The sequence below is a fragment of the Schistosoma mansoni genome, chromosome 4 (assembly GCF_000237925.1).
Source record: "Schistosoma mansoni strain Puerto Rico chromosome 4, complete genome".
NCBI classification, from domain to species: Eukaryota; Metazoa; Platyhelminthes; class Trematoda; order Strigeidida; family Schistosomatidae; genus Schistosoma; species Schistosoma mansoni.
Genome location: NC_031498.1, coordinates 21,519,127 through 21,591,215, shown reverse-complemented (window position 1 = coordinate 21,591,215; position 72,089 = coordinate 21,519,127). Strand labels below are relative to the sequence as shown.

The 72,089-nt window shown below is 36.9% G+C and overlaps 1 protein-coding gene and 1 non-coding gene across 2 annotated transcripts; one reads left to right on the top strand and one right to left on the bottom strand.

Annotated features, from left to right (window-relative positions):
• Nucleotides 1–744: 744 nt before the first annotated feature.
• On the bottom strand, nt 745–811 carry Smp_tRNA_00569_Gln_TTG.1.1. The gene has a single exon. It is a non-coding gene (tRNA).
• Nucleotides 812–23,960: 23,149 nt separating this feature from the next.
• Nucleotides 23,961–50,037, top strand: Smp_041770 (serine/threonine kinase; the record flags this gene model as incomplete). The annotated part of the gene is made up of 16 exons (XM_018797190.1): nt 23,961–23,982; nt 24,081–24,159; nt 24,349–24,515; nt 24,552–24,660; nt 24,696–24,783; nt 24,816–24,903; nt 25,521–25,627; nt 27,143–27,305; nt 29,555–29,905; nt 34,809–34,924; nt 37,040–37,537; nt 43,669–43,827; nt 45,990–46,152; nt 46,472–47,115; nt 49,459–49,615; nt 49,679–50,037. The coding sequence occupies 16 exons, from the start codon at nt 23,961–23,963 to the stop codon at nt 50,035–50,037; spliced, it is 3,270 nt and encodes a 1,089-aa protein (XP_018652256.1).
• Nucleotides 50,038–72,089: the final 22,052 nt, after the last annotated feature.

Here is a 72,089-nt window from a genome sequence, read left to right as displayed (position 1 = left end):
TGAGACCACTGAGTTAGCTTCCAGTGGTTAATAATAATTACTTCATCCATTTCACGATTTTTTGCGACCATCAACGATAGTTATCAGTGAAGCCTGTTTCACTCTCGATGTGATCGAAATCAGTCAGTCCCAGCTTCTTATCAGGACCACAATAATTGTTCTCAACACTTATTAATAGGGAACGCATTATTACTATTATTATTACCATGATAGGCTTAAATCACTGATGAACACTACTGAATGGTTCCGTACTAGGACGATATTGTTTACCAACAATTAACCATATTCACACTAAACCGCAAGTGTAAACTATCTTTAAGTAGACTGACTAATTTACTTGTAAATTCTATACTCTCATGTTTGTTGATTTTTTTAAACAAAAATTTCAAAACACTTCACTGTCGATACATCCTCTAGATTTCACAAAATAAGAAGATGAATTCAAAAAAGAGAAGAAAACAATCCATAGAACGTATTAGTTGATAGAATAATTCCTATAATCTTTCTTCAAATAAAGTGCAGTTATTCAATTAAAGTTTTGATTAATTTAAAATTTGATCAATACCAGTACACTGAAAAACATTAGTGCATTATTCACTAATTTAAATATTGAAGGAAAGAAAAGGAAACTACTAAAAACTATTTAAAGTAAAGATGGATAGTAGCTAGCAGTGGAATCCAGGACGCGCGTTTTGTCCTAATTGGGACTCGTCAGCTGGATGTACCTGCATCTCAGAGTTGATGTTCACTCTGGGACTCGAACCCAGTACCTTTCGCTTCAAACGCCATCGCGTTATCCACTCAGCTACTGAGTCCTGATAGCCACTTGCTTGTGCAATGGGGTGAATTTATACTAAAAACTATGTTGTAAAAATCACCATCATTACCATACTTGATTAATAAAACAATCTGATCTAGTCGGATGATAGCTTAAAGATTTGTTCAACTGAAATGATACCAATAAGATGATAATGATGATGATTATGGATTGGTGAATACCTATGAACCCCTATTTGTTGTCGTTATTTTTCTCTTTTCTTAAATTACAAACCAATTAACCACAGACCTACCATTATTATTTACATCGTAAATGTTCCAGTTTCGTACATATCAGGATTTATTATTTATGATATTGTATATTACGTGTATAACTTAATCTCCGATACCAGTCGCTCTACTGAACCTCACCGCCATTGTTTAAAACTTGATAAGGAAACGATGTAGAAACAATAAGAATAACTTAACAGTTCTAGATAAGCGAACTTTGAGTAAATCACTGTTTTACTCGAAGTTTAAGGCGAACTGTCGAATAATCGGTAAGTTTTAAACTTGGGTCTTATTGGAGCTCAAGAAGATGCGTTTTGTCCGTGTAGGATAAGAAAACAGTAATTGGATATTTATGATTGACTGTGGCAGATCTTATAAGGTAGATACAAGCATTTGTGAGTGCAACCGTCGAATGTTTGTAACATGCTGGTATTCTTGCTGTCATATGCTTCTGGCATACGTAAGAAGAAGAACTCTTGCAGGTAAGCCCAATCAATTACGAAGCACAAACCGCATAGTTGATAATATTCTTCGACACTGCAGTCGATGGACAATAGTTACCACATATACCTAGTATTTACAGATCCAACAAATCCATAAAATGCACAAACAACAGATTGAATAAGTATAGTGAGCAGTTCGCGATGATAGTGAAGACAAAAGCTGACAATTATTACTAAGGAATCATCAATAACTAGGTAAGACACCAGTTCCTCTGTTTATCCTTGTGTAGTCTTCTTCCAATAAAAGATCATGACTTGGGACATAAGAAAGAGGTGAGATGTGGCATGAAATGTTTACTATAAGAAGTTCTTTGTGGTTGTATTTTCAACTTAACTATATCTGCAACTTGTAAACTGATTTTTCTGCACAAAATGTTATTCTTCCTTTACCGGTAGTAATGATGCATCAATAATCTTTTACCCAATTTTAATTTTCGTCATCTTCGTAGTTTCATGGCGAGGTATACCGATAATACTTACGGATAACTGTTTGTGAAACCCAGAAACAACTAAGTATTCGTTTTATGAGTACTCATTTCGTTATGAAAACTTGTGGTACTGCATCATTTTAGAATTTTCGCTAAAACATTGCCTTGAGTAAGTTCCTTCACTATAACAATATATTCGGATGAATACTAGCAAGATTTATGGTGCAAAAAACACTAACCTTCGCCAAGCCCTCACCGGATCTGCAACCCCACAAATTATTTGTTTGTAGTATTTTTTCGCGAAAAAATCGAAAAATTGAGTATAGTTGTTATATTTATATCTGAATAATCCATTAGATAGATAAACGTGGCAACAGTCAATTACAGACACAGTTATCTTCAATTTGTAAATTATTCGTTCATATAATTTTACCTATACACTAATTTGTTAAGTTGTTTAGCAGTAAAGGCTTTAATATTGGAAAGGTTTCAGCCTTTCAATTAGTTGACAGAAGTCATAAGTTGCATATCAGAAAATGTATGGAGGGCTTCCCAGCTTGATCAATGAAATTCTGAAAAACAACAAATCAATCATGAAACAAACAGTTTAAATTCATTATAAGTATCAAATTCAATACGCAGATGAAATAGCAGCTAACAGAATATAGCTATAAGTATCTCACTTGTTGTAAACAACACCCTTCATTCTCCAACCCTCCTTCAACTTTACCTATTCGTTTAGGATTTGCAAAGGAATAGCAGGCACCAAATAAACTGATTGAGAAATTTCAGGTAGTGCTGTGAAATTTGAGAAAAATCCGATTACAACGTTCAAAATACTATTAGAAATTCACAGTTTATATACAATAATAACATCATTGGAAAGCACTATTTAGATATTACACATCAATATACATTAGATCTTTGTTTATAATTTGTTCAGTAATTGAAGATTCTGTTTGCGGAAATTCATTCACGATCTCTACAACAGACACATCATAAAATGATATTCGCTAGCAACATAGCTCAGTTACCATGTCACTAATTAATGTGACACTTACAGTGATGTTATGTGCAGTTCCTGTAAATGTTCAGAAAGTGGGAAAAAAGGCTATCAGCGTCGATTATTACTTGAATAACTTTTCTTTCTCAGATACCTTACATATTAATATGTCAGTTCCTCTGGCAACCAATAAAAGGGAAACAAAGGGGACATTGCGTAAGAAAATAAAGGGAAAATAATGAGGAAACATGCTAGAATTTCTGCTTTTTCGCTTTCATGGGAAATAATGCGGAATTTCCCTCTTTTTGTCACTCTGTTTTTCAAATATGATTGGATTGTCTACCTTTTGCCTAAACACTCGACTAGTTTTTAATACATGCCTGATTTTATGCTTTATTGTCTACCTTTTGCCTAACTTCAAATGTCTACCATATTTTCCTATATTCCCACAACAACCCACATGATGAATGTAGTGGACTATGTTAAAAAATGGTGAAAGGGTAAAACACCATACTAAACTAGAATATCAATAAAAGACAGATGCTCGAGCAATGATCGTTATATATTTTCATCGTTGGTGCCAAGTCCTATTGTAATTTACTAAGATCTGAAAAAGAAATTACAGGTTATGGGTTATGAGTTAAGAACGTGCCCTAGATGATAGGTGCATATAAAATCGGACAGATTCTCACAACATACACTTAAAGAGTTTCACATGCAAGTCAGAAATTCAGCGCATGGTAAGAAAAACCTCCATTGAAAATTAAGCTAAACATAAAAAACATTTCGACAGTAATCCCTTTCTTAAACTGCAGTTTAACTATTCCGAACCAAAATAATGTTCCTGTGAATTCTGAAATTTAACAAACACAAAAAGTTAAAACGATATCTAGCTGTCATGGTTTGTTAAACAACTGTCTACGTGAATTATTACTCATGTTTATGTTCGTTAATACTGAACACTGTACCTATAGAATGGCAGTAAATAATTATAACTTTAAACCAGTACATCCATGTTTTTGTTTTCTTCGGTGATGCTTTTGTATTTTGTCTCTCATGTCGTAAAAATACCGTTGCCTCGCGACGCCATAAACCTTAGCAAGTTGTTTGTCGTTGACAGATGAAGATAAGAACCGAGATGTGAAAGCACCTGAAGGTCATAAAAAATTTCTTACTTCGTATGCAGCTGTGAAACCTGTACTTTAGAAGTACTCGTTTAGATGAAGTACCAAGTAATATGAAATAGATGGCAACTTCAGTTGTCATGACGTATGACAAAATATAGTGCATGGACGTTTAGGTACTATCGTCAATCAACTGCGTCAGCAAGGCTGTCTACAATATGAACAAATAACCCAATGAATTTTTTTGACTTACAAATTTGTTCCTTATGTCCTTTTGCTGAAGACATGAGTCCAATGTTATCAGTTCCTCTTCAGATGACAAAAAGAACTTCAAACGTGATAGTCAGATGTCAAATTTAGATACTAACAACTTACATAGTGTTCAAAATAGTTTAATTCCTTCAACCTGCATTTACTAAAAAACAACTATCAGAAATCCATTGTAACCGTAAATAAATCCCCTAAATCAATAGCTTTGTAAGTGTTCGACATTGGATGCTGACCACATTAGTTTCAATGAACTCATTTAGCTGAAGGCGCTCGGTCATGCATCCGTACCAGATCACGTTTCGGAACGGCGTGGGCAACATCCCCTACGATCACTAGCCAGATTTGTGGAGATAAGACCGACAAGCTTATTTTGTAAATGGTTTTTAATATTATTTGTATTTGTTTTGTCAATTTTTCACTGTATGTGCATTCATCATTAAACGACTGTACATGTTGTTTTAGTCAATGACCTTGAAGACACTTTCCGTTGTGATTCCAACATAGCGTGACATCTTCTTTCTGGCTAACAAATACATTAATACTCACACATCCCTCGTTCTGTTTTCATTCGAGATTGAGTTAACTTAGTTCTAAAACAAATATCATTTACATTCATAGACTGAGAACGTGAATACATCATATCTTACTTTGGATTACAATACTGGGGAGATCATCGATACGTTTGGAATTACTAAGCATCTATAATTGTGGATTTATTGTACCAGATCAAAGCCGAACACGCATCATTTTGGGTGAACTTAAGTAAAGTCCCATTATTTGTTGTATTTGTAACATTTAACTTGTATATACTAATATTACTATTGGTTGTTATTAACTTTGTTGATATCTTTTGCTTTTATATATTGTCTGGTCCACCACAGATTAGATCAGTCACTCCTCGATATATTGATAACCCATCAAATATATCTTTCAACCTCCTCGCTTCTGACTTTTGATTTTACTGGGTGGGCGCGATTCCATTATAGAAGGTGTTACAGGTTAAAGGTTGTCAAACTACAATACCTGTGGTATCTTCACCATGTTCATTAACATCCTTTAGAGTGATGAATCAAAATTTCAAGTTTTTAAGGCTTATTTTTGCTTCAAAATTTGACTGTGGTTTATCTCTGATTTGATAAATAGTGAACTTTAATTGTTTGAACTTACATTTTTACAAATAACCACATTAAGTTGACTTAACATTTACTCGGGTAGCGAGCAACAACTAGGTCAAATCACTAGTTAACTAGGAAAAGAGCTATGTGACAAGCACAAACATTATGAAAGGTTACTCGTGGTAGCAAAAGTGCTGTTAATAGCTGGTAAATAACGACAACGGAAATTCTCGATAACATGTAACACGCGCACGAAAACTCATAGCTTAACTTTTCACTATTATTGACTTTGTATTGAGAATCAAATAATTGATTATTGGTTTTAAGACAAAAAGAGCAGAAAGCATTTTCACCCAAGAAAGTAAGTGAAAGCCTAAAAATCCATAAAGATAGATCACGTATCATCACAAGATCAAAAAGGTTGATTTACATGTGTTGTCTCGACAGAAACAAATTATTTGTCGACTTTGAATATATTTCAGTTTCAGTTTGATAAGGGCAGGAAGATTGATGGCCTGTGTTTGTCCTGGCAATGATGGTCTCTCAGTTGATCCAACCTTCTTTTGAATGTGTCGATAGATGGAGCTTCAATTACGTGTGGATGTAGTGAATTCTACTCGTCGATGATTCGGTGGGTAAGTCGAGAGTCAGCTGACAAGTAATTCGCTCTGGGCTTGTGAACTTTTTCGGAGTGTTCTCACAAATTCTCTGCTTTGGAAGAAAATCAAAATGAGAGCATATCAGATACAAATTTATCACTAAGTAATTTGAAATCTGTAATCAAGTCACCTCTGGTACTTCAACAACAACTTGAACCAATGTACGGTTCTTCAACATGACAGTGGGAAAAAGTTTAGCTTAGCCACGTGAGTATCATATGGGAGCTTCCCTACGCCGGGAATCAGCTTAGTTGTGGTCCTCTGAACCTTTTCCAAAAGCTCATTGTTCTTTTTAAGCGGGGACCAGCCGCTTGTATGCAGTACTCAAGTTTAGGACGCACGAATACTGTATACAAGGTCAAAAACGTTTTAGCGTCGACATGGCTAAAGGCCTTAAGTATTGACCATAGACTCATTGCACGGCGGTGTGCAGTAGTTTTTGAGTCTTGGCTAATGATGCCTCTCAAGCCATTGTGTGTCTGGACAACAAGTAGGTCAATGTTATTCATTATCTGTGTATCTATACCTTGATACCAATATGCATCACAATGCACTTGAAAGTATTTATCGGCAACTGCCAAGTTTGAAACCATTCAGATAATTTTCCCAGGTCATTTTGAAGCTCTAAGCTATCATTTGAACTTGTTATCGCTCACCATATCTTGAAATCTTCAACAAATAGCAAGACCGATGATAATAGAAGACGAGGGAGGTCATTTATATACAAGAGGAATAACCCTGGCCTCAAAACTGTACCCTTAGGCACCCCACTAAGCACAGTTTTCCGGTTACACAACTTTGTGTTCACCTGTACTCCTTGTTCGTGCCCAACCAGGAAGTCTTTTATTAACATTAACAATTTGTTTCTAACCCCGACATTTCTTAACTTATATAATAGTCGGTTGTGAGGGACCTTGTCAAAAGCTTTGCTGATGTCGCTATAGGTTACGTTTGTAGATAACCTCCGGTCTTTAAGAGCACACCGACTGTCACGAGCCACCAGTAAGTTAATGAGACAGGAACAGCCTATTTTAAAGACATACTGCTTTTCCGAAAGAATCCGGCTTTCACCGAGATACGTGAATAGCTCCTTCCGGATGATCTTCTCAAAAATTTGAACAACTACACTAGTTAGGCTAACGGGTTGATAGTTCTCAGGTTTATGTTTCGTACCTGTCTTGAAGGCAGGACTTACTATGGTTTTCTACCGGTCTTTTGGTAATCGACCCTGGGTTACGGATAGATTAAAATATATACTTAAGGGGTTCGCGACAAAGTCGGCTAATTCCTTTATTATTTCATCGGGTCCCGTGGATTTGCCTATATCAAGCTTATTTAGCAGATCAAAGACATCGAGTTCTTTAATGGTCACATTGTCCAGTGTGTGGTGGGATCTGTATGAACTGCCAGGACGGGTATCTCTACAGTATATACGTTGTTAAAGTAAATTGCGCATACTTGAACTTTACCATAGTCGTCCTCCACTAATGATGAAGCATTACTGTATCCCCATAGTGCTGGAATACTTCCTCTTCTCTTAGTCATTTGGTTTATATACGAATACAAGCGTTTGGGGCATTCTATAGATTCCTTAACAATTTTTTCCTCGTACAATCTTCTAGACTTACGAGGGTTGAGACACAGATATTCCGAGCTTCTCGATATTGATATTTTGTCCCCAGTAACCTAAATCTTTTCCACATTCTTTTCCTCTCACGGAGTAGGGTACGGACCTCCCTACTGAACCTTAGTTGGGAGTTTCTCGGACCCCTTGATGTGTAGTCCAAGAGATGTGAGGTTCAGTGACTTTTAAGTACAAATTTTCAAATACATCCCAAGCTGTTTCAATTGGGGACTACGGCTCTATTTTCCAATCCACTGACGATTCTGAGTGCATAATATCGCGTATATTTGCTTTTCGGACGTTCAGTCTGGATTGGGCTGACGCGTGCCCCTTCTGGCAGCTATATGAGAGTCAAAGATTAGAAGTGCATGATCATTTTTACCTAGGGGTGGCATGTATTCAAGTTTCGTGACGTCATCATCATAAAGGGTCAATATAAGGTCTAGTAAGGATGACTCAGGATCATGGTCGTACCTAGTCTCTTCTCTGACATGTTGGACTAGGGCACATGTGGTAGCCGCATCAACTGGTTCCAGCTCGAAGGAATTTTTTGACAATTCAGTTCTCAGATTTTTCTGGTCCACTGTGAGTGCATCAAAGTCTCTTAGAATTGGACATCAACCACTTTGTGACCAAGTATTGAGACTGTCGGGCAAAACCATGTGTACCCCACAGCTTGGACTGCGGTAGACCAAACCAATCAGCAGCTCTTTTCCCTACATTTCAAGCGGCAACTAGCCAATTCACACGCCCCACTCTCATGGGATACACTGTCGATAAAGGCAAATGGAATGGTGTTCCCAATTAATAAAGTTACTCCCCATCCTTTATGCTTCTGCATTCTGTCAGCTCTTGCTAACGTTAAACCTCCAAAATCAAGCTCCATATTGTCTATAGACTGTACTAGTCACGTTTCTGTGACCGTGATTACATCCGGCTTGGCAGTGTCAACCTGTACACCTAGATTCGATATTTTATTGAGCAAGCTTCGGGCATTTTTATAACAGATCGGGAGCCTATGTAAATGGCTTCATGCTGCACCCATTATGGCTTCGACATCATTCTCTGTCGAGGCCTCACAACCTGAAAATTTGCAATTTTCATGACCTTTTCGCCAATATCCAACCTAAGTTTTAGTTATTTTTCGGCTTCTTGTCTTTCTGCAAGGTCTGGGAGTGGCAAGTCCTTACATGCGAGATCTCTTGATCCCTTTAGTTTGTGTCCATTCTACAGTATTAAATCCCGTTCACTGAGAGATTTAAATACTGTTTTAAGCAACATGTTTTGATTGTTTCAAGTTCATTTAGCTACTTAGTCTATACATCTTTAGCAAGGTGACTACCAAGATATACCGAGGCATTAGCTAATTTAGTAGCTGTTTCATCAACTCAGTGCCATACTCAAGACGAGTTTTACGTCCTGGGCTTTTATTCCCCTTGATTCTATGAAAGATAATGAACCTGTCACTATGATCAGTCTTTAATTTCTCGGCCGCTTTTGAGGGGCTTGGCTTTTCTCTAATAGCGTTGTGTTGTTTCTTGCTCTCGACCTGTACGCATTCATCAAATTTCGTTGCAGTAGCAGTCGCGTCAAACAAACTGTGGGATTCTGGAAGATTATCGACGACCAAAAGTGCTGACAAATACAATAAAAGCAAAGTACTCAGAAGCATCGACGATCAACTAATTCAGAAACAAAAACTATACACATAGAGAACACCTTGACTGAAATAAATTCGATTAAAGTGTAAACAGTAGTCTTGATACGTAGTAGAATAATAAAGCTTACTCGGCGAGGAAAAATACCACTGTCCTTTTTAAATAGTCATCAAGCATAGAAACTATAACAAATATTCGACCGGGCACACTAAGTTACGAAACTGAATAGTTGACTCGGCAGGTCACTAGTTTAGACCACGTGATGCATAATTGTGCAGTTCTGCCGAACGATTTAGAACTAGATTAAAGTTCAGTTCTATTCACATGAATACAAAGAGTCGAGACACAGCGGAACTCAGAATCCAAATCGACCACAGCATGAAGACAATTGTTTCTTGGCCTGTTGATCCCACTTATCAGCTGGGTGATTTCTGATTATTTAAGTTTATTATTTGTGTCTATGTGAATTTTCGGCTCAGACATAGAGGAGTTGAAATGGTTGTACTGGTAATATAGTACGTAATATCCATTTGGATATTTCAAAATGTAACAGTAAGAAGATCTTGGCAGTCAACAAGATTCTGGATATCGGGTCATCTAACCTAAACATTAGTATGGCACTCCGGAAGGTCAAACTATACGTGACACATGTAAGATATTCTTCGGAAGTTTTGTGTGAATGGGTATGAAAACCCCTCTAAGTACGCATTTGTGTGACGTAACTTTTCGCCTTACTTAAAGACAAAGTTATTCTTCTTCATCCCTCCAGCAGCAAATTCGGTTGGTATTTGTATTCTACATAAAACGGTTGCTATTTATTTTTGTCGTAGCTTCATTTATTAAGTTAGTATTGAATTTCTATTATTCTCATGAACTAGATCTACAGTACTTTACTAGACACTTTAGTTGACGGCTGTCATATCGGATCGTTTCCATTTTGATTGCATTGCTTCAACTGGCTGGAACTGTGCATTTCTGACTATGAATTGAAGTACATATTAAATACTGGAAACATTCTTTGTTGTAACAAAGTGAAATGTTACCTTTTGAACAAACTGTACGTGATCTACCCAGAAAAGATGAAATAATATTCCATCGTAAAAAGAAGAGTTTATTTTTTGTGGGACTGATTCGATTATTTGAGTTTGGTGGACAATTGTTGGTTGGATAACTGAGTGATGATATTTGTTTAGGCAATAATGTGCTCTTAAATTTACAATTTTATGTAGAAACTTCCCCTACCCAACCATTTTATTTTGACTTTCAACTGAGTAAGAGCATGAGTGTTTGAACTAACCTGTGAAGTTATTTATGTTTCTAAACAGCCTTAGTTTGGATGTGACAGATACTGCTGAATGCGGTCCATGAACGCCCATCACAAAATGAAATATTAAAAGTCCTCATCAGTACCAAAAATCGCAGAGATTTATACAAAGATTGAGTAATACAAAAATATCGTTACAAAAGTCCTGAATAGATGTTATCAAATTAAAAAAGAGAGCAAAATTCAAGAAATATAAATGCTTCCAAATAAAGCTTTTTGACAGGATTTTTGGTGCACTCACTCCGTTACCATGGGTTGTTTGTTACTGAAATGGTGACCGTTTAATTCAGACTGCACCAAAGTTTAATTACCGGATGAGCACTGCAAATGGATTACGAATAAAGTGGATACCTATATGACCATCAATATACCTATTCTACACATTGCATCTGAGACTGCAATGTCAAATACTGAGTATATAAAGCTATGAAGATTGCTAGATCTTATTGTTTTATACTGCTAACTGACCTTAATTGAAGGATCGTCGGAAACCTGGTCGTACCGGAAAAATCTTTTGCTCTAGTGTAGGACTCCCTGGCAGTGCAAACCAACAACTTGTCTGGGGTTAGACTCAGAACCTATAGATGTCAAAATGGTCAACAACTAACTAAATTCACAATTCTAGACTATTGAACCCCGAGCCAGTTATCCAAAGATGGAAGTGCATTAATAGGAAACGCCTTACGCTTGTGCTTGATGTTAGTAACTTTATCGTACCCGCCAACTGGCAGGTCTTCTGTAAAGATATTCAGAGTATACCGCTAATATTCTTATACATGTATTACGGTGTTTGGTGCTTTGTCGTTTCTAAGGCTTAATACACCTAAATCAAGTATAAGATGAAGCCTATAAGCGATGCTTGGATTCATCCTTCACAAAAGAATGGTACATGACTCCTGATTAAATATTTTTCATGAGGTTCAAGGCAAGTTATCTGCAACGTTTACCGGTCACTGCCTAAAATACCTGAAGACAGGCCCTCATTTGGGACTTAGTTACTTGCCCCTGTTATCCCCAATGGATCGTAGGCCGCCGGCCATCGTCCTCCAACCAACTCTGTCCTGGACCTTCCTTTCTAATTCTATCCAATTGTTGTTCATTCTTCTCATATGTGTCACCGTTTCTCGTCGAGATGTGTTCTTTGGTCTTCCTCTTCTCACTTGGGGAGACATGTCCAAATTTAATATTTCATCCTTATTTGAATCTTCAAAGTACTCTGTTGAATCCAGATAAGTTCATTCACATTGTGAATGTTTAGGACCAGTGAATTGTCACTGAGCCCTAGCCAAATCATCCGGCAGTTGGGTCACTGAATATCGAACAAATCATCGATCCCTGTCAAGATGAAGGACAGCAAATGCTCAAAAGTTAATCATACGCCATGGACTAGCCCTTGCGGTGGTGGTATCACTAACATCTCTGTATTCACTCTTACTAATATATTTCAGTAATAACGTCCTTTGCGTTGTACGGTCTTCAAAGCATCCGTTGTGCGTTGATACGACGAAGAGGGCAATCCACGTAAGGTGCTGACCGCGAGGTGTGATTTCAACGTTAGTTGGTCCGTCAAACTATTCCCGTCTAACTCTAGTAGGTCTGCAGTCATTCGACATAGATCATAGAACGTTGATAATCTACAGGCCCGACCTGACATGTCGCTGTTGATAACGGCATGAGAACCAAAAGCTAAGACTACGCGATCTATCTTACCTAGGGGCACTTTTATCATAGGGTGGTGACGTCATTCTTATAATAGGTCAATATGAGACTTGTTAATAGTGGTTGAGAGTCAGGATTGTATCTAGTCACTTCTTTCGGATGATGCATTAAGGTACAATGACAGAGTCACATAGCTTGAATTAGAAGCAATGTTTTGGGAACTATGTCCTTAAACTCTTCCAGTCTACAGAAGGTGCATTGAACTCTCCTAAAATTAAACCTCAATCAACAGAAAACCAAGTTTTGAGTTTTTATAGCTTTAAACTTAAGACTGCTGTGAAATAAACCTAGCGGGAGACTTTGCTCCCTGCATCTCAAGAGGCAACCGACTAATTCGCACACTCCACCTTCGTTGGATATGTTTTCGATAACGGTATAGAGAACATCATTTCTGATTAATAACGTTACTCCCTCTCTTTTGCCCATTTGGGTTCTGTAAGCTCTTGTTGATGTAAAGTCAGGTCCTCTTCAGCTTCTCGCTTTTTCAAGCTGTCAGAGACCGATAGGTCTTTCCATACAAAATCTCCTGATCCTTCTATTTTGTGCCCATTTCTCTGTGTTAAATTTTTTTCATTCCAAAGAACCGGGATTGATTTTCCTCCAACTTTGTTTGGCTACCTAGTCTACAAAATGTTTATTGGATGACCCCACCGATATTTTTAGATATCAGTTGGTTGAGTAGACATTTTTTTGACCCACTGACATGTTGACAACGAGTTTTGGCCTGGAGGCTTTGCCTCCACGAACTCTGTGGAGGATAACTGACCTATCACTTTGATATACCCTTGATTTATCAACTGAGTTTCGGGAGTCCTGATCTTTCTTTGTGATATTAGATCGCGTCGTCTCTGTTTACTTCTAATTTCTACCCATTACCCAGCTTTTACTGAAGTCGTAATCAAGGTCGCACGACAAATAGTTTGAGATCTTGAAAAAGTATTGGAGAGTAAGTTGGTCAAGTCTCGCCTTTGCCATTTTTCTGACAAGAATAGACCTCACTGTACATCTGAGTTTCCGCATTGAGTCATCTATAGTCGCCAGTTAGACGCCAAAGTCTGCTGTCCTCGTTAGGGGACGAATGGGCGTCCAGACGAAATGAAAACCAATATACAAACATATGAAAAAGATTCTAAAAACAAAAATGTCACAATGTATAAAAACTATTCAGAACCTTGTAACAAGGAGCAGACTCAACACAAATACTTTGGTACACCAGATCATGTCGAACTCACCAATGAAAAAGTAACAGACACTCAGAATTTGACAGTGTTACTGTTCAACATCCCTTATGAAAGGATTCTAAAGAGAACAAAATACGAAGCAACATTTCTGCAGTGGAGAATAAATCCCTAACATAAATAAATCTGCAAATCTTCGACATTAATGCTGACCTCATTAGTTTTGCCGGAAATATCTTAGCTGAAGACTCTCGGTTGCACATCTCCACCGAATCACCAATGGGTACTCCGTGATATACATTCTTCGTAACAACTAATCAACTTAGCTTCACTGCTATTTTATAGATTGAATATCTTATATCTCCAGAACAGACTCATCGCAAATCTTCAGTATGAGAGGTTTCCACTGTCCAGAACTAAAATGACAACAGTAGTTGCCGAAGTATCCCCGTTCGCATTGATAGTAAAATGCTGTGCAACTAACTACCCTCAACAGCTAAACCAAAACTAGTGAATGAACAGTTACATAGACCACCCAAACCTACGGCGCCGATATTTATTCTCTCAAAGAAAAACCCTAGACAACATTGAAGAAGTTTACAGACCTCTATCATACCCTCACTTGTCATTCTAATAATCATCACAATCAAGGACGCTTCCCAAGTCCGTGAGGAAGCCCGTCACGGAGAAGATCCGTCTCTACACCACAAGATGCGGATAATCCTGATTAGTGTTAATGCCACATTGTGGTAAGTCTTTTAGAAATTGCAGTAAACCCTGAAGTTTCAGTCTCAAAACCTTCCGACACGAGAAACCTTTCGGGAGGCTCCCCCTCCCCTAAATATTCCAAGGCAATCGTAGCCGGTGAACGTGACCATCTGTTACACATCAGCAGTGAGATGAACAAAGCTCGCTACCTCGTCGACACTGGCGCAGAAGTAAAAGTTCTTCCAGCGAATTCAAAAGACTGTCCTTATGAACTAGTTTTTTACTTACAGGCGTAAAATGGGAAACTCGCCGAATATGGTAGGAAATATGATTTTCTGATGTGGGTTTAAGCAAAACCATCCACTGTATCTTCGTTGTTGCAGATGTTCCTATGTCAGTCATCGACGTAGACCTGCTTCTACACCATGATCTACTAATGGACACGTGAAAAGTTAGGTTAGAAGACAGGATCACCAAATTGTCTATTTGTGGAACTTAATTTACTGGTTGAAAGTTATGGTCAGTCACTGTTAAGCATATGATTGGTGCATAATTTCAACAGATACCCTACAAGCACGCCGACTCTTTAAGAACTGCGGCCAAAATTACCCTGAGCAACCAGCAATGTCACATGCTACAACACGACTACAGGGCCATATGTAGAAACGACAGCGCGCATACTAACTCCCGGAAAACTACAGTTGGCCAAAAACGAATTCGAGCACATAAAAGGCCTAGAAATTGTCCGGCCATCGAGCAAACCATGAGCATCTTTTTTGCTCATGGTCTCTTAAAATGACAGAAGGGATTGGCGTCCAACTGGTGATTATTGGAGGCTGAATATAAAAAATCACTCACGATCGCTACGTCTTGCCACACACCCACGATTTGACAGCCACAGATCGATCTGCTTAAAGCATACAAACAAGCTCCTATGGCTGTAGACGACATTACTAAAACAGCTGCTATCATTTTCTTTGGACTCTACAAATATCTGCTCATGCCTTTCAGTTTAAGAAATCCTACACAAACTTTTCTGGGATACATCGGTGATATATTCGTAGGTCACAACTTCATACACGCGCACGTTGATGACCGCTTGATCGCAAGTCCGGACAAAGAATCTCATCTCCAGCATGGCATCACTTTAAACATTCAGAAATGCCAGACCGAAACTGACTCCCAGGACTTCGTCTTGCACACCATTACTTTGCATGGTATTCGGCCTCTGAAAAATAAAGTGGCGACCAATCTTTATTATTGGTAACCGACCACAGTCAAGCAGTAACGCACGCTCAACGGTCCGGTAAGTTTCCGTAGACGGTTCATACCGAATTGCGCGTCCTATGAGACTATCATCAGATCAACTTCGTGGAAATGCGGAAATCATCAATTTGGACGAAAACTCAAAGAAACACTCTCCAAAGTCAAGGACATCATCGCCAGAGTAACGTTGCTCGCGCATCAGGACACCCAAGCACCCATTAGTATCGCTGTAGAAACATCCGACTGGGCAGTCGTAAGAGTTTTACAGCATTGGGTTAAACAAACCTGACAACTTTTATCGCTCTTCTCGACACGATTGTAAAACACTGAATGTAGGGCATAGCACTTTCGGTAGGGAACTCCTAGCCATGACTGTGCTGTACGGCACTTTCAACATTATGAATGGACCGGAACTCACTCTTTTCATCGATCACGAACCTATTACTTTCTCTTTAGGCTCATCTTCTGATGAGTACTCTCCTCGAGAGTCTCAAAGATTGGTCTACATTTCTCTGTTAACATCAGATTTATAACGCACTTCTGGGGCAAAAAACGTAGTTGCAGATGTTTCGTCCCATATAACTTCCTTGTCAGTTCCCAAGGAATTGACCTTCTTAAACTCACACAACTTAAAAAAGACGCTGTTTTTCAACACGAGTTATCTCCAACAACTTCAAGACGGAGTATTTAACAGATGGGAACATGTAAGGTAACCTTACTGTGTGACACATTATCGGTGCAACATCTTCAATAAGTTGCACTAGCTTTCTCACTCAGGTAATCATACAACCAACAAGCCCATCACCTGTTGTCAATAAAAACGTGAGGTATTGGTCACGCTCCTGTATAGGCTGTTAGAAGTCTAGGGTGATTAGACACCAAAGATTTTCTTTTAGGCTCGTCTGCAACTCCAGACTATATTTTCAACCATGTTCACCTGGATTTGATAGGAACCTCACCTCCTCTAACAATCAGAGAAATAATTAGTATAGGTACATGAAATGTCCGGACAATGTAAGAGACAAGGAGGAACCAGTCAAATAACTACGGAAATGAGGAGATACTGTTATATCCATTTCGAAAGTGAAAATCCCTCCATGCATACATTTGTGATTTCTTCCTTATGGTTTCTTTATTTGTATATATTGTTAACTTTTTTAATGCTAATTAAGTCTGTAACGTTTAATTTTCTTGGTTTTCTTATCGTTTATATTGAGTCTCTATGTTCCTTACTGAACTGTATTTAGTTTGTTTCAATTGCTACTATTCTGGCGGCTGCCATATTGACTGCTCGCTCTTTGATTGTGCGGTTGGATTTTGACTGGGATCGTGCATTTTTGGTTGTAATTTGGAGCACTTTCCCAGATATTGAAACACTTTGTGTTATAAAACAGCCGCTCAAACGGAATCTAACTTGATCTATCCAGAAAGGATAGAATAACACTCACCTTTTGGTGTTTTCGGTAATTTTCATATATTTCTTACCACTTTGCTACTCATTGTAATTTAGATTGAATATTTGGATGTCAATTGTCGGTTGAATAACTGGGTGGTAATATTTGTTTAGGTAAATTTGTACATTTGTATATATGATGAAATTTAGAACCGTTATTACCCCGATCGCTTTGTTCTGATTTCGACTGGGGTTTACGAGTTTCTTCACTTTTACTAACCAGTTATTCCTCACTCCTAACCTAGTTGGAACTAGGTTTGGATTTTACGATACAACTTGGCGGTTCTCGGAATCAGCGAAACACATAAGACCTAAACTGTACAGAATAGGTTCGATCAAGGAGAGGTTCTGTTGTACTCCAGTCAAGAAGAGAATGCTCAGCGCACTCAGGGAGTTACGCTGATACTGTCCAAAGAAGCACCTAAAGCACTTATACGATAGGAATCTCATCGACCCAGGCTCATTAAAGCATCTTTCAAAACAAAGAAGGGAATCACAATGAATGTTATCCAATGTTATGCACCCATTAATGATAGCAATGACGACGATAAAGATCAATCTTAAAAGAGGCTTAAATCAATCATAGTGAAGTGCTAAGGAAAGAAGCACAGACTTATGGGGGACCTAAACGACAAATTCGGAATTCACACGACCGGATATGAAGATATCACGGAATGACATGAATTGGGAGAACGGAAAGAGAGTAACGAGAGATTTGAAAATGTTTTTTCAACAAAACGGTTAAGGATGGCACAATATTCCCCCACAAACCCATTCACAAAGTTAAGTGGGTATCGCTGAATCATACCACGTAGAACCAAATCTATAACATTTTCATCACTACAATCTTCAAAGGGTCAATGGAAGAGGGGAGATCCGGAAGAAGAGATGACATAGATTCAGATCACCACCAACTGTTGGTTATTAAAGCCTCAGATATTCCAGAGGATATAAGCTTGAAGCTCCTGAAAGCCCCCAACTTCGCATGTATTTATTCTCGACCATCAGCTGTATGTTGCAACGCTACCTTCATAAAGTGCGCCAATTGTGATATTGACAATATGTTTCTTACGAAATCCATTTACATTCATATCTTATAAAATATCAACCCAGCCGAGTATTTTTCTACAGTGAAAATTTTAACTTCTGTAACAATTTGGTCTTGCCTGTAAACCGGCATGCCTCATGCAACAAACTGTTATTTGAGAATAAATTATCATTATTATCATCATCTTAGTACAAGATTACAGATCATCTTACTAAAATGTAAGAACCATACACTGATTACTTCATTCGCAAATTTCCGTTATCTGCCCTTCACATTCTTTATGATTCATTAACTTCCCAATCCCTATCTATTTTCCCTCCTATTCTCTTCAACTCCATCTTCATAGCCTTCTGCTGCCAGGTTTTCCACTTCCGATTGGTGTTACATACCATTTATATCTGTCGATACAAGCAGAGTACATCACAGACTACACTGCAGTAGTGCATGCAAGACAGCTGATATGCATTCTAATTGAGGACCGGTGTCAGACAAGGCTGCTTACTCTCGCCATTCCTCTTCCTTCTGGTGGTTGACTGGATTATGAAAACCTCCACATCTCAGGGGAAGCACGGAATACGGTGGACAGCTTGTATGCGACTAGACAAGGAGAATCTGATGCTGATGTGGCGGCGAGATTTGAGAAAACAAGAGCAGTATTCCTACGGGCGAAGAACATATTAAACTCATAACAACTGTCTGCAGGCCAACATCAAAGTGAGAATCTTTAATTCGAAACGTCAATATATTTCGACTGTACGGAGGTGAATCTTCAAGAACTAGCACAACCACCAAAAATGTGCAAGTATTTATAGACAATTGTCTTCACAGAATACACAATGTCTGTTGACCGGATATCATCAGCAACAGCTTACTGTGGGAGAGAACAAACCAACTTACGACTGAAGAGGAAATTAGCAGACAATGGACGTGAATAGGACACACATTGAGGAAATCATCTGACTGAATCACGAAGTGCTGACTTGAAATCGTGAAGGGAAACGGAAAAAAGAGAGGCCAAAGAACACATTGAGTCGAGAATGGGAAGCAGACATCAAAAGAATAAATATCGACTGAAAACAACCTGAAGGGATTGCACAGGACAGAGGTGGATGGAGAGTATTAACAAGCGGCCCATACTCCTCCACGGTGGGTAACAGGTTTAAGCTATCAGATTTAAATGGGCACTCTCTAACCTTACCATTTGTGGATCGTTTCAGACGATGGTCAGAAACAGTACTCATCAAGGACATTACTGTCGAAACAGTGACCCTTGCCTTTGTCGAACGATGGGTAGAAAACAGGCTGCCTCTCGATTATTGCTATAGACCGTGGACACCAGTTTGAATCTGGACTTTGCCGTAGTCCTACTACACTACTAGGGATCATAAGGTTCCGAACGACCGTATACCGTACACAAGCTTTTAGAATTATGGTCTACTTCGTTTTTAGTACTGCTTTAATGATAGGACTAATCTTAAAAATGTAAATTTGTCACAATGTGACTATTCGATCTATAAGATCTCACGTGGAGGTCACATAATTGTTCACACTGACTCGTCTTATAGTAATCATCAATATATGATGGAGAACACATTCAAATTGGAGATAGAATAATATATTTCTTATGAATAAAAGTGATAATACAGCATACAAGAGTGACCACGCCTGCAAGACTGAGCCATGCCACCCGATTGGATTGAATTGAATTCCGTCCTCTCACCTTCTCCATCGTTGAGTTTTTCTCTGTGTTAAATGTTGAATAGTTATTCTCCCAGTTGTCTCGTGTTCAGCTTTGAGGAATGTGTGGTTAGGGCCCAATGCTATTACAAGCTGACGAGATGGCAGAACAACTTTACCGACAGTTAAGGGCTTCACCTAGCTGCTATACTTCATAGTGAACTGACTCGCTTTCACTCATATAACTTGGTGTTCGCTATGCTGTGAAAGTTGATGTTCGATACACTGCAGCTCAACCGGTTTATGTCAAGGCACTCCGACTTTCAGGAGACTTTGCGGGTCCTTATTTTACTTCAATGACTATGGATCTAGATTCTCACACAAGCAGGCTTACAACCGCCATGAGTTCAGTTACACCTGATTTCACTCGACTTTTGTCAACTGGTGTTTTCGTTCAATCTTACTTTCAATACAGTGCATAAGTTTTCGTTCGTCGTGATCCATTACGATAACCCCTCGTAATGCTATGCAAAGGAACTTTCAAAGTCTTTCATCGCAAACGTAAATGCTGTATCACCGATAAAACGGAACCAACGTTAACGTCAGCATTAACTGTCTTAAAGCAGCGTATTCAGAAGGCAACCTCAATAGTGTTGTTTCTCGTCAAACAACACGAGCCTCACAATTACTATGCCTTCCCTGATAATCGACAATCACAGCGAAACTTCACCGGTATCCGTAAACCGGCTCAAAACAACGAGCTCTGGAAGAAGGGTACAGTTTCCGGGATACTTGGACAATTAGTGCGTAACGTTTTGTTTTATCTCGCTTGTTAGTATTGTTATATCAATAAAAACAAACATTGTTTCGTTATTCACACTTTTTGTATCCTTACGTAAGAGTGCATTTCAGCATGCATTTATAATTTTCTTCTTTCCCAGGACGGTTGGAAAAGATGAAAAACCGACGAAGAATACGATGAATAGAATTTTTTACCGTACGTTTAACATTCCTATTTTGTAACACATTATGAACCAGATGTCGCTTAACATAGCGAGCTATCAGAAGAGTGTTCACTAACGGCAAGCTCGTTGGGTTTAAACTTCTCTCTGGCCACATTTTACAGTCATCACTAACCCACCGATGGCTGAGTGAGCTGCAGTAATGAATAAATTACCAAAATAAATAGTTTTGTTAGTCTTCGGCATTGATGCTGACCTCATTAGTTCTTCTGGACACAACTTAGCTGAAGGTGTTCGGTCACGCATTCTCACCAGATCACGAGTGGGTATGTCGTGCTACACATCCCTTGCAACTGCTAGTCAGTTTAGACCAAATGATTTTCAATACATCGATAGCTTTTCAAATACATATCTGAATCCTCCATTTCTGACTTCCGATTTGATTGGGTCGGTATCCTTCGATTACAAAGATGCTGCATGTAAATGCGTTGTCAAACTCCGAATACCTGTGGCATCTTTATGTTAAACTGAGATGAAATATTATGCAACGGGTGACAATAAGCCGTCAAAACTATAATTTTGTAAAAGGCGACTTGACCCTATTTAAATTTTTATAGAGGATATTTACTACGCTTTCCACAAATTCATACTGATAACTGTTAGTGCTTCCAGTTACGCAGTTTCACTAGAAGTAAAAGACACATAGTTATAAATATAAGCTTAAAATAGAGCTCAGAGTCTGCCAAAAAATCACCAAGCTTCGTTACATTGTAATGTTGGTTGATGATCATATCTAGCTGTTTAATCCAACAAGATTACCCTCCGTAAGGCCAGAAAGCTGTACGAAGAGAAAATCGTTAGGGAATCCATAGAATGCCCTAAACGCTTGTATTCGTATATAAACCAAAAGACAAAAAGAAGAAGAAATGTTCCTTCACTATGGGGAGACAGTACTGCCACATCACTAGTGGAGGACGACTTTGGCAAAGCTCAAGTATTCTCTAAATACTTTAGCGATGTATACACCATAGAAACACCCTTCTCACCAGTCCATGAAAATCCCCCCACAAAAGCACTGGACAGCGTAACCATTAAAGAACTCGATGTCTTTGGTCTGCTAGTTAAGCTTGACATAGGTAAATCCACTGGACCCGATGAACTGCATCCTAGGTTACTAAAGGAATTAGCTAACTTTGTTGCGAACCCTTTAAGTGTATGTTTTAATCTATCCGTAACTCAGGGTCGTCTACCAAAAGACTGGAAGAACGCCATAGTAAGTCCAGTCTTCAAAACAGGTACAAAACATAAGCCTGAAAATTACCGACCAATTAGCCTAACTAGTGTGGTTGTTAAAATCTTAGAAAAGATTATTCGGAAGGAGCTGTTAAAGTATCTCGATGAAAACCGGATCCTCTCCGAAAAGCAGCATGGTTTTAGAACAGGTTACTCTTGTCTCACAAACTTATTAGTCACTCGTGAAAGCTGGTGCGCTCCTAAGGACCAAAAATTACCTGTAGACGTAGCTTACATCGATTTCAGCAAAGCTTTCGACAAAGTTCCGCATAACCGGCTATTATATAAGCTAAGGAATGTCGGGATTGGAGGCAATCTATTGATGTGGATAAAAGACTTCCTAGTTGGGCGTCAACAAAGAGTAAGGGTGAACTCCAAGTTGTCTAGCTGGGAAACTGTGCTTAGTGGAGTCCCCCAGGGTACAGTTTTGGGGCCAGTGTTATTCCTCCTGTACGTAAATGATCTCCCTCGTCTACTATCGTCATCGGTCTTACTCTATGCTGATGATGTCAAGATATGGAGAGCGATACAAAGCAAGGGCGATAGCTTAGAACTTCAAAATGACCTGGAGAGATTATCTGAATGGTCCCAAACCTGGCAATTGCCGATAAACACTTCCAAGTGTATTGTGATGCATATTGGCCACCAGGGTACAGATACATACACGATGAATAACACTGAGTTACCTATTGTTCAGGCACACAATGACTTAGGCGTCATCGTTAGTCAAGACTTAAAGACTACTGCACACTGCCGTGCAATAGCCGCCAAAGGTTTTAGAACTTTATGGTCCATACGCAGGGCTTTTAGGCATCTTGACGCTAAAACGTTTCTGACTTTGTATACAGTGTTCGTACGCCCTAAACTTGAGTACTGCATACAAGCAGCTAGCCCCTGCCTAAAAAAAGACAGTGAACTCTTGGAAAGGGTTCAGAGAACAGCAACTAGGCTGATTCCCGGAATAGCGAAGCTCCCGTATGGTACTAGACTGACCAAGCTAAACCTATTCCCGCTGTCATATAGAAGAGTCAGAGGCGACTTGATTACAGTTTTCAAATTGCTTAATGACAAATTTGCACCTGATATGCCCTCATTTTTCTTGTCTTCCAAAACAGAAAATCTATGAGGACACTCCAAAAAAGTTCACAAGCCCTGAACGAATTACTTGTCAGCTGACTACCGTGACGATGCAACGGATGTTCTAGTTTTACGACTAGCTACCAGTAGCACCTTCTATATTCGATCGTTCCCAGTCAGATAGAAATCAGAAGTCAGACGAGAAGAGGCAGGAAAGATATATTTGATTCGTTACTAATATATCGAGGACCTTTTCTATAAGCTGGCTAATGAAACGTAGGAGCTGTGTCCCACGCCGTGTTGAAACGTGATCTGGTACGGATGCATGACCGAAAGCTTTCAGTTAAACAAGTCCACTTAAACAACATGGTCAGCATCCAATGTCGAACACTTAATGAGCTATTGATTTTGGGGAATTATTTACAGCTACAACCGACTTTCCCATCGAATAATCAACGAGTGGAATTCATTACCTTAGCACGTGGTTGAGGCTCCATCCGTCGACTCCTTCAAAAGAAAGTTGGATCAGCTGAGAGACCATCATTGCCAGGACTAACACAGGCCATCAAGCCTCCTGTCCTTTCCAAACTGAAACTGACTGAATTAGACTTACTATTTCTCCATAAGATATAACAACACCAACCCTTTCAAGCATGTTCAGACCATAGAACATAAATCCTTGGTAAAAACTCACTCCATGTTCTACAAAAGCTATCTAAACCGATCTTCGGTTTTAACCCGAGTGTGTGTTGTTTAAATCCATACTTTCTTCAGTAGTTAGGCTGGGTTGAATTTCTTGGGGTTGTTAGGGTACCTTGGTTATCATGAGCAAAATCCCCAGAAAAGGTGAGAGTTTAAGAGGTCATGTAAAAAATCTGTACGTATAAATATCTTTTTAAGACTTCGTATACCTGTACTCACATTCTAACTGACCTTTTATTTAGTCGTCGCCCTTCAGAGCAAGAAGAAAAACAAGCAAATTAAGAAAAACGCCACAAAAGACAAATCTACTGGAAACAAGTGGTAAGTCTTGTCCTTGTTTTTACGATTTTACTGAATGGTTTTGTTACTGTCAATATCGGCATCTTGGAACGTCGTGGAACCACGACGACCACTGTCCTGAATAAAAAAATCAAGCTTTGTTGTTAAGAATACTAGACATATAGCATTAAATGACTTACTTCACTCTGTTTAATGCTTTTTCCATTGTAGCAACGGTGCTGTAGAAGAACGACTTCAAACACAGGACGACTCCATGCCAAAATCTGAACAAGAGCCAACATACTGTGAGTACTCACGTGATGAAGAAGTATTGGAGGAGGAAGAAATTCTGGGCAGTGATGACGATGAGCAAGAAGACCCTCGGGACTACTGTATAGGTTGGTACTCAATTTAAGTTGGTTAATTCAATCTAGGTGGATACCATCCTGTTAAGATCGGGCAGGTATATAATTCGCGTTACCACGTCGTCCGTAAACTTGGTTGGGGGCACTTTTCCACTGTGTGGTTATGCTGGGATTTATGGTTAGCTCAATGTTACATTTTACTAACATCCATAGTTCAAAACGTTTCGTTGCAATGAAAGTAGTCAAGAGTGCTCCGCACTACACAGAAACAGCTCTTGATGAAATCAAGCTGCTGTCATGCGTAAGTTTCCGGCAAAAAAATAATTTAGTTAGGTCCGCGAATCTGCCCCAGATGATCCATTCCGGAAGAAAACAGTTCAATTGCTAGATGATTTCAGAGTGTCTGGTGTAAATGGGAACCGTATCCTTTTATCCTATTGTTCATTTACTCGTACCCATCGAGTTTTCTAATTACGTCATTCTGGTATGTATTTTCACCATCTTTATCATCGTAGTGAGATTCCCTGGCCATGCACAGTCATACCCTTAGACGTCGAAACTGGGTCCACCCAGTAATTTTCGCTACAATCTGCCGGTGTATGGGATTCTATGCGTAAAATCACCATGGTACCAAACAGCAGGAATATCTTGGCAGCTCTTGAGAATATCTGGCTTGTTGCATACTTTCTGCGATGTATATCTCTAATTTGCTTTGGCAAACTACTTGCCATTAAAATCTCCATAATTCATTTCGCCGGTTACATATACCTTACGCGCAGACTTCCCGATGAAGCGCACTGATAAATTCCAACATCCAACATTCCTGGGTCCTCGGTAGTCCATGCATTTGCTTTGTATTGTAATTATCAATTAGCCATAGGCAGTTTAATAACTATTCAAGCTACTTGTTATCAGCGTTTAGGGCTTGTTCTGTAATCATTGTTTTTAAGCACATGCTATCAACCACAATATGCTTAAGCTCTTATGTCTCGTTTTTCCGAAGTCTTCATGCCATGGTTTTTTTTAACTATTACTTAGATGTCTGTATGATATTTGAGGTTCTTGGCCATAATTTATTAAAGCTTATAATCAGGTCTCAGTACCGAGGCATTCCGCTCGAAAATGTTCGTTCTATTATTAAACAAGTAAGTATAGATTATCCTATCTTCCTTCAGTGTTCGCAACTTCCAAGTTGCTGTTTGTGTCGTTTCCGCGGTCTTGCTTTTATTGTGCTTCTAAATTATTGATGCTCAAGCGAAATTAGCCCAAGCCCTTACTATATATATATATGTATAGAGAGAGAGAGAGCTAGTCAATAAACGCACTTCGTTGCAAACATTATCCAGGAAACTTACAGTTGGTAAACTGGCTTGCCAGTATACCAAGTATTAGTTTACAAAGGACGTTCTTGGAAATTCAAATAGATTTCAGTAAATGTTAACCATTGAGCAACGTAGTGGCCGTAATAAATACCTGATTAGAAAGACTATCAACTTATTACAGTGACGCGTGAATTAACTGCTGGTTACCTGGACCATGAGATTTGTTTATTTGAGAGGTCAGGTTACTTCGGCACGTTTGATGATAAGCTAAGCGTATAACCATCGACTAAATCCTCGAGAGATATTTGGAATTTTTCCTCACAGATAATCTCTGATATTAAGTGGACATTTGTTGTTTTCAGCGTTCATTTTTGAGGACCAGATGTACCGAAACTGGTTTCTATGTTATCTCAGTATTTTGTAAAATAGTCGTATCATTGATACAAGAAAGTTCCATATCACTCATTAAGTGGGCCCTACTCATAGCATTAGTAGAAGCTCACTGAGAGTAAGTTTACGAAACGTTTGCGTTTCCCTGTAGCTTGTGACAATCACTAAGTTTATGATCCTAAGTTAGGAGGTCGCGGAAATTCAGCCCTCTCCCCCGAAGTATCAATACCATGTAAAATATACTGAGCGAGTCAAACAGTTTGTTATGTGAATTTTCATCCCGTTCAGCAGTGTATGCAGTTATATAATTGCTCCCAAAAAGCAGTAATAGGTTAGGTCTATGGAAATTTTGTTTACTCATCTAAACACAAATGTTGGCACAAATAAACACGCCACACAAACAAATCAAGCCGTGAAATGATAAATAGAGAGTGAATACGATCATGAAACAAATGAGTAAAAATAAGCTAACAAGGATGTACGATGGGAGAAACAGTTCATCTAAGAAAAGTGCTATCAGAAAGTCTTTCTGCTTATAGCTAGGCCGCCACTACTAAGCTGTGTCTGATAACCTTAAGTCACTAAGTTGCGTTGTCTATCGGACCCCAACCAAAGCGCTGTGATAGACTGATGACAGTTTCATACAATTTCCTTTCACATCCCAACACTGTATCATACAGTGAACAATTCCGCTTTTCCAACCATTTTTAATATTGGCAAATAAAGCACGATATTTTATGTTTGGTCTTGGCGTGTAAAGTAACCAAAGAATAGTCATCGTAAGTATGTGTGGGATTCTCACTGTCGCCGTTATCTAAACTGTTAGACCCTTAAAACTTACTCATTATTCTTTTATAACCGAAAAGACACTGGATTTACTGTATGTTTTAGGCTTTTAATCATATAATAACTAATAAATTATTTAATAATTGATTATCTTATCTTTAGACCCTTCAAGGACTTCACTACTTGCACACAAAGTGTCACATTATTCATACAGATATCAAACCGGAAAACATTTTGGTTTGTATTTCTGATTCTCAAATTCGTAGGATGGCAGCGGAGGCCCTCGATGCTCAAAGGCGAGGTGTACAGCTGTCAGGTTCTGCAGGTGAGATTTTTTTAGTAACAATTTTTTAATTGATTACAAAATGAAGCTTAACTGGTATCTGTACAGAATAATCTAGCAAGTCAAGTTATCATATTCGGTAGTATTTTAAATCTTTGGTGGATTAAACTATAGCTCTTGACGAGGTTGTAATATCGCGATTCATTAGTTTAAATACCTAACTCTTCGTTATCGACAACACGTCTAGTTCATGTTTTAACTACCCATATTCAAATACACCGTTGATATCGTTTCACAACGATGTGCAGAAGTCTATACTTAATATCTAGACTGTATCATATCTCGCTGAAAATGGGGAGAATTGAATCATAAGACAAGTCATTTTGTAGTATACACTACCAAATGCTTTGTAAGGATATTCTAGTTGTTCGTGATTCGCATAATTAAGTTTTATTCTCTCACAGATTCACTAGATTGTGATGGCACTAATTATCAAACATTTTGTTTAGACCGTTATGGTTTGTTGCCTATAATCACTAACAATGAGTCCGTTAACGTAGCTACTGTATATGTTAAACAATCATTAACTCATCCAATACTCATCCGTCCCCAGTCTACTAACCATAACTTCGGGATGGTCACCCATGTCGCTTGTATTTTGTATTATTAAGACTTTAAGTCACGTGATCGTATTTGTATGAGACCATAAGTCACCACAACCATTAGATTTTAATATACACATTACTGAAGTATTTTTAGCATAAATCTAAGTAAATACTCTATAGTTAATTCACTAATTAAGGGATGATACTAGATGTAGTAGCAGTTAGTGAGTTAAATAGTTTAAAATTAGGATTTTGTACAAACACCATAAACCATTTACTTAGTGAATGTCATTAAAATATGGACTAAATCTTCAGTGAATAACTTTGCTTTATGATTCAGAGTTGATAGCAGTAGTGCAAGTGCATTCATTATTTATCGTTCCCCAAATTGTGTGCTTTAGTACTAATCCATACTTTTCGTTCCTCGAATTCATCTCCGAGTAGCGTCATCCATTGTTTAATCTTTCTCACTGTCATTATACCCATTATATTGACTTTGTATTCTTGTTAACTTCGTCTCGTGGTGTCAACTTGGCATTGCATCTAATTCACATTTGTACCAGGCTCTATAAATGACATGGTTATTCTCACAATCCTAAGGTACTGTTTGTTAACTATTCCTCAACTGAATTATACACTATTGATACTTTATTGAAAATTGATGGTCACCTAAATAGATCTTAGGGGTGATTTTATCCGGGGCTCTCAAATTTGTGTTCACTTGCTGATTTTCTACGTAGCACTGTAGAACTCTTGCGTTGTAATTTTAATTCATTATAGCGTAAGCTTTCAAGTCACAAGTTAATTTCGTCCTATCTACACTGTTGTTGTCCTAACTTACGACTATTCTGATCGTTCCAAAAATCTGCATTTTGCTGAATATTTAAATGCTAACATCATGCGTAACCTATTTATTGACACCTGAAAGCTATTCATATTTTTTAGTTGCATAGGATTTATTCATTGGTAAGTCACTCCCAAACGTCACTGAAATCTATGTAGGGTTTGGTACGTCATCTTTTAGTCTGCTACCCAAGCTTTTGAATTATAATGTGGAGAATTTTACTTTTTACTTGCACCTGTTACTCCCAATGGAACATAGGCCGCCGGCCAGCTTTCTCCAACCCACTCTGTCCTGGGCCTTCTTTTCTAGTTCTATCCACTTTTTGTTCATTCTTCTCATGTCTGTCTTTATTTCTCGGCCTGTAGCTCCTCCGGGGGCTACTGCCGGTCCCAAGCCCAGGTAAAGGAGGAGGGTTGGGCATGGGGTTAGCGACCCCATCCCGTAGAAAAGCTAACTCGCTAAAAAACGCTAACCAGAAAAAAATAATTCAAACCATTTAAATGTGGAGAAATTAGGTGTTTAAGACATTCAAGTTTCTCCACTAGGTCTCAGGTTCAAACCTTCTCCATTCACTCCAGTCTGGGCACCCAGATAGTATCACTATTCATCATAGATAAAGTATAACAAGCCGAGTACATAAATCTACTCAATAAATTAGACAAATCCCACTTATAAGGTCCATGAATCTACAATTGATTGATCACTGAGTTGTAACCAATGCCATGTACGTCAAGTTTTTAGTACTGATCAAATTATATTAGTCAAGTTCATAAATTTTATAGGTAGGATAATGAATGTCCTTAGTAGGCTTTTACATATGCTCCATTTTCTTATTCATACAGTGAGCACTGCACCCAAAGAAAAACAAGATAACACGAAGATGACAAAAAGTCGCAAGCGCCGTCTAAAAAAGCAACAAAGAAAACAACAAGCACTTTTAGAACAGGAACTTGATGAATTAGAGGAATTGGAATCACAGGAGCATGAACGTCGTTTGTTGGATATGGGACTGATTCCTGCTGACAGTGAACAAAACCATGAAGAGCCAGAACAAGTGGATGAAAAACCTAAAAGGGATTCAGAAATATCCCCAGAACAGTCATACTCGAATGAGGTTAATACTACTCCCCCAACAACAGACTCATACAATATCAGTCCAAGCAAAGATTGCCATCCTACAACAAATAACACTGGTAAGTTACTGTTTTGTTCATTCTATCTGAAAGAGACCACTAAATTTCAGTCGTTTCATAATTGTCGACGAAATTACTTATGGCTAGATTTGTAAAGACTTCATAGTAGTGACTTGCTCTATGATAGTCTTAATAGATTCTTAGTGTTTCATTTTAAGCTTTCAGTTGGTACCTCGTATGTATGGTATAAATCAGGTGTTACATAGTAGATCAGCTTGGAAACTGATTTACATGTGTTTAATAATCATAAATTCACTTTTTAAATAAGTGAAGATTAAGGGTCTTGTGTAACTGCTAAGATCAATGCCTCCAACAGCAAAAATCAGTGAAGATAACAATAGGTGAACCAAACTGAAGTAAATAAGACTAACGTCCTTGTTTTCAAAGGACTAGGTACCATCAAATTTAATTTTAGAAACGACTGGCCATTGAAGTTGAACACTGATGGAGGAAAGTTTTAGTTGCGGCTACTTCATTTCAATTACTAATTGCTATTAGCAAAGTTAACTCATTTGCTTGTTTTTTTAAAAAAAATATTTTTCACTCAATTTCCTGATGTAAAGCTTAGCAGCCTAAACCTAACACAAGGTTTCTATACACAAAAGTACTACTTAAGTCTGGTTCGTCCTAGATCTTAGTACTGGATTGTTCTAAAGTAGAACTCAAGTATTGGTCATCGGAAATTTCATGAAGTTTAGTTTGGATTCATCCACTTATCTTCAAGTCTAGGATCGGTTCTAACTATTGATCGACTGTTTACTTTTAGCTTTATGGCAATGACAGTAAAATTCATATTTTAGAGCTAATTGTTAGCCACCACAGCTTAATTAGTTAATCTGGCAATAGACGATCTCATTGATGTCTTATTTTTTTGTCTGTGTATAATTTTGCCAATGAAAAGTGGTTTGAAATGTGTGTACGTTCAAACTATTGTGTTTATATGTTTTTGCATATTTTGTGATGTATCAGTCATCATGTATTTTATAATTTTTATTTATACACATAAATATTGGTACAAACGGGTACCAGATACATATGCGCCCCACAAATCAAATGAGATTTGTGTGAGGGCTGTGATACTGCTCAGGTGCCCAAACTGAAGCAGATGGTTTTCTTAGGCGGCCACACCCGGAGCCTTCGACCTAAAGGTCTGATCCACAAGGCAGTGGAGCATCGTGAGGCGATGCAGTCCCATGGTAGCCGGTGACCAACAATTGGTTCATACGCCATTCGTTCCTTCAGGATACTGGAGCTCATGTGCACCGCTGGTTTGGAATCAGAGTTTTCCAACTCCCCTAGGTGGACTTTCCGTGTCCACCAACCCGGTTAAAGCGCCGGACATTCGCTTTTCATCCTCTCAATTTGGTAAACAACAGTAATGCCACGAGAAGGCAGTGAGTAGGACTTCCCTGGCAGAGGCTATACTACGCATGGCCATGTGTAGATTGTTAATAATCCACCCCAACTTTGAGTCATCTTGAAATTGGGCAAATCGCTGGTACCATAAATTCACTTTCAATTTCCTGGAGGCCGTCACGTTGAAAATATGTTGAATAATTAAATTTATATCTCCTGAGAAATGGCTCTTCTCACAAATCAGTTCTATGACTTAGCTGTTCAGTTTTTCCTTGCCTCGACGATATCTAACAGCTAGCAATGCTGTAGTATTTAAGTTCCAATATTTCTTCTGTCCTATCCTGCTGAAGTATTTTTTTACAATCAAACTTAATGGTTCGCATATCCAACGGAATCCAACAATGTAATCCGGTCTAAGAACAGCCATCGTGGTTCTCTTTACACCAAAAATCTCTTCAATCTTTCGTTAACTAGTTTAGACTATCCATCTCAACTATTTGACAGTTTGACCTCATCAGTAGTTTGAGCAATCCAACTTCGAAAATTCTTGTTATCTACTGTTAGTTTGGATGTGTGATCAGTTTTCCAACTGTTTTACAGCCATTGGTGGTGTTTTACTTTTATCGGAAATTTAGTGTATATGCATTACGTGCAAATAATTTATTCTTTATGATGCTCACCTATTGCCCATTTTATTGGATGAACTGTACTTAAAACTTGTTCGCAAAGCTTGTTACTGTAAACACTCATACTAGAGGAATCCAAATCGCGTTCATGTTCATAAAGTAGATGTCACTCGTATGGTTCTGAAATATGCAACGTGAGGCAAAAAACGTAATTTCCGGCCTCCTTTAATTTGACGTAAACCAACGGAGCCACGTAAACTCAAGTCCAATGACAGAACTAACATTTCCAAAATCCAGTATACAAGCATCTATTCAAGGAAGATGAAAAACCTTATTATCAGCCTTTTTCAAAATATCATCCGAATCTCTTCACGTCTCGTCTTATTTCAGTCATCGACGCATACCTAAGAAAAACTCAGAAATCCCACTAAAGGGAACTAGTAATAAAAAGATTCAATATATTTATTGAGGCATATTTAATAAGAACATTTTCTCTCTATCACCCGAACTTCTTGTCAATAACTCAGTCCAATTGTTTGAATCTTGATCAGACCATTTGCTAAGACTCCATTATCATGTTTACAATGCAGACGCCTAGCATACAAGTAAAATACTGACCACCTAGTCATCTGGTTAAGTGAATATTTAATTAAAACGGAATATAAACCCCCGATAATTGATTGGATAATAATGTTCAAATTTTTAGTGCACAGCTTCATTTTCAATTACGGATCTGAAGGTCGTGACCATAAAACAGCCACTTCAAGACTTGTGTAAACGTTATAAATCAAATAAAAAAACTATGCTCACTAGTTCAGTTATGGCTTTTAGGCCACAGCATAGTATTATTGCAAGAAATTTCCTCTTGATTAGATTGGGAATGAGGATCGCAGTTATATTACTAAAAAGTTCATTAAATGAAATGTCCAACAGGTGCCTTAACAGAACAACGACTTAAAATAAAGAATATTACTTGATCGTCTACATGACCCATTGGGAATAACAGGAAGCTTCTTTATTTTGTAACACTTTGCTTCCATGATACAATGATAAGCAATATGTGCTTCCAAATCTGTTCGTATAGCAACTACCCTCAGGTGTTCCAAGAAGTCGGTTTTTTTCTCCCGATAAGCTTCCTATTCCCGTTCGTAGAAAAAGCATAAAAAACCTTTTTTCTTTGTTTTCGCCTGTTCTGGTAGTTGGTTCAGTGTTTATGGATACTGCGCGTGCTGTTGTCTCGGTGTTAGGCTACGCAACCTCCATTCCATTCAAGGCTTGCAGCAGTATTTTGGAGGACAAAACAGCTCCCATTAATAACCCTACTAAGATGTCGTCCATTCAAAACGACGAGCGAAATCCTACATGGTTAGGCAATCAGAATGATGTCCCAGGTTTCATCAGTTATGGAGACCCCAAAATTAGGATTCCTAGCCCACTTCAACCTGGACAAAAGCGTACAGCTTCCATTTCTGTCGATTTCACTCCATCTGAGTCCTCAACTGTCTCCCATGCAGATGCTTGCAGTTCTCCGCCACATCGCTCATTCGTCCACCTTGCTTTCTCTCCTCTGGCTGATCGACTTGTCCGGAAATTATCCTGGCCATTCATCTTCAGTGAGTATTTTATTCCACATGTACATCAATGCATCATCTGCTTGCTTCACAGTTGATCCGATTCCGATTAGTTGTTTTATATTACCCTGGTAACTCGTGATATCGCTTCAACAGTTCTCCTAGGTCAGTTCTGAGCACGCACAACAGTACCAAAGAAATTGACGATAAGGTGTTTTAGTCTATGTTTCAACACTATCTTCACACAGAATATAACGATAAAATGGAAAGAGGAATGAAGTTCTTGAGAAACAGCAGAGGACTAAAAGTAAATAACAAAATTCAAATAGGGAATTCAAGACAAAGTGATTCGATATTCAAGACTTAGCAAGATGAAGATGCAAGTGCTCTACTTTAACTGATTCCTAGTCAAAATTTTGAGTTTTCTTCATTTAATTGATACTGACAGCATCAGTTAGTAAATTTGTAATACGTTACTAATGTGCAATACGTGTAGATGAATACGATTAACAAATTCGATCCCAAGAAGTATCGACCAGTCACACTATCCTGCTTTAATCCTCACTATTATTTCCACAATGTTAATGCTTCTCATACGGACTATACTATTTAGTTTTTCCACTCAATTCGGTGCACTGTACTTGTTTATGAAAAGTGAATACCTCACTCTCTTTCAAATTTCTACATGTATGTCGAAACCGATTGTCCATTTTGATACTCAACAGTCCATCCAAGTTTGTTGATCATGAAATTCAATAACCATTTATTCTTCAAAATCACCCCTTTTCTGAGATTACTCATCTGATTTTAACCGCCTATCCTTTTTATATATTGAAAGCTTTCGTTCTTGTGATGGTTATTCTCAGTACCATCCATTGCTCATTTTTGATACGTTTTATGTTCTAAGCATTATAGCTCTGATATGATTGGTCAGATTGCCATCTTGGTGTTCAAAACATTCCTTTAATAACCGAATATTAGTTAACTCTCATGGTCAGTATACTAAAAGCTAACTAACTGTCCCCGGTTAATTATCAATACAGTCGTTTTTAGGGTTTTTGTAACGTTACCGTTTTCCCAGCAACTAGTAATATTTATCATTCTTATGTTTGCTTTGAGGTTTTCGCTAATATTTTCTTTATTCGATAATACTCGTTAAATTTTAAAGTTAATGCTTTCTCTCAGCCCTCACACAAATCTAATGAGATTTGTGAGGCGCATATGTATCTGGTGCTTCCTTGTACCAATATTTATGTGTCTAAATAAATAAATCTTTGCATAAAATTACGTCAACTTCCTATGTTTTATTATAAAATCCCCCTAATTTCGTACTTTTTTTGCTTTGACTAGGATCACCCAACGCCTCTACAATGCCACAGTGTAAAAGTGACACAGAAGAGTCAAAAGATCATACTAAACATGAACAGAATAAGGGTCCAACTGACTTGTCAGAAGAAAGTGATCAAGTAGGTTTCATGATATTCTTTATCCATTGTGGTATAATCTTCACTCTGCCAGATAAACAAACATTGACCTCGTTAGCTTATAATGCAATTTTTGAATGTAGGCTAAGACTAATCACACTAAATATCAAAAGTGGCTAGGTGATACCTGTTACTAAATCACTGACTGTCCAACGTTCTCTTTTTTTAAATGAACGGTCATATTTCAAACATGCTTCTACTAAACTAGTATTCTGGTGCTGGTTGCTTATATTCACATAAGTAGTATATGACGATGGCAGAAAATGTATTACACTAGAAGATCAAGAAGGAAAGAACGGAAACGAAACGCGATTGGTATGAAAATGCATGAACAATAATAATTGGAGACTATGGACTGATATTTGCAGAAGGAATGGTCAAGATTGAGACAATTGATTGGTAGTTTGCAAATTAACCGTTTACTGTATGGTTGTCAGGTTTTAGTGAGATAGTTTGCAATTTCCGTATCAAATACATTCGATTGTCCTCACTCGTGTTCTCATTCACTACAGTATCACAACTCATGTCACAATCTTATTTGGAACTGATGAGTACAACAGTGTACCAAATTTTGAATCATACCATAGGATTTCCGTAATTAACTCATGGAACTAAAACTAGACCGTATCCTACAATTAAAACTGTACAATCCCCGTCACAGATGGTTGTCATACATGGATACATGCAACTTGTTAAGATTATTATTCACCATAAGGCAACCACGTCTACTCAAACATTTTAATTCGCTTTGGAATTGTGTTAAGCTAATGCTTAATCTGTTAAATGGTTTCAAATTTGTGGGTTCAAGTTAATATCTATTTAAGAAATCAATAACCCATGTATTGATCCTCGTGGTAGATGAGAAAAACTAAGATCACGTCTCAGGTTACACAAATAAAGCTAGTCTCATATAACAGTCACTACTCATAGAATTATATATACAGTTATACAAGATCTATCAGTCATCCTTGTCTCTTGATCACATTTATATTTTATCTTCTGAACTATCCACCTAACTGTTGATATCTTTGTGTACTTTTAATTTACATGCAATCGATTATTCGGCTATAGTCTATAAAAAAAATGCGTCCTTGCATCTGTGATCTAAAATAACATAGGAACTAATCTTAGCTAAGAAATACCTTAACTAAAACACCAGTTCCTTTTTAGAAAATCTAAACGATATGGACTTTAAACAGAAAAGTATTAACTGGGGACCAAATACAGTAATTGTCTTGTGTTGCAAATCTATAATTTTATATAATCATTCAATTTACAACAGAGTTAATCATTTAACTATTGAGTAGTCGGAAAACTTGGATTTCTGTCTCTGCTCTTAATTTAGTACCTATTACTTACACCTTATTTTCAGATCGAGATATTGTTCTATTTTTAGAAATCATCGATTAATTGATTTGAGTTGCACAGTGAATTTCGGAAGTTTTGTTTGCTTTGTGAAATGTTTAACTGTATACTGTATGATATTGCTTTAAATATTTCATTTAAGCACAAATTCATTCATTCTTTAACATTCTGAAAGCTTTGAAGTAGTTTCATCCATTTAGCTTCCCACTATAATAATAGTATTTATTATAATTATTATTTCCTCTTCTTTGTTTTTATTAATATCCTCGACTTATTAATGTAAAGTCCGGGATTTTTATTCTAATGCTGCACCCAAGTCCGACGTTTTTTATCTAACCATTAATCCATAGACGTCCGAAAAGCCGTACTAATTAATTAAAGTCAAGCGAATAAATAAATAAATTTTTTGAGCTCACAAAACTAGTATAGTTCAGATCAGTAAGGGATTCTGTTCTATTTGGCGCATGATTTGTTGATTGAATGTTTCAACATACGGTAAAAAAAATCCTATTTAGATGTTTTCACTCGATCCAAAAGCGACCATAAGTAAAGTCTGTAGAGATTGTTAGTGTTAGTGTTGACAAGTACAGACTATAATGAAGAAAGGAATCAATGATAAAAAGGATGATGGTACGTTGTAAGAATCAACATGTTTCTAAATCATTGTGACTGGTCACACTCGATTTTTTTTCATTTTTATGATTATCTCTCTTCGAATTGATTTCCATTTAGTTTGTACAAAAGGACAATGAAAGTGGCAGTGGACTGGCTGTTCGTCGTCGAGTTAAAAAGCTTCCAGATCATTCTGGTGCTGCCGATGACAAGGCTGATATTCCACTGGCTTCTGTGACTGAACCACAGAAAACGTCAAATACTGGTGATCGTAGGTCCGTAATCATTCAACCAGATGGGCTTTTGGCAGCAGCTGCAGCATCAGTGATGTCTAGTACTTCTCATTCTCCACCGGAATCCTCAGCAAACGATGGCCGAGCTCAGGTCAAATCGAATTTCACGAACTCAAGGTCAAATGGAACTGAAGGAAATGAAAAGAAACTTAATTCTGAGTCTAAATCAACTCTGACAGCAAACAGTACTGGTGAAGGTAGCTCCAAACGGTTGAGTTTGGTTGCACCATCTAATAACAATTCAGCTTCTGGTCAAAGTGCTTCAAACAAACGTCGGTCACTGCTTTTCGAGACTGTGATACATGAACCTGATGCTAGTAAAGAGGTAATTATCTTTAGCAATTTTCAAGGAAATTGATTGTAATTGAAGATTTAGTATTTATAATACTGGGATATCCACATTTAAAACGCAGATTTTTTTAAAAAGGTTTCTAAACAAAATAAATTGTTTTGGCACTTGAAACCTGATACAATAGGTTTGTTTAAAAAACTCATTACGACAGTCCAACTATTTATACTATGACCCAAAACCATATTTTATTACATTAAAATAACCAACCGATCCTAGTTAGATCACCATTAGTCGGTTACTCACAACGTAGAGCCTAGTACGCAAATGCATCGGTTCAAGTTGTTATGCCCCACTAGCACAGTGAGGTGAAACTGTCAGGCCAAATTCCAGAATGGTAGGAGAAGTAAAAGTACCAATGGTAATACAGAAGATTAGAAATTGGAGATACTATCCGAGAAGAAATTATAAATTAGTGAAATAAAGACAAAAAATATTACGAGGAAGTCGGAAGCTTAGAATTGAGAGGAAAACGGAAAATGGATACATCTGTGCCCTTTCAAATGATTTGGGCAATGTCATTCAAAGCCTCATACCACTGGTTGCAATAATCACACTGACCCCAACCAGGTAGTCCATACCTATCAACGTGGCTCAGTCCAATTGTCAGTGATTTCATGGACTGATGCCACGTTTAGGTTTGGCCGCCCCTAGACTTCTTCCAACTTACGTTGAGGTACGGGACGGTTGGGGGATATGTGACACATGTCCCGACCACCTCAGTCGATAAAGACTTACTACCTTATCGATCGATTTCCCATCTTTACCTAATATACCATCCCTATCCTAGGCATTGCTTACTCAGTGGTCCAAAAGTAAACGACCGGTAATCCGACGACACCTATGATCGAATATTAGTAACCTACAAATATCTTCTGTTTGTAATGTTCATGTTTCACAGCCATAAAGTAGAACAGAGCAAACTGCTGCGCAACAAACTCGCCCTTTAGTTAGAAAGTATGTCTCACCTACTCCACAAATGACGCAAGTTGCCAAAAGCCAATCGAACTTTCTGAATCCGTGCCGAGATTTCGTTAGAACACTAGTCCTGATATGACTCCCAAGATAAGTGAAGCGGTCGATACGTTCAACTACTTCACTCCCTATCATTAATTCAGGCGATGACACAAGCCAGTCCCAATGTAAGATTTCACATTTTGAGGAGGAGAACTGCACACTAAACATGCTTGGATTGTTGTTTAAGTTGATCAGACTGCATTTTGTCAGCATCTTCAGCATACAAAACTATATCATTTGCGTATTCTAAGTCAACAAGTAAATCTCCTGGTAGATGAATCCTTGAAAAATCAGACTATAGAGTACTTACTTCATAAGCGATGACAAAGTTAAATAAAAATGGTGAAAGCGAAGAGCCCTAACGAATACCACTTTAAGTAACTAATTCTGATGACAGTTCTCCATAAGCTCTGAATCGACTGGTAGTGTTCCAGTAGAGAGAGCCTGTACAAGGTTGATGTATTTATTCGGTATACCTTTGAATGACAAACACTGCCACAGAACCTCACGATCAACGGAGTCAAACACCACCTTAAGGTTAAGGAATACAATTATTGTTAAACGTTGGAAAGTATGTCTATGTTCTAGAACATGGAAAAGGGTAAGTACTTGGTCTATGCACCCACGTTCAGGTCTGAGACCAGCCTGGCTTCCTCTTCATAAGCTCTAGTTAGGCGTCGAAGTATTATTGAGGCTAATAGTTTTAAACACCGGCATATAACAGTGTCAGCATGTAACCTTAATCAGTCCACGAGCTAATCGTTGTCGGGTATGAGATACCCCAACTTGGATAATGGAAGATGGTTGCACAACATCATAATGATGCATTTAATTCATAACGGTCAAAATAGATGTTCTGTTCGATCTTATTATTGTGAGCTATTGCTTTATACGAGTGGGCTATCCGATTAATGTCGAGCAATATCAGTTGTCACTTTTAACAGTTACCGAATAACCCGAAGTGTTTTTCGTTTCATCCATAAACTGAACTTATTGGGTTGAAGGCATTTCAGCATGATAGTTCACAACTTTCAATTATCTGATAGTTATCAGCTTCGGTTGTGTTTGCAGTTACTCTTGCGCAGGCGAAATCAGTCAGTTAGCGACAACGTAGGACCAGGCATCGGTCCAAGTTGCCATACCTCGTTAGCATAACAAGATGAACACCGGATTCATAGAAGTAATTAATTTAGTGGTGGTAGTATATAAAGAAAGATTGTATATAAGGATATGGTATAGGAAGGAAAAACGTTATGAAGCAATTTTAATCTCAAGGTTTAAGGGAAGATAAAGAGTGTATACACCTACGCCATTGTGATCGATTCTGAGCCATGTCACACAGTCTCCAACCATTGGTTACGATAGTCACGCGGACCCCAACCAGGTAGTCTGCATCTACCAACATGGCTTAGACTAGAAGTTAGTGACTTCAAGCACTGATGCCATGTTTTGGTTTGGCCGCCCCTAACTCTCTTCCAACTTTCCCTAACACTAGTCATCATAGCGCGTCGTGGTAATCGATGTTCAGGCATACGTAACACGTGGCCCAACCATCTCAGTCGATGAAGATTCATGACCTCATCAACTGATTTACCATCATTCCCTAATACCCTGTGTCTAACCTCACTATTACTTACTTGGTGATCCCAGCAGATGCGAGCGATATTTCTAAGGCATCTGTGGTCAAATACTAGTAACCTATGAGTATCTTCTACTCTTAATGGCCATGTTTCGCAGCCGTAAAGTAGAACAGAACGAACTGCTGTGCAGTATACTCGTCCCTTAATTGATAGACGGATATCTCGTCTTCGCCATAGTTGACGTAAGTTGGCAAAAGCCAAACGAGCGTTTTGAATCCGTGCTGAGATTTCGTCAGACACCAACCCATTAGGGCTGATCAGACTTCCAAGATAAGTGAAGTTGTCGACGCGTTCGACTACTTCACTCCCTATCCTTAGTTCAGGTGTTGACGCAGGCCAGTCCTGGAGTAACAATTTACATTTGGATGGGGAGAAACGCATCCCAAACATCCTGGCATTATTACTCAGTTCTAACAGAAGACTGCATTTTGTCAGCGTCTTCACCAAACAGGACTATGTCATCTGCGTAGTCTAAGTCGATAAGTGAACCTCCTGGTAGGAGATCAATTCCTGAAAATTCAGTCGAAGAGAGTGTTACTTCCAGCAACAGGTCTATAATGAAGTTAAACAAAAATGGGGATAGTGGACAGCCTTGTCGAACACCACTTGAGGTTGTGAAATCAGATTACAGTTGGCCATAAGCTCTCACTCGACTGGTAGTGTTCGAGTAAAGAGCCTTCACAAGGTTTATGTACTTCTGAGGTAGACCTTTTAATGACAGACACTGCCACAGAACCTCTCGTTCTACAGAGTCAAATGCTGCTTTCAAGTCAAGAAAAACTATCATTGTCGGACGCCGATAAGCGTGTCTGTGCTCTAAAACTTGACGAATGGTGAATATGTGGTCGATACAGCCACGACCAGGTCTGAAGCCAGCCTGATTTTCTCGTGTTTGCAGTTCACGAGTCTTAGTTAGGCGCTAGTATTTTAGATACTATGTTAATCAGACTAATCCCTCTATGGTTATCGCAGGATGATTTTGGCCCCTTCTTATATATTGGGACAATCAGAGATTGTGACCAGTCGGATGGGATTACGTCCGTTTCCCAGATTTTAGCCAGAATATTAGTCAACCTAATCGCTAAAATTGGACCACCATATTTAAAGACCTCTGGAGCCAATCCATCTGGACCAGCTGCTCTTCCTCGTTTCAGATTACTTATAGCCTTTTGAACTTCAAGTAGGGTCGGGGGGCCTACTTCAATGTTCCATTCAGGTTTTCTGGGAATAGTGGGTAGTTGTGCAGTAGCTGAAGGCCAGCTAAACTGCTCCTTAAAGTGTTCCGCCCATCGTTCTAAACGTTTGGGTTGAGAGCAGATAAGGGTTCCGTCTTTTTCCGAGATCGTCTCACTTACACTTGACTTCTTAATTCCGGTTTCTTTTATTAGTCTGAATAGTTGCCTGGTGTTGCCTACAGCCGCTGCCTTTTCCATCTCTTTTGCTTTCGTTGCCCACCACTGCTCACGATCGTTCCTTAGACTTTTAGTTAACCTAGATCTAATTTGTTTACGCTCTTCGTCGTGTTCAGAGCCTGATGGGATGAGTTTACGCGAATCCATCAGTGAAATAGACTTAGAGGAAATCCACTGGTTTTTTGGAGCCCTATGGTTTAAATGACTAATAGATGTTACTGCTGTTTCCACAGCTGTTCGTATGTCTTTCCAGGCAGCATCTGGGTCAGTCTCGTTTACAGAACTGCCTAGATGTGAACTCAGTAGTTCCTGGAATTTACATTTGGATTTCTCGTCTTTCAGTTCAATCCTAATGGGTCTTCTTAGTGTACTTTTCCTGCGTCCATTGAGGCGCAGACAAATGCGTGCTCGTATTAAAGCGTGATCAGAGTCTAAACAAGTATTCCAATACGAGCGACAATCTTCTATTGAGCCTCTCCAACGATGACTGATGACAATATGGTCTATTTGAGTCCATCGTTGGTTTGGTGCAGGTGGTCGCCATGTTAGACGATGTCTCTCCTTATGCTTAAAATTAGTGCTTGCTAAAAACAAACGATTGTCTGAGCATAGTTGCAACAGACGATCACCATTATCAGTTCATTGAGCCGGAATACTAAAACACCCACCTAAATGTCTTTGTGTTTGATTTAAGCTGCCTACCTGGGCATTAAAGTCACCCGCTACGACTACTATGTCTGAGCGCTTAGCTTTCTGAAGAAGCTCAGAGAGTTTTCTGTAAAAGTCATCTTTTACTTCATCATGGCTGCAGTTAGTGGGAGCGTAGGTAGAAACGACGAAAAGGCAACGACGTGTGTCCCTATCCTTCCGAGTTCTTACGGAGCCACTTAGCCGGACAGCACACAGGCGACTGTCAAAGGGGATTCATTCTAATAGTGCCTGTTTTGCCCTTGTACTTAGTGCTATGCCTACACCTGCAAGTCCACGAGAACTAGCCAACGGGTCGCCAGATACACGGAGGGTGTATTTCGTTGGCTGTCCATTTTGGCGAGGTGAGATCAAGTGAATGACCACACTGGGATCTTGTATGCGTGTTTCGGAGACACAGCATACATCAATGGTACGAGATTCTAGAGTTTTAGCTAAGGAGGCCTGTTGACCGATTTGGCATAGGGTACGTACGTTGAAGGCTCCAATGTGTAGTTTGGAGCGAGGTTTTAGTAGACCTGGGACAGCGTTCCGCGCACTAGAATCGTTGGCCATGGTGACACTTGAGGAGGAAACCGAAAGAGAAAGTTTAGTGTTGAAAGTCAAGGTAGAAGGAATAGTAGGAATTGAAGAAGAAGATTGATTATGAATACAGTGGTCTTGAGTGCTGTTAGAGGTATGAGGGCAGTTATCACTTCCCGGTTGCCCACACTGTGGAAGGATTCTTCTAGAGGTACCTGAAAAAGAAATTGGGTTAGAAGTGGTCTTAATGACCTGAGAGCGTGACCGCAGTGCCCAAGGGACAACTGCTTGAGGTCGGTCACACACGACCTTTTTGTGGGTAGTTTTTGTGTTAGCTCCGTTCTTCAAAGGACCTTACCGCCGGAGACGGATATCCGTGGGATGAGGCGAGGTGTACATTTTTAGGGTCGAACTTTTCTAACCCCACCCCTCCTTGTGGGAAGGCAGCATCGCTGTCATGCTGGTTGTCTGAAGGAAACACCTTACTGCTGTCACACCTCTGTACAGTCAGCAGTACGACTTCGCCTTCGGACCCTGGGTTTGCTGCTTTTAGTCTCACCGCTCTTCAAACGACCTGCCTGGCATGGTAGGACCTTGAGGAACGATTGTTCCAGCCAGTATAGCTCGATTGAATCATCACGATAGGCAAGCCCGACCACCACGTCAAGGTAGCAGCAACGATCGGGAAAAAAATATGGAACGCTTCACGATTTTGCGTGTCATCCTTGCGCAGGCGAAATACCGAATATTTTTTTTAGACTCATTTATTTGACTTAATTCATTCTAATGTACTTTGTTTATTCCGTAGCCATGTGATATTGAAGTGAAAATCGCCGATTTGGGTAATGCATGCTGGACTTATCGTCATTTTACTGAGGATATTCAGACTAGACAGTATCGAGCCCTGGAGGTTCTCATTGGCTCCGAATATGGACCACCCGCAGATATTTGGAGTACGGCTTGTATGGTATGTGTTTTTTATGTTTAGCACCTTTTGTGTTTCGTCAAAATAAAGATTTATATCAGTTCTGTTTAGTAAGTCACTATACAAGTTACATAGCACTTCAGACGTACTGGTTTCTGCTCACTACAGGTACGTTGAATCTGTACAAAAGTACTCAATACACACTTGTGGCAATATGACGAACTTGGGTGTAATTTCTGTAATCAAATTCAAATTTTACCAAACAACCGGTTTTTAATTTATTCAAACACTCTAAATCATCACTACACCCACAGCACAATAACATTTACTTGGTTATTATCAAACTGAAATACCATGTAAACTTGTAGGAAGATTTGTATTATTACTCGGAAGAATAATATTTTTTACACATTTTCCAATGCATAGAGAAAACGTAATGAAAAAGAAATACATTTTTAATTCAGGATAAAAATTGTCAGGTTATTCTATCTTTATAACAAATAATCTTTCTAACTATACTAATTGTCAATATAAAGATCACAGATGTAGATCTATGGACATAACTTCCGATTAAGAATTCTTCGGTTCACATTATTAGATGCTACGAAAACTCAAGTGAAAAATAAACCAGACAGACAGACGGCATCACACCATTAAATTGAAAATAATATTTGTACAAGATCAAGCCAAATGTGGCTGTGAACGTGGGAAACAGTAATTAATAAACTGAACAGTAATTCGTATAATAATGATCGATAGGTCAAAATTATGCTTATAATAAGATGGATATATATAGATTAAATTTAGTCACTGAATATTTATGCAACAACAATGTATACAGAATAATAGTCCATTAATAGGTCCCGGAAGTTACCTGTACTTATGTCTTCACTAGGATATAACAGTGGCAATCCAATTGAAAACAGTATTCTCTGACATTTATTGTTCTAAAGATTGCGTACTGTTTCAAGGCCAAACAGATCACACGACGTCACGAAGCTAAATGGTTTGTAGAGAATAAAAATATGGTAGCCTGTTGTGAATGTGCAGTTTATTCCTACGACCTACGTCACTCTGAACGACATTTACATGATATCAACATGTCTGTGTATCCGTGATCTCTGTAAACACTCATCCGGCGTTTTGGATGCATTTAGTCTTCCTACTTTATCATAACTGGTTGATCGAGCGTTAGACCGTGTACATTGTTACTGTATCAAACCATAGAACATAAAAATATTCTGGCGACAGGAATGATCACCTGATATATATATATATATATATATATCAAACGGTTTACCAAAGCCTATCATTAGGTCAGGAATTCAAGTCTATTTTAGAGTACCGACAAGTTTCTAAGGCATCACAGATATGAATAATTGAAAGGGGAGTCACAGGTTCTCCCAATTACATTCAGTTCAGGTTATTCGTATGATTCAGGTGAAGTATCAACTACATCAACGACCAATGACATTATTGAGTCACATTCTTACCGTAAGGTAACGAGATAAAATGACCACCATACTTAACATTGTAATGCAACGAATACATGCTCACATTCTCTACCTAATGTTCATGTTTCATTCAGTACATGCGAATTATCTCGTAATACATCTAATTTCTATTACAAATTACTAGAACTGTAAAGTTTTGTATTTTTTAATTTATATTGCTCTAAAATCAATAATTCCGATTAGCATGGTATCAGCAACCATAAGCAAACATTATTTAAGCCTTTCAAATTCTCTCTATCAAATCTAATCCACCGCTTTCATTATCAAATAATCAACTTAATGTATTCCATCCATATTCTATTAATGAAATTAACAATCCAATATCGTTTATATCCGCGAATGATTCGCTCCAATCATCTAGTGAAAATTTCGCTGTAAGTCAAATATCCATCAACCAGAAAGAAAATCCTCACATATCCCAGAAAGCCTTCACCATTGCAAGAACTGATTATGTGTGCATCCAGTTTTCACCAACCACTCTCAATCCGTAAACATTGCAATCAGAATATATGAAGAGCTATAAGGTAATATACTCCGTCTGAATCAATATATGCCACAAATAGTACGTATCTCGTATCTAATGTTAATACTGACCTCAATTTTGTTCACTGTCAACCAGTTTAATTACAGTTGACGTCTCAATAGACTATTATTGATATATAATACATCAATTACCTTTTTCTATTATAGGCTTTTGAATTGGCTACGGGTGATTATCTTTTCGAACCTCATTCTGGCGAAGATTATACACGAGATGAAGACCACCTAGCACATATCATTGAATTATTAGGCCCCATACCTAGAAATATTGCTCTTTCAGGAAAATACTCCCGTGAATATTTTGATAAACGAGGTACGTTAGTCAAACGCTTTTTGCCAAACTTAAAAATAGATTAGTATCAGTATGTATCTATGCTAATTGCTCACTTAAGATTCAACCTGTTCTTAATAGAAATGACAAAAAGTTCACATAATTGATAATTAGTCCTTATCGTTCCAGTTATCCATTAAGACGATGGATTAGTGTTTAAAGCACTTTTAAATAAACCATAAGGTTTTTTTCTAATTGCATAAAAGAATAAAGGTTTGTTTACAGTTTTATTTTGTGTTCCTGTCAAAGGTTAATATAAAAATTGAAATCATATGAATTTTCCTTTGATTCCAATAACCAGCTTGTTTACGTCATATACATCGCTTGAAACCTTGGAATTTATTTAATGTCCTCACTGAGAAATATGATTGGCCACCAAGTGAAGCGGCTCTTTTCACCAGTTTTTTGGAACCAATGCTCGCTTATGATCCTAATAAAAGAGCTTCCGCGTGGGATTGTTTACAACATTCCTGGATAACTGGTCAACCGTATTCCCCATCAGTTGAGGAAGGCCTACCAAATCATATCCCATTTGGAGTGAATATGCCAGATCCATTGATGGGTGACGTCTTATCTAATCCTAGTACATATTACCATCCACATATCAATCAACCAAATGTTGTAGACCCCGCAAACACTGCTGGCTTGTGTTACAGTCAACACCCACACTTAAACAAACAATATCCGACAGTTCATTGCGTTGCTCCACAATCTAGAAACAGTCGTTCTGTCAACTACATACCACCTGAACTATCTTTCAGTGGAAATGTCAATCCATCTGAATATCACTTATCCTATGGTTCCGAAATGGTTGTGGGTGGGGAGAATATGCCGAATCGTAGTATGTGTGTACCGGATTCTCACTTTCAACCATGGTCTTCAAAACTTATGGGCTCAAAACGACTAGATGTTGTTGGCAATGTGGATGGTACAATAAAATTGGATGTAAGTTTTTTTTAATCCCCATTGATGTACTTCTAGTTTATACTTAGCTTTGAACAGGATTCAACCATTTTGATTGATATTTTGTTCACCTAATCTTTAATCCTAAACCTTGTTATGATTCACATAAAGGTTCTATTGACTACAATGGTCATTTTATCCTAGTTTATTGCAAAAATTTACATATTTACCAATTTGTACAGCTTATGACGCAAATGAAATATCTGCCTGCAAAGCAACGCCTAATGCACTGTTGAAAATGATTTATGAAAGTAGATGATATGCATTTGCAATCATGAATGTCTTCGAAACATTGCTCAGTTATAATAGGACCACTATGTAAATAACCCTGAGGTGAAACGTTAGGGTATCTTGTAGAAATGTTGAACCAGTTGATAAAGTTGTTCATCCTCATCTCAGGCATCTGGCACCTGTGTTACATGTTTAGCCATCTCCTACTACGACGCGTATTAATGGCTATCGTAAGCACTGGTTTGATGAAGGGTCAGATAACTAAACAAAGGCAAAACCAGTTTCGAAGTCACATTGAGACATGACGGGAGGTATATAATTCTCAGGTAAGGTCCCACCGAAACCGAGCTCAAGGTTCGTCCCAGCTGCGTAGCTACATTCGTTGTTTATGTCCCAAATCTGTTATTCCACACGTTCTATACTCTTATTGGTTTCATTCGTTCTTATATTTTTGTATTTAATATTTTACGATCATGGATATTACCATTATCTTGACACCACTCCTAATCTCATTAACCCCTCTATCCGCGCTGTTATCAAATGTGGTCACTTGTACTAATGGATACCAATACCAGGACATATTCCGTTGATAACTGAACGACCGAACTGTTTGTTCTACACATATATTCCTTGATAAAAAGCTTATATCTCCAGAAATCCATTAAATCATATTGTAAAACATTGTTAATGGGACAGTTCGGGGCGGATGTACAACTCTTAGTAAATTTTGATAGTGTAATAAGAAGACGAAGATTATCAGAACTATGTGATATATTAGCGCAATACATTTCGAACAGTTTGATCACACATATACTTGTTAAGAACATTTATGTATAAAAATATAAGGTCAAGTAGATTAGAAATGGAAAAATGAAACAGGTTATAAGATTGATCCTAACTCGGCTTTTGTAGTGTTGTACAAAAGTGTAAAAGGGCGTATACTAAGGTTTATTGAAGCCTTAGCCGTATGAAAATTCAAACCCCCTTTTTTGTACTCAAAAACAGTTTGTTCTCACCTTAAGCCTACCCTGGTAATATTAGCTTATCCAAAGTGATGAGGTTTCAAATTGTCTTCACTTTATTTTCTTTATTATCATTGTCTCCTCCTACCCTCCATTTATAGTCTAGCTGGCCCTTTATTTTTATATATAAATGTTTATGTTTGTTCAGATTAATCGGAATGTATTGCGCTAATCTATCACATAGTTCTAATAATCTTAGTCTTATTACACTATCGAAATTTATCAAAGGGACTAATTATTTTAAACTCTTAGTAAAATGTTCCAGTATTATTCATTGAAACGTTTAAATAATTCATTATTCTCAACAAGATAGTCAAAATATATATGAAAAAGCCACACTGAATGCTTCTTTGTTTCAGTGTTTTAATGTTTATCTTAAAAATGTAACATTCATACAATTTTCTTTAAATTTTATACAATTAAGATAATATTCTGACTGCAATCGTTGCATGTTTTTCAAACACGTTCAAATATGCTGTAAAAGGAATATGATAATCGGTTGCTACCATTTTTATATCTAGAAATATCCTGTTCCATTCATCGAATACTTTTGTTTCACTGTACTTAAAAGAAAACTTAGTATTTGCCTAAATCCACGCTTAAATGCATTAATTTCAATGACTGTTAAATCAAAAATTTGTAGAAAGTTCAGTTATACTCATATATTCCCTGTGAGAAGTCACTATTCATTTGATTGTTCAGATCTATTTGACAGCAAACCAGTCATTCAATGCGTTTATTTCCATGAAAATATGATTCTTTTGTCTAAATGCATTTCACTAAGTATGTTCGTTCTTTCCTTTTCTTTTACAAGCCTGTTCATGTTGGGAATTTCATACACAGTCTACCAGATCTCAGTCCTGCTCCTAGTGATGACGATTATGACGAAGAAGATGACGATGACGACGACGAGGATGATGATGATGAGACTAAGGAAGGTGAAGAAGATGAAGATGAAAGTGCAGATGATGAGGATCCTCGAATGCATTCGTTACACCACCATCATCGTCAACATCATCATCATCATTCTCACTATTATGGACATCCATCTAATACATCATCTGTTTATCAGTTTTTGAATCCACCCCATATAATGCCGATAGAAACTTCTGATCATTCACATTATACTGACCCTTTAGCTATGGCAGTAGCTGCTGGACTACCACCTAGTAAGGCTGCTATACTAGCTTATGCAGCACAAGCTCTTGGACCAGATACTGTTTGGGCTGGTTTAGCTGCAGCAAAAAAACGTCAACAACAACAGCAACAAGAGCAACCAATGAGTAATACAGAAGAGACAACTTCCAATTCACTCACAAATAACGATCATGTCATATTAACTACCTCAACTGGAAAAGCTGATGATGTTGGTACACCATGCAACACTGATTCATTGCAACAACAAAACAAGGAAATAGATAATGAATCACATAACAGTGGACTTGATGTAGAAGATGTATCTAATTATTTCTCAACTTCACTTGAAGTACGTTCTGCTACAAGTTCTACAACCGAGGATATATCTAATACTCCCGATTATGTGAATAATATATCAGATATAAGGAATTTTGATTCTGAATTGCAACGTACAGTGAGTGAAACTATCACCCATCAATATACTGAACCGACAGAAACACTTACAGAAGCTTAGTTTTCAAATTCCAATTTATCTGATCTCTATCTCCTGTTTTGTGGGAACCACCTATAGGCTTTCATTTTATTACTCTTATCTTAATTCACATTCACTACTATCTCATAAAACAAAATGCCGTTTGTAATTTGAGTGTTCTTATTAGAAGAAAAAAAGATTTTCAAATTAGTTCATCTTATTTAATGATGTCTATTATTATTATTATCAACATCATATTAATATCAATAAATTAAAAGTTTAATGAACACATTCACCGATTAGTAATGGTGGTTTTTCTGTCAATTATGTCTTTTTTGTTTTTAGTTTACATTCATCATTTCCCTCAACACATGTGGTTGGTTTTTATACATCATATGAAACAAACAGCCTCGTAAACTTTCTCATATATATATGCATATAAAGACGTTGTTTCAATTTATTCTTTGCTTTTATCTAATCCAACATATCTACCCTCTCTCACAATTTATTTGAAACATTGTTCCAAGATCAGATGTAAAACCTGATATATATATATATATATATATATATATATATATATATAGTAGTTTTACTAACTACTGTACTATTCTTGTCAATAATTTTGTCATTTCTCTTTATTTTTCCTTTCCTATATAACAACTTGGACCTCTAGTTGTTTGAACACTGTGAAATTTCCAGTATTTGTAGACATTTCTTCTATCGGCATAACCTTGGCATTGTCCGTACCCATATTATATACATATATATATGCAATCCTCATTTAGGTTAATCATTTCGATTCTATATAAGAAAGAACCCTTTGCATATTTCATCATTACAAATCACTTCCCCACCCTCTTAACAGTCCCATTGTACGTTTTAGTTGCTCAAATTGTTTCTAGCAACTTCATGGGAACTGTGTTGTAAACTATACTCTTGTCATTAGTTTTTTTGTGTGCTTCCATTTTCACTAAAATCATTTTTCGTTTGCGCGTGTTTGTACATCTACGAACATATAACCACTACTGCGCATGCCGTTCCGTCTATTCTTGTGTTAGCAAGTGAAATAGAGGCAGTCAGTTGTGTTTTAGAATTTTTTAAGATTTAACAACTATTTGCTAAAAAGATTATTACTATTATCATCATTATCAATACTATCACTAACTGACAGCTGATGTCTTTTTTTTCATTATTCCTATTTCTGCAAAACCACTGAACAACTCATATTTCAACAATAGAATAAGACTTATTCAATGGTCATGTTATGCATTTTAAAATTATTTGATTTGTTGAGCATTACATTAAAACTAATGTCATAAATAGAAAATATGTGATCTAATACCAATTTATGCGACTCATGTTTATACTTTGTTGTTGTAAGTAAATATTCACATGAATGCGAAAATGCCTTAATTCCACTGCTATCTCGTTTCTTTATTAATCCATACAATAAACAACCAATGATAGTGGTGTAACTTACTATAAACTATTTGAAAATAATTGGTCAGTTTTTGTTCCTAATTTTCATATATATTAAGAGTTATGCACATACCCGACTACTTCTCATGTTCCACCATTTATCCCGTGTTTTACACCGTGTGATACTGCCAGAAAAATTGATGATAAATATTACTTCGAAACTTTGTTAAGTTAGGTGTCATTGTGTTTTATTTCTTGTGTGTATTTGTGTACCTACATTATCGACTATCCTTAAACAGATGTTCAAATGAATTTGGCTGTATAATTTTGTTAGCCAAAAGATTTCGTGATAATCGATAACAGCACTGTGTTACCATTCTAGACTGCGTGATTTGTTCTGTTTTCTCTGTTGATTTTGTGTATGCTTGCTTTATCTTAACTAGTCAATTATTCCCCTAGTAACTACTATCCTTTGCCGCATTCAAATTGGTTCAGTCATTAAAATACGTCATTTCCAACTGTGTAAAAAATAGTTACGCAAATCTGTTTTCTTTTTGTGAATCTGGTATTATGGGAATATTTATTTATTTTTTGAGTGGATAATGGATACATGTTCAAGTTCAAACCTGGTTGTAGTTATCAGAAAAAAGTGGATTTATGCTGTGAATGTTTTTATAGTGGTAACGGGTGTTTAATTCCGTACTACGTTTATTCTCTTGTCTTTGGACGGAATATATATAATCTATAATTATAGTATGATCTCGATGTAATAAGGAGACGAACATTATCAGAACTATGTTGATTAATTGCTTTATAGTACGATCAATAAGGTCATTTCATCATGTTTGGTTAGAAATAAAATAACAACTAAATCGTCGAATACGTGGTTGTTAACTGAACGTAAAAACACTCACTCTAAAGGCTATTAATGTTACTTATTTACTTACTCCTCGTAGAGGAACATCAGCATCTTCCACCGCATTCGGTCTTGGAAATTCCTTTACAGTTGCTATTTATTCTTCTGATGTCCGCTTCCCATTCTCGACTCAATGTGTTCTTTGGCCTCTCTCTTTTCCGTTTCCCTTCACGATTTCAAGTCAGCACTTCGTGATTCAGTCAGATGATTTCCTCAATGTGTGTCCTATTCACGTCCATTGTCTGCTAATTTCCTCTTCAGTCGTAAGTTGGTTTGTTCTCTCCCACAGTAGGCTGTTGCTGATGATATCCGGTCAACAGACATTGTGTATTCTGTGAAGACAATTGTCTATAAATACTTGCACATTTTTGGTGGTTGTGCTAGTTCTTGAAGATTCACCTCCGTACAGTCGAAATATATTGACGTTTCGAATTAAAGATTCTCACTTTGATGTTGGCCTGCAGACAGTTGTTATGAGTTTAATATGTTCTTCGCCCGTAGGAATACTGCTCTTGTTTTCTCAAATCTCGCCGCCACATCAGCATCAGATTCTCCTTGTCTAGTCGCATACAAGCTGTCCACCGTATTCCGTGCTTCCCCTGAGATGTGGAGGTTTTCATAATCCAGTCAACCACCAGAAGGAAGAGGAATGGCGAGAGTAAGCAGCCTTGTCTGACACCGGTCCTCAATTAGAATGCATATCAGCTGTCTTGCATGCACTACTGCAGTGTAGTCTGTGATGTACTCTGCTTGTATCGACAGATATAAATGGTATGTAACACCAATCGGAAGTGGAAAACCTGGCAGCAGAAGGCTATGAAGATGGAGTTGAAGAGAATAGGAGGGAAAATAGATAGGGATTGGGAAGTTAATGAATCATAAAGAATGTGAAGGGCAGATAACGGAAATTTGCGAATGAAGTAATCAGTGTATGGTTCTTACATTTTAGTAAGATGATCTGTAATCTTGTACTAAGATAAAATCGGTTGTCTCCACCTGGTACCGATAGTATTGTGATTTCTTCGTAGTTCTCACGTTTGCCCAGATCCTGTTTATTTGGGATCTTGGTGAGGTACCCTTCTTTCCGGTCTGTCGGCACATGTTCCCCCTCCCAAATCTTCGTGAATAGAACATGGAGCATGTTTGCAGTTGCTTCTATGTGTGACTTCAGCTGGTATATTGTCAGGTCCTACTACTTTCCCACTCTTGATTTGTCTGATGACCATGCTAATTTCTTCGATTGTTGATGGAGTGACACCAATAGGAAGGTCTGTGTGTTCTGCTTCTATGTGCGGTGGGTTCAGTGGGGTTGGCCTACTCAGGAGTTCCTCGACGTGTTCCACCCATCCGTTCCTCTGTTTTCGAATCCCAGTGATTGGCCTGCCTTGTTTGTCTTTGACCAGTTTCTCTTATTTACTACATTTCCCTTCCAGTTTCTTTGTTGTGTCATACGGTTGTTTGACATTTCGTCCTGTTGCAGCCTTTTCCGCTGTCCTTGTTAGCTGTTGCTCGTATTTCTGTTTGTCGGCTGTAATGCTCTTCTTCACTTGCTTGTTTTCTTCTGTGTATTCAGTATTTGCCTCGACTTCCTCTGCTCTTGTCCGGTTGTTGTTAATTGGTGTCTTCTTGTTCTTTCTTTCTTGAATCCTGTCCACGTTTTCGATAGAGATCCATTCCTTATGATGATGCTTGTTACGATCAACAACCTCCTGACACGTTGAAGTTAATGCTTCCTTGATCCCTTTCCAGTTGTCCTCCATAGTAGTTTCTTCTTTCAGTAGATAATGTAAGGCTTGGAACGTGTTGTTGAGAGCTATCTTGAGTCGGTTGAGTTTGTCAGTATCTGGAAGGAAGGTTGTGTTGAACCTTGGTATTGCTGTTTGTCCAATTATCCTATGCTTCTTTAGCTTCAGTTTCATCTTGGCAACCATCAGTTGGTGGTGATCTGAATCTATGTCAGCTCTCCCTCCGGATCTCACCTCTTCCATTGACCCTTTGAAGTTGTTTAATGATGAAAATGTGATAGATTTACAATGTATAATTGAGTGGTTCCAAGTTGAATTCCGTAGCCCCTTTGCGTCTGTTTATATAAACTCAGTTTTATTTTTTATTATCTACGTCAAAGTGGAAGAAAAGTAATTCTTTCAAAAATCTACAGAATCTGAATGTATTAAGGAAAACTATGTTAATTATCTATGATATTTATCATGTTGGTTATTATCTATAACTAAGTTTATATAATATACTATAACTGAAGTTGTGTTTTTTCTGTTGTTCAATATTTTATTACCGAGTAACTGGATGCTTCGTCGTATGTGAAAATTGTTTATAATTTCCCTAAAGTTGGTTTCTGTCTTACAAAAGAGCTTCGTTATATTATGATAATATGTCAATCACTTTACAAACAAATGACTTATTCAAAGTTGTAATGTTATTTTAACACCTAACAGTGACAAGCCACATCTATTCTAGTGGATTTTCTTATCATATCAGTATAACGTCTGTACTCAATATTCATTTAATGTTGTCTTGATACTGAGTGACGTTATTCTAAAATAGTTGAGATTCTATTTAAAAAAATAAGTAAAATTATGGCTTGCTCACCAGTCACTTTTTTCAATGATTAAACATTGCTGCTCTAATTTTGATTGACCTAAATGTGTTCTTAATATAACGGTTCACATAAAATCTGTCATTACAATAACTGTGTCATTAATAAACATCAGCGTGTTCGCATCTTGGATACTGAATCCCTCGATTCTTACGGTCTTTTGTAATTCTATAATCTCAAACGCTTGGACGAAATCAGTATATGAAGGTACAACTAAATGTTCTCAATAGCTAATAACAGACAGGAACCTCAAGGGTTGAAACCCAGTTTTAGACCCTCGAAGGGCCATGGTTACTCGTTTCTATGCACTTAAACATGAAGTCGAAACTTGTATATGTTCGTTCTTGATTCCCAACGTATACCGATTGAGGACGAAATGTACCAGATAACAGTTGCAATGATTCGTAGAGTTGTTTAAGACTCCCCACATTGTTTCTGGTTAGGGTTAGGTTTGTTTGAGTGCTACATGGAATTTGTATATAAAAGGTTGAGTTTGAGTGTTTAACACTAATAACAGAAAGTAAAGTTTCATTACAGTTTTGATTTCCGGAGTACTTCATGTAGATATTCCTACTGCTTGTTTTACATTTTCTAAAGTAAACGTGGCTTTAAAATTTTGCGCCGAGTCAAAAGCTTATTCTTTTTTTCTTATTGATTCTTCCTTATACTATGCTTTTCTCATTGGTATAAAGCTAAACAACCAATATTTTACACAGTTAAACATTCGTTGTTTTTAATTTTTATGCGTCAGTCACCTATTTAAAAAATCATAATTCATACAAATTAAAAGGACACATGGTGATCCAGGACTCAGGCCTCCATGTTTATGATTACACATAAAATCATCGTCGTTTTTCAAAATACCATATGACTAAAATCCACAATTTAGACATAGTTAAAATAAAGGAAGTGGTTATTCTCCTTTTAACTAAATACTTTTTTAGTATAAGAGGATTTGTAGAAATTGTAGAATTTCCATAGTTTATATCATAGGTTGATCTTGGTTAGACCACTACTGTAGACCGGTGAGGTTCAACCATATGGAATGTGAAGCAGTTATCCACCATAGGCGATAAATAAAGGTTGCGAAACACTAAGTTGATTGCAGTTATACTTATACACTATTGAATGCTAGTTCAGTAGTCTAGAATTTGAACGTTTGCGCGAGACCAAATACACTGGGTTCAAACACCTGTTGTAAAGCCGTGAATTAACATAGCTGATGAGTTCTATGCTAGTATGAGATACGAAGTACGGCGTACCCAACCATGATCTAGTGCTGATGCGTGATTGAGCCCCTTCTTCTGTGGGTGTGTCCAGCAAATCTAACAAGGTCACTATCATTGTGGATGACTTAGAGATCGTCTTATTCTGAGGATTCGTTTATCACCACACAAATACCAAAATACAATTCATAAATTCTAGTAAATTAAGTTATTTTCATTGGAACGTGTTAACATCTGTAAATGGCATCTTACCACGTGCTGATATCTAATGGAGTACTTTTGAAAACCAAGGGAGCCAGTAACGTTAACCTGTAAGTAAAAATTTTCCATGGATTTTCCCTGTATCTCCTCCAAATGTCTCACGATAAACACAGTCGTTTGCCCATTAATGTCCAACTTCGAGATCAGTCTATTCAGTTTTTTATAGGTAGACATGGATGGTAGAGTTCACCCACACATCCCAACTCTTAATCTAACTAGCTATCATAAAATAGAAGTCCCTGGAGACCCAGAAACCCCAGACAACTCTGTCCAATCAGTGTTGAATAGAATCTTCTCAGAAACATCTAGACAACATAGAGTCACCTGCTACGGTTTTGATTGAACAATCAACTATGCGACTAATACAGTTAGTATGGTTCTAGGAGATTCTAGAACCTCAGGGCCGTCTAAAAATGTATAAATAGCCCCGTTTCTCTATACGTTAACGAACCTTAGAGTAAAACGTTCCTTCACATTTCCCTCCTTTTCTCTCTTGTTCAAGTTGTGTAGATTTAGCCTGTGGTTACTAGAAGAACTTAGGAAACCGATTCAAACGTTCACTTGCAAGACTTATCAACAAAACTTTTATTCCCGAAATCTAATGCAGGTGAATATGACTCATGAGTTTAGTTGTGTGCGTCTTCACTTACTCAGACAGTTACAAATAGGCTGTAACTTTGGTCGAATGAAGAACTCACACAATCACAATGGCGTATCTATGCTTGAAGTCTTACCTACCATATGACCCTGAGACAGCACGTGATCTGCCTTTAGTCGTCAACACTATCACTACCATCTCCAAATGTAAGTTTTACTCTATGGATTCAATCGAGGTGAGGGCAAATCACATATTTTCTTATTTAAATAAGAGAACAACAAACGGATTTGGCAGAGGCACATGATTTCAAACATCAAGTTTCATTAAATTTATTTTAAGCCCTACGAATTCTTTAAAATTATTTATCGTACATTTTTATCATATTACATATGGATATTACATTAGTACGAATCGTTTACAGAAAAATATTTTAATCGAATTTACCTTTGAAAATTCCACCCTGACCATTTTCATCAACAAACTAATTTCCACTGTTTGTTTCACTGCAATTTTCTTAATTCCATTTGTCACAAATTGACTTCAATCGAAGTATGACTGAAGGCGAATCTCAACTGAGATCACTTAGTATCTAATGCAACATACACGTTCCACAACTCTTCACAATACCTCATCAAATAAACTTTTAGAGTCAGCTGATTAGTTATTTGCGTCAAGTTGTTGCTAGATCGCAATCTGATTATAGTCGTAATTGTGCTATGGTATAACTAATCCATTTGTCCTGATGTTCCGAAATTCGGTCTTAGGTTCTCCGTATCGTGGGTGCTCATCGTTGGGTGGTCCCATAATAAGATGATGCATCTATCCAGTGTTCCATGGTTCTTCAAAATACCTTAAATTAAGTTATTACACGAAGAATACAATCTGCAAAGATGATCAATCTCCACAAAACTCCACCAAGCAAATTGGAATTACGTAATATTTTCTGAATTGATTTATTATGTTTTAGTTCGCTCGTTTCTCTACTTTCTTGTTTTTCTCAAACTTTGTTTCATTTCTCAGACGATTAGTCGTTGATTTTTGTTTTTTCATCAGTTCCTAATTAAATTAACAATAATAATTATTATTATTCATTGTGGTTTTGTCCGTTTCCACAAGTGAGACGAAAGTGCGTGATAATATCTCCATTTTTATTTGAATACAATTTTTCCGTCATTGGTTTATTTCAGCTAGTCGAGAAACTTGATAATAAAAAACAATTGAGGAAGTTAATATCACCAACTACCTAATGATAACATCAATAAATCCGATTATATAATATATGATCAGTAAGGAGGATAATTCGAAAAATAAGTAACATTAAGAACTGACTTTAGCTAGAAACAACTATTGAAAACTAGGAATTACTGTACAACATATGATTTGGTCGATAATTAACACACTAGTAAACTGAAGATACTGGGGTCCAATTCCTGGTGGAGCTATAGATCATCGACTCATGATTCACTACCATACCATTTTTTATTCCAAAGCTATTGTAATGTAAACGTAACTTTTTGTACTCCATTTTGGACATAGTTGTATTTTTCTGTTTGTGCGTTGTGGTAGTTTTAGTCATCTATGCATTTACATATCTTTTTACATTAATCTGAACTAGGAATAAATCAGGTAGTGTTCCAGATGGCTCGTCTTCTCTCTATCTCTTTCTTGTCAACCAAGCATGTGAAAGATTCGAACGAACAATACAATATGAATTGCACAACCTAGTGGCTATCAGGACTCAGTAGCTAAGTGGATAACGCGATAGTGTTTGAAGTGAATGGTACTGGGTTCGTATCCCAGTGTGTACAATTACTCTGGGATGGAGGTACATCCAGCTGACGAGTCCCAAATAAGACGAGATGCGCTTCCTGGATTCCACCGCTAACCACCATTTATCATTGCTTGTGACTTAAGGCATCATCGAGGCAATCCGCACAGTATGTACATATGATAATAACAAACTGATCAATTGCAGTTTTAAATATCAATAGGAACGTTCAAACGAACAATAAAAAATGAATTCATGTGAAGAATAGTTTTATTCTCACTGCCCTGAGGTTGTTATACTCGATTCAGACTCACGCATTTCTAGCCCAAGGCTGAACTAGTTAGCCTGTCGTGTCAAGGTCTTAACTTAGATAGCGACAAGTATATTATTGTGCAGACGCATCAAGGACATAACACAGTCACGTTAAATCATCTTGTGTCATTTGGACTCAAAATCACGTGATGAAAAACAGAAGGCAGGACTACTACACACAATGAATAAATGATGACAGTTACTTAACTAGGAAGTCGGTGATTTAAAATTGTGTAACATCTTTATAGTTGACTAACTATAATTTTTAGACAAAAAAAATATCTAAATAATCACTGAGTTAAATAAAAGCACATAATTAGAAAGATTCAACATGCTATAAATCGCATGTTTAATAAATACACATGGGCAGCTTGATTTTTCCATAGATTTTTAAAATGAATGAATCTCTTAAACAGTATACATTCATCCTTCAGAAATACTTTATATACCTTAATCATTAGTACTAACTTGAATAAAACGTGGTGAAATTCAGTTTCAAGTTTAAATACATTCAAACAGTATGGTCAACATTCCTACCCAATTATTCTATTCATCATAGAATAGTAATTACCGTCTTTTTTTCGTAGATTGTCACTCATGATTACTGTTTTCTGTATATTCTTTAACTTATTAGTTAACAGATAACCACCATAGTGACTTATTCAATATTATTCTTAAATCTATTAGAATGTTTTTGATTTGTTTAATCACACCTTGATAAATTCATAATCCTTTATTATTACTGTTGTAAACAAAGGTAAGTATCATATCTTCAGAAAAGTCATTGTGTAACTTTTTTAAAAATATCTATTCATTAAAGTGAATTAAATGATACATTTATCATGATAAACAGGCGTTGTCTGAAAAATCATTATAATAATTGATTAAAAAAAGATTATCAGAAGGGGTTTTTTGTGGAGATTTAGTATTTTCGTAGTTGAAAGCGTGAGTCAATTGAAGCTAGACCACCAGGGAAAACCTGGAAGCACTGGAAGGCCGTTTCGTCCTATTATGGGACTCCTCAGCAATGCGCATCCACGACCTCACCTCGCGAGATTCATGAATTAGTTGGAGTTAGACATAAACACCATCGGATGACGGCTCAGTGGTCTATCGGTTAAGTGCTCTGGCGCGAGACTAGTAGGTCCTGGGTTCGAATCTCGCGAGGCGAGGTCGTGGATGCGCACTGCTGAGGAGTCCCATAATAGGACGAAACGACCGTCCAGTGTTTCCAGGTTTTCTATGGTGGTCTAGCTTCAATTGACTCACGCTTTCAACTACAAAAAAAATTACTGGACTGTTGTTGTATTTCAGCTAGATATTCTTCATACCACCTAACATTGAAATGTAGTACACACAATGTTGAGTCAATTAAACTAGTGACCACATTTTAATTTATTCGATAAAATTTGGTTGTTTATAGGTGATTTATCTACTTCTCTTATAAAAATTCACTCAGTTATATCAATTTGAATTTAAAATCTTTATGTCTTCTATAGTGGGCTCAGTAACTTTGGATCATATAAATGAAACTTAGTAGACTGCCTTTTGAATTTTAATGAATAGAAGCAATATACCGTAAGTGACAATTATCCATGGTAATTGATTTATGTTGTTCCGGTTCAATTCAAAGTTAGTCTTTATCATAGATTTTGGATATCAACTGGGAAAAAAATTGACAAATATTTCCTGGAATTTCTTATTTCTGTTATTTGAATCTATCTTTGAGTGTTTTGTCTTCACTTCCTGTTTTTTGTTTCTTTTCAAGAAAGAAATGATACTTAATTAATCCTTTTTTATTTTCTATTGTAAATTGGATCTTTCTTATTATATATGAAAGATTAAAATGAACTCTACTGATTGATGTATTGATTAGTTGAAATGGTTTTGTATATATTGGTTTGATCTATTGGTTGAATTTCGGTGTAGATTGATGCCAGTTGACATTAATTGTTGGGAATGTATAAAGTAAATCATTACTGATTTAGATGAATTTCCGTTACATTAATTTATTTAGTATGAACTCTGATTATAGATTTTGAACACAATTTTACTATTATTTTTGTTTAGTAATAACTATTCAGTTTATAAATTCTGATTATTATGATTGATATACTGGGGTCATCATCGAAAAACTCCACTTACTAAACAGGTCTTCTTACTTTAGTTAGCGTAGCAAGAAAATCGAGAATGGAAGTAATCTCGTTCACTGTGTTAAAGTTGGCTTTGAAAAATATTAACATATTGCACGAACACATCAGTAAAATTGTAAACTGGAGAGCATTGGTAACTATTTTATTCAAGGTATTTCTGAAATGCACTCATCATGATATAACACTAGAAGTTAGGGAACATGCTGAAGTTGCTAGTGACTTAAATATCATATTTGATTTCAAGAGGGATTGTGAAGACTGGTTTAATTTGTAGGTTTTCTTGTCTCAGCTGATGATACCATATCACCACATATTATGTACAGTAATTTACTTCTCATTCGACCGTAATTCCTAAACATATCAGTAACCACTTGCTTATGTACAATGTTATGTTTAGAAGTGATTTAATTAGAAATCAATATTTAAGTTATTTACCGATAAGTTAGAAATTCTCTACTTCGAACTTTGATTCATGCTATTACCTAGTATGAATAATCTTACTGAGCAATTTTTATAGGAAACAGATTAATCAATATAAATCAATCAATAATTTTTGCACTGTGATTTTAGATTGGTTAGAAACTTAATTCTCTTATATGGTAATCTTTCAAATTGCACACTGCTCAGTTGTTGTCGTTAGACATTTCTGTAGATCAATGAAATACAACGATACTAATGGAGTGGGGTTAGCAATATTATTTACTATTATCCATCCATTGTTTGCTTACTTTGATTCTACATACTAGTTCAAAGTTCTAGAATGAGTATGAGATAGTGAAAGCATTGATAGTGTACTGGATTGTCTGTTGTATAAATTCCTGTTATTAATCTATTCACTATAGGTAGACAAATTGTAACTGTCTACCACTTTCTTTCTGAAATCCAAGTATTCAAAGACATGTTCGAAGACGATATTGATATTCGACAGTCTAGACAGCATTCACTTTTAATGACTCACAATAATATAGTGATATTCATCCATAATTCGTAAATCAGTAATTCAGTCACAAACTATGCTATCAAATATACATGAAAATTGGGTTACTCTGAGTCTAATAATAATAACAATGGTGGCCGAATAATGTTCATGATACACAAGTTTATTTTCATGTTTGTTTGTTAATGTTTCACAATGAAATATGGAATTTCGGATCATTCCTCTGTGGAAGATTACTTCTGTTCTGAATCAAAATGTGAGAACATACGAAAATTTTTATAATTGCATGACCCTGTCAGGAGCTCTTGATAATTTCTCTAATGAACATTTAGAACCGAGGAAAATGCTGAAAATACTTCTATAAATTAACATTTTTCGGAAATTCTGGAAAGCAACAAAGTAAATTTTGTAGAGAGCAAAAACAAAGATTGACGTCTATAGCCTAGAAGAGGAACTAATCAGTGTTAAAAAGTTTTTGAGCGAAAATTGACACCCATTGGAATTTATTGAGAAATACAGAAAATGTGAAGATAAAATATTCAAAGAAACTGCAGTAACCAATAAGCCTATTATCATTCAACAATATTACACAGACAATCAACATAAGACTAAAAACTATACTAATAAGAACAAATCTTGCAGCTAAACTGATAGTTTTATGCAAAACAACATGTTGTTTAATACAATCAAAGGTCGATAGGTATCCCTTTCATGTTATCACCAATTGCTTATGAAAAGTCTATGTGTCTCTCGAAGCATTTACATTAGTAGAACAGAAAGAGGGGTATACCTCCAATTCAGAGAACATATTTTAGGAATTCTGAGGTCAAGCGGACTAAAGGTATTCAGTAACACTATCTCGAGACATCTCCCTGATACAGGACATCAAGTTGATACATTGATGTCTTCCAAAGTGATTAATGAATGAACAAATCCCAATCTTTTGAAATTTACTAAAGCTATAGCGATCAAACTTCTAAAACCTATTCTGTATCCAAAAAGATACTGTTATGACTTTATAAAAAATATAGGACGTATGCTTATTCGTTATTGATTTTATGTCCGGCTTTTTATCGTGGATGTGCACTACTGAGGAGTCCCATAATAGGACGAAACGGCCTTCCAGTGCTTCCAGGTTTTCCCTGGTGGTCTAGCTTCAATTGACTCATGATTTCAACTATGAAAATATTCTTTCTTTTAATTTAGTGTTACATTCATTCAGTATAGAATGGAGTTTTTGTATAATTAAAGTAACCCTTTATGTCATTAAAAATAAAAAAATAAGGAGAATTCAGTTTTTTCTATTCATCATCTTTTATTGATTCTGTGTAAAATCTTTAATTGTATTTCCCCTTATTTCTGTTATGCACGATGTTCGTTAATTAACTATTAAATGTCAGTTTTGTTTTCGCCTTTAAATTGTATGAATCATGGTTTCTTGTGCTGAGTATCATTTATAAGTCGATGATATTCTTATTTTCTGTTTGGAGTACAAGAGTAGATTTTTGGTAAGATAAGAACTAATTAAGTTATCAGTGTTTAACAGTATAAGTACAATATGTATCAGGCTCTTATATGATGTAATGTATACAAGTGAGATTGATATGAAAACAAAAAAAACAGACTGTTATCATTGAACGTAATAGCTGAATGTGTGTGTGTGTAAATATATGTGATATATAAACTGTTAACCATTTTGATTTTGTTTCACCTAATATTTGCTGTATTGATAAAAAGTGTGGTTGTAAAAGATCCCACTAACTTTCTGTTTACTACACTACAAATGTAAAAGCTACAATAATAATGATAACAATTGTATTAAAATGATCAAAAATTGTGTTTTATTCTGGATTTTTTTAAAAATCGATATGTATTCTATAATTTTACCTCATCGATCGACATCACTAAAACAAAAAGTGAAAGTCAGGAAGGATTAGACGACTAATTCGTTCTAGTATTGATCTCCTCAAGGGTACGTATCTACAATCGTAATAGGGGATCAAATCAAGGATTTTTAAGTCTTGAGACAAGAGCTTAGCCACTTAAACTAAGTCAGTATCTAATAATAATTATATATATATATATATATACATCCCGATGAGTAGAAAAGTTATATAACTGACGTTTTGTAAACTAATGTATGCCAATTCTTTAGAGTAATCTACTCTGGCTTATATTAGGTCATGAAACGTCAGATATATAATTTCTCTACTCATTGGGATATAACAAAGAGATATATTTATTATTAACTCGCTACCCAATACTCAATTTATTTGAAACTATCAAGTCTAACTTTAGTATTGATACTTAGAAACTCAGTATCTATTAGTTTACATGTCTAACTTTAATCAATTGGTGATATTGTACTGCCATTATCCAATGATGCCATCGGTGATGTGTATCACATGCCCGATATGGTTGAGTTCTATTAGTCACATATTCTACCCCATAATCTTCTCTTGAAATTAGTCTCAAGTGAATATACGGTGATTTATTGTCATAAGAATTTATGAAGAATGTTGAATTTTGTTATTCTACAAACTCAATGATATTTATTTAAAGCTAGTTTTAGTTATGGATGATTGTTGCCCACAAAATAGATGAATGAGTTGAAATGGAAAATTTGAATCGTTGAATGTGCAGATCAAATAACACCACACTAGGGTAACATACTGATAGCTGAAGTTGAATAGAACCATTATCTCCTAGACTCCAATTAACAATGTTTACATCTCATATATGTAAGCTAAAGGGTTGACCTTGACGTGAGCATTTAGGTGATAACAATTTTGAAGTAAATAATCACAATATTCCACCAACTCAGCTTACGTCCTAGAGATAGTGTGATCTCTTTGGCTTTTCCCTACCTACCAATTAATTGCTACGTTACTATTTTTTTACCATCACCGCTATCATCATCAACATCATTAGCGTTATCAGCATTAGCCTTTTTTTCTATCTGAAAAATGGCATATCTGATTGTTACTTCTATTTAAAAATACCTCTCTTCTCACCACTATACTATTACGATGAATATGACGGTAACAGGCCGTAGCTACAAAAGAGAAAGTCAATGAAAGGTATCCAGGACGCGGAAAGGTACGCCATATATTTTTATTGTATGTAACCCAGTGATTTGGTTGGCTTACTTTACTAATATTATCATGTCCATTATTATTGTTATCATTGTTACTATTATTAATATTATAATAATCAGTATTGATAGTATTTTTGATTCATTTACAATAAAATACCAAATTGAGATAACCGGACCAACTTATTTTTAGCAATGATATTTTCTATCGATTGAAATTATGTTCATTCATCTGTCCAACCACTATAGAGTAAGAAATTAGATTGTATGCGTGGTTGACAGATATTCGATCAACAACTGAGTTAATTGATTTTGTGATCAGTGATAAATAGCCTATGAGACAAAAAAATTTACAATATAAACCCCGAAAAATCATTTAGAATCATCTACCTAACTGTATTTTTTTTATTATAAAATAACATTATTTTCTTTATTGGAAGTCAATGATTATGATTATCATCTCATTCAACCAGTCCTGAATTTTTACTATAAATTCCATGCATAAGTGTAGGAAATTTGTGGAGATCGTTAACTTATGTAGTTCAGATCAAGGATTGATCCCAGTTCAATAGCTACTGAAGCCTTGAAGAATTTGACAGCTATTTCGGCTTAGTATGGGACTCCTCACTGGTGTTCACCTATGATCTAACAGTGAATCAAACCTAGGAGTTTCAGGTCTTGCGTAGAATGCCTAATCATTTAAACCATTGAATCGGCATCTAACAATTTATATTTATAGCTTAAATCATTTCGCTGTTTCGAGCAAGCAAAAGAAAACACATGAAAAAACCTAATCTTTTTCACATAGAACATAATTTAGTAAGAACAAATTAATGAAATCGAGAGTAAAGATATGTGAAAAACCATACTCTTTCCAATGTTCAATAACAGTACTACATCTTGTACTTTTGAGTATTTTTTCAGTTCATCTAGTATGTTAGAGCTGCATAAAAGAGCATACTGTTAACCGAGGACTTCATTTTAATCACCTGAAGTTATTGATACATGTCTTCTTTGAACACGATACCGTGAAGCATCTCAACTTGGCAGATGAGAAATACCACAAACATTTGAGAATTACAGCTTGAAATGAAATCATCAGTTAAAATTATGTTCTTTTACACACTATTTACCAACTAAATGAATGAACCAATGCTTACATATTGAATATTAAGAGACAGATACGCTACAAGCTCATTGACACTCATTCCTTTCCCGAGTATATCATTGTTATTTATTGATAAAAAAATAAAATATCAATCACTTTAACCAATTAAAAATTAATTTCATTATTTAACTGTTAGTTTCAGCATTATTTATTTACAAATTTGTTGGATAAAAAAATAAAGTTTCTAAACAGATTGTAGGCAAAGATGGATAATGGCTAGCAGTGGAGTCCAGGAGACGCGTTTCGTCCTATTTGGGACTCGTCAGCTGGATTTACCTGCATCTCAGAGTTGATGTTTGAATAATTTTTTCTGGTTGGCGTTTTTTCAGAGAGTTGGTTTCCTACGGGACAACTAGGATGCAGCTGGACGATTTAGACTTCACAGATGACCTGGCTCCTATATCACACACGCAACAACAAATGCAGGAGAAAACGACCAGTGTAGCAGCAGCCTCAGCAGCAGTAGGTCTCAACATACACATAGGGAAAAAGCAAGATCCTCAAATACAACACGAAGAACATCAACCTAATCGCACTTGACAGAGAAGCTTTGGAGGATGTGGAAACCTTTACATATCTGGGCAACATCATTGATGAACACGGTGGATCTGATGCAGATGTGAGGGTGCGGATCGGCAAAGCAAGAGCAGCATACCTACAACTGAAGAACATCTGGAACTCAAAACAATTGTCAACCAATACCAAGATCAGAACTTTCAATACAAATGTGAAGACGGTTCTACTGTATGGGGCGGAAACTTGGAGAACTACGAAAGCCATCATCCAGAAGATACAAGTGTTTATTAACAGTTGTCTAAGCAAGATACTTCGAATCTGTTGGCCAGACATTATCAGCAACAAGTTACTGTGGGAGACAACAAACCAGATTCCAGCGGAAGAAGAAATCAGGAAGAGGCGCTGGAAGTGGATAGGATACACATTGAGGAAATCACGCAACTGCGTCACAAGACAAGCCCTCACATGGAATCCTGAAGGTCAAAGGAGAAGAGGAAGACGAAAGAACACATTACGCCGAGAAATGGAGACAGACATGAAAATAATGGACAAAAGTTACATAGAACTAGGAAGAAAGTCCGAGGACGGGGTGGGTTGGAGAGTGCTGGTCGGCGGCCTATGCTCCATTGATAGTGATGTGGCATGAAAGAAAGCTGCAAAGGGCTAGCTTCTGTTGGTCCTTCACGACTCCCTGGTTGGGGTCCGAGAGATGGTGCAACACAGTGGCTAGAGACGTTATCAGATATGGCTCAGAATAGAAGCCAGTGGAGATCCTTCTGTAACCTTCTTCTACTTTCTTCATAAAGAGTGGTTCTAACTTTCCTAACTGAAAGAGTCTTCTGATTGTACATTTCAGTCCACCTTATCTTTTCATCCCTTCTCTTCCTACTTTCATTATTTTGTGTGGCGCATATGTATCTGGTGCCCTTTTGTACCAATATATATGTGTTTAAATAAATAATAAATAAATAAACAAGGATAGTGATGTGAGCCGCGAAACAAGAAGCCTTAACAAACTACCGAAGCTATTTTTGGGGACGTTATTTCATTTAATTCAAAGCTTGTGAAACTGTAACATTTACTTTTGCCCCTAGTCTATTCTACAGATCATGAGCTTTCGTTCGATGTATGATTCACTGCCATAACATTTTCTGTTCTAAAGCTGTTGTCATTTAGACGTAACCTTTTGTACTCTATATTCTACTATAATCCCCCAGTTTTGGACATAATTGTATTTTCCTAATTATTGTTCGTTGTGGTCAGGTTATTCATTTATTTCTTCATGTATCTCTTGACACTAATCTGAATTCGGAATTCGAGTGCTAGATCGGGATTGGAATAAAGCGATTAGTGTTCCAGTTGTCCTTGTCTTCTCTCTCTCTCGCGTGCTTGCCAGCCAATCAGGGATAGAATAGTTTTCGTCTCTCTAACCCCACTTCGAACTCACGCATACTAGCCTCAAGGTTAAGCCAGTCAGCCTATCTCGTCAAGGTCTTAATCTACATTAGACAAGTTATACTCGGCACGAAAGTGGGTAGACAGATTCAAGGACGTAACAGGGAATAACAGGCGTAAGTAAGTAAGAGTTGATGTTCACTCTGGGACTCAAACCGAGTACCTTTTGCTTCAAACGCCATCGCGTTATCCACTCAGCTAATGTGTCCTAATAGCCACTTGCTTGTGGCTAGATTATTTATTTAATTTCTCAATCAATTCCATTCATCATGTTAACCAATTAACTATTTCCTTTGACTACATATTATTCAAAACAAAAATAATTTTCTTAATTGAATTGAAAATTCTATCACATTCATTTATTTAATCTTAATTTAATTATAATAAATCAATAATCATATGGAATCCCATTCGAACAAGTTCTTTTACACAATCAATATTTTGATATGAAAACAGTTTTTTTTACATAATTATATGTATAAACGAACATTGATCCTAGTTTCCACTGTTAACATCTATAGTTATATATATATATATATATTTATGGGTGAGACCAATTCAACATATACATTCCAATAAGTCTTCATTATAAAAATGAAAGCAGTCATAGTAATACAATCATAAAATTCATTTTAACAATAACTACATAAACTATGAAGAAACATCTTAACTAAATAGTGGTACAATATGTTATGATTGTTGAAATGTTTCAAAAAATCAAGATGATTAAATTCACAAATTGACTGTTCTGTGAATATGAAGGAAAAATATGTGTAAGAATAATATATTGAAGGTCTTTAACTTATTGTTAGTTGACTGAGAATAGTCTTTAGAATACATTATAAGCATGGTGGTTGATGCCTACAAGCAAAGAGTAACTGGAATCTTCCAGAAACTAAGGCTTAATATGATGTTAAAATCCAAGCTTCACAGTCTGACACGTTAACAGTGGACTATACATTAAGCGATTAAAATATTTGTACGAATGTAACACCGAGTAATGAGAAATGTCTCGCTCTTAGTGCTTGTCTACTTCTATCGTTCAACTTCCGACTACCTTACATCAAAACATGGTGTCCTTAATCTAAAGTTACTTTAACTGGTGACCATATTGTAACTTGATCGCTAGAATCCAATAGGTGACAAGAAGTAGACAAATATGAGATTAATCACTACTCGGTAATTAATCAACAATTTTGGATCATTGTAATTTTATTATTTAAGGTATTTCAACTGTCATTTATAAAATCTAATTATAACATAATGTACATAATAATATACATATTATAATCATAGCAAGAATCAGTTGCACACTTTTACAAACATGGTTCAAGTCACAGCAATCTAATGAACAGAGCGATACAGACCGATTGTTATTACTATGTGTCTCAGTCAACCTTTAAATTATCCTGGTAATGTTCATAACACAATCACTGTTCAAGAAATTAGACCCTAAAACTAGTAAATGCGAGATTACACACACTTCTAACCGATTTATATAGATTTTTAACAGATTGCATGCGAATTACTTAGTGAAGTAAATCATCTTTATATAAGTGACTCTGATTGAGGCTGTTTGTATAACATCTAGTGATATACTCCTCTATTACTTAAATCAAAAGTAGGTGGAACAGGGTTCAAACCGATAACCTACAGGTTTAAAGCCTATTATTATAACTACAAAATCAACACCATGGCTTTTATCATTATCAAAGATTATACGAACACCTATTTCGCGTCAGTCAGTCAGTCACAACGTAGAACTTCGTACGTACGTACATCAGTTCAAATTGCCATACCACATTATCACAGAGATGCAGTTGTTGATTCAAATCCCATAGTAGTAGAAGTAGTAAGAGTATAAGTATTATGTGAAAGATTAGGGTTTGAAGATGTTATTTCTTGTATTATTCCACACGTATGTAATTGAATTTTTGTGTAGTGCATTAACATTAAAAGGATTCTTCTCTTCTTAATCCAGTTATTTTCACTGTAATTTAATTACATTTAATTTTTTCCCCTAAAAATGTATCCCATAAAAATATTGATAAATGAAAGCAGCAGCATTTTCCTATCCCGTCTAGCTTGAATGCATTGATTGTATTATTTAATAATAGTGACCTTGAGCGGCCTCCTAATTATAAATGACCAATCATAATACAGGTTTATTGTAAGTGGGCTTATTTATCGAATACTGAATGAAGTTATTGTCTATTTAAAAACTTACAAGTCCTTTCTGTTTGGAAGAGAATTAAGTACTTTACAAATAATCAATTATAAAGATCTACAAATGCTTAGAGTCGATATGTATTTATAAATAAATACTTACTCCAAACATACCATCCATTGATGTGGTTATTACGGACTTTAGAATCTGGGTGAACAAAATACTTTTGGTGTACTGCCACTGACATGTGATAATGATCAAGCGGATCTATGGAATTGAACTTTTTATCAATGAATTAAAATTACTGAGAACACTATCTACCTTAGCGAGGACTATAATATGACAGGTTGTCTTGTGATTATTGATTAAAGATGATATTGATTGTACTTTTACTGAAAATAAAATAATATATTTTAGAAGTAATTACAGAATGGTCACTAATTTACTGGAATGATCAGTTTGATACAAAATGAGAGGGGATATTAAAAAATAATGGTATATTATTTAAAAAGACTTTAATTGAAAATTTGTTACAAAAATTGCATGAATGTAAAACATACTATGTAGGTGAAATGCATAATCTGAGGTAATATCATTTTGGTGTACAGCATTATTATCGGAGTATACAACTTAATTAACATCAGTCTTGTAATTATGGATCTATCTGTAGTCAAGAATGTAACATGGACATACGTTCACTGACATAGTCACAACTTTATGACCGTAGCTGCTACCTTGACGTGATGGTCGGGCTTGCCTATCGTGATGACCCAACCGAGCTATATTGGCTGAAACTTATGTTCCTGTAGGTTCTACCATGCCAGACAGGTCGATGGGAGAACCGTAAGACTAAAAGCAGTAACTCAGGTCTGAGGGCGAAGTCGTACTGCCGACTGTAGAGGGGTGTGACAGCAGTAAGGTGTTTCCCTCAAATAACCAGCATCTGCAACGATTCTACTTTCTCACAAGGAAGAGGTTAGAAAAGGTTGACCCCAAAAATGTCACGCCTCACCTTACCTCACGGATTTCCGTCTCCGGCGGTAGGGCTCTTTGAAGAACGGAGCTAACACGTCAAAAATCCCCCACAAAAAAGCCGTGCGTGACCGGCCTCAAGCAGTTGTCCCTTGGACTCTACGGTCGCGCTCCCAGGTCGTTAATACCAACATTAATCCAACTTCCTATTCAGGTCACTCAAGCAATAACCTTCCACGGTGTGGGCAGTTGGGAAGTGATATTGGCCCTCAGACCAAGTTGGTCACAATCAAATCCTTTTTACACCTTGTTAGGATATTTACAAGAATATCCCAAAAATTATCTCGAATGCAAAATGGTATGTTTTCAGACTCTTCACATAATTCGCATGCTATTTCCTATTGGCCATTATTTACAGTGTCCTAACTATGACTTTCATGTGTCGCTTCCCTATTGGTCAATTTTGAGTCGTCCTAATTATAACCTTTACGTGTCCTTCCTTTCCATTGGTTACTGATAAT